Source organism: Centruroides sculpturatus, unplaced genomic scaffold (assembly GCF_000671375.1).
Source record: "Centruroides sculpturatus isolate CEXI.00-Female unplaced genomic scaffold, Cexi_2.0 scaffold506, whole genome shotgun sequence".
Taxonomy (NCBI): Eukaryota; Metazoa; Arthropoda; class Arachnida; order Scorpiones; family Buthidae; genus Centruroides; species Centruroides sculpturatus.
This window is the reverse complement of record NW_019384672.1, coordinates 437,922-510,010: the sequence shown is the minus strand read 5'-3', so window position 1 is coordinate 510,010 and position 72,089 is coordinate 437,922. Positions and strand designations below refer to the sequence as shown.

Here is a 72,089-nt window from a genome sequence, read left to right as displayed (position 1 = left end):
AAACGATGGCAATGAACTTTAATAAAAAATCTTTGAACTCGAGATTAATCAAAAATAAAAGCTGCTTTTACGTTGTTTATAAAAATATAATACAGTTTGACATATAAATAATAAATTAAAGATAAGCTTCCTTACTATAAATTCTAAGAGTAATCAAAGTGTATAATATAGAAAGAACTATAGTTAAATAAGAAAACCGTTGCTATGTCAAGTTCTAGGTCATATTGTGCGTATAATTGTTTAAATTATTCATCTCAGATACAATTTATGAAAGATGATATCACAAAAAACTTATTATGAAGTGTTATCTAAATAATTATTTATCACTGCATTTTGCTGACCTGTTGTTTTACCGCTTACACTTCATATACTACAAAGAATTATACTGTATTTTTATAATTATAATTCAATAAAAGCAACACTTACTAGCGAGTAAAGTAAATTTTTGAATAATTTGTATTAAATATTAACATGCAAATAGCATTGTTATCTATACACGTATAAATTGATTGAGATGAATCTGTTGATTTAATAGCAACCTGTTATCAATTATCTATATGAAAGAATTAGTTGAACGAACGAGTGAAAAATACTTTAATGATGTTACTTAGATTCGTATTAAATTATATGCTTTAATTAATTAACTTTAAAAAGGAGCGTAACGGATGTCTTTAATTACAATAACCCTTATTTGTAAACGATATTTATATGTTTTAAAACTCTTATCATATTATTTGTACTTTGTGCTTTGGAGACGTTCTTTATTTGATTACGTTATTTAATTGATCTTATCAAACATTTTACAGATAGTGCGACAAACATTGAAACTTCGACACTTTCGTCCCTGATATTATTTAACTCGGATGCTCTTTGTAAGTAAATCTAAATAAATTTTTACAATTTTTATTCTGTTTATACTATTATTACGTTTTACTTTTATTTAGTTGAGGTTAATGTAAATTTACGAGTAACTTGAATAAACGGCACTAAATTTAATTTTATACTGTCGTTAAGTGCCGTACATGTATTTATATCTGAATAGGCATATTGTATATATCTTATGTAATTGAATCTTAATATTCTCTTACTATATTCGAGAAACTTTCGCAAGTTTCATGTATTTGAATTACTAAGCGTTGTTCTCATAACTCCTCCTTCGGATCCACAGATCCACACCTTATGTTCTGTCACTTTGCGATGCTCCCAATGTGTTGCAATTAATAATTCTTTATATAAATATACAAAACATTAGGCTATAAATTAAATAACTGTAAAGAATGTTACACAGTTGAAGTACAGTTAAATATTAAACCCGTAATAATGAGGAGCATTTTAATAATAGACAAATGATGCCTAAATTAATGCGGTGATTGATATAGAAAGTGAAATGTTAAGGCAATAAATGTTTTGCTTTTTTTGACATTTCGGTTTTTTCTGATAACCTATTCAATATTTCTTTTTGATTGCATCATTTCACAATTTTATTAAAAAAAATTCACTTTAATAAAAACATCTCCTTAGTGATAGAGCTAATATTGTATATGTTACAGAGTGTTTACTACGTTTCACTGTTTTTCGTAGTGAGATGAGGCGTGATTTTGTAAGAAGAGTCGTTTCTGTCACCTTATCTCGCATTGGGTACAACGTAGGATGTTACCCGCAACTATATGTGGCAATTTCCTTCATACTTTCAATTGTGTTTGCGACTGGAGTATTGAATATATCACCTTCGAAGGACATAGAATATCTTTATGTACCATCCGATGCAAGAATTAAAACAGACAGAGCAGCAATCGAATCAATATTTTCCACAAACAAGTCAGAGTGCGATTACAGAAGATTATCTAGATTCGAAGGAACTGTAGCCATACAAGTAACATCAAAATATGAAAATTCCATGTTAGAAGAAACAATACTTGAAGAGGTCATCAAACTTGACAAAATTATACGAAATGTCAGTTTTCTATGGAATAACGCATTCGTTCGTTATGAAGACATATGTTGTAAGCCGGATGGGATTACTTGCCACGAAAATTATGTTTTATCTTTTAAAGGAAAGGCAGATGACATGAAGAAAGGAATACACAATGTCAAGTAAGTTTTTATGTTTATTTTTCAAGGGAAAGTAATTGAATCGTGTCAAATTTCACTCTCCGAGTTTTTGCAAATCTCCACGTTTTGAGACCTTTTAAATCCAAAAAGTAAAATAAAGCAAAAAAATTCCGTGGATATGTATGTATATGTGGGGTGTGTTGGCTTCTATTTCGCTTAATATTGATATTTCAGGACGAACTAAAGAATAAGTAACGAAATTTGACATGGTGTCTTGTTTATGAGGGACATTGATGCTTTTACATTTTGATGGTTAAAGGTCAAGGGAATGAGAAACTTTGCCATTTTATAGTAATTGAAAATATAAAAAGTTTTATATAACAAAATCTCATAACCAATGTCTCCCCACCAAATTTTATTAAGTTATATTGTATTTAAAATTACAAAAGTTATTTTCTATATAATATCTCATAATAGGCGGGAAAATTATGCAACTCGTTGCTGGTTTTTTAAATGTAACTATAACGCTTAATTGAATAACAGCACTTTTATTAGAATAATAACAATGTAAAATTTATTTGTATATATAAATGAAAATGTTTGTTTGTTTGCTATACACTTCTAGGCCGTTTTACTAATTGCTACTAAACTTGGCAGTTACATTTATATACCGTAACTTAGATAATGTTGCACAGTACATCTTATTAAAAAACATATATTGGATTTCTGTACTATCTATCTATCCAGTGGCATCCTCTTTACAGAGAGTTGCATTTGATGAACTATTCCTTTCCATGTTTCTCTATGAGATTCCTGTACATCAATTTATTTCTACCTACATTAGATTTGCTCAAGGTCTATAAATGTAAGGTCATGACACCAACGTTCCTTATGGAGCCATCAGCAGTTCCTAGGTCACGGTATATATTTCGCACTATCTATGTGCTATAAACATTAAAATAAATTAAAATTACATGAACAGAAAGAAAACCATTCTCACAAACTTTACATGTTACGTAAAGTAAACCTTCAAAAATATTTGCAAGAGAATAATTTCCTTCGTTTAGGAGTTTTCTTATGCATATAAACTAAATTTATTTATTTTTATAGAGAATTAAATAAGTATATTTATAAAAATTTATTAAACAGTAGACAAATAATAGAAATATATACTTCAACTTTATTTATTGTTTAATTTATAATAAAATAATTATTAAGAAACTCGTTAGAATATACAATTTGCAGTATGTTACATTATTCTCAGTTATTATAAAATATTACTTTAAATGGCTGAAAGTTTTAATTTCAATTATTATATTTATTTTAAATTTTAAAGTGTTTTCAGTCCACGAATAATATTATAACATTTATTCTGTAAAATAAATCTGTTATACTAATGTTTCTGTTATTCTGTTTAATAAGTTACATAATGTTGTTATACAATCTGTCAGAAAAGTAAAACTTTACCATAAATAGTCTATAGACTAGTACTAATCCAAGAACCATACATTTTAGAATAAGTGTTAAATATTAAACCAGTTTATATACTGGATTTTTCTTTTCATCTAACAAGATAAATATATTTAAAAGAAATCTCTATTAGTAACCCGATTACTAACCCGATTCCTATAAAACTTCGAAAAAATTGCGACGGTAATTGCAATTTTTTCGCAGTTTTATAGGAATCGTAATTATAGGGACCGTAATTATAGGGGAGTCTACTGTAATAAGGTGGTGCTCTTAGTTGGAGAGGTGTTAGTACCAGTTTGACGCCAAAAATCACACGAAATGAACAGTCAAGCAGTAACTCCACGTGGGTGTCATAAAATACAGGCTAGTTTTTGAGTATTCTATTATGTTCATGTAATTCTTTACTCAAATGTAGTAAACACCGAGTTTTCTTGTAACATCTGTGTCGTTTTATTTGATATATTATAAAATAATTAACAAACAAGTACAGATCTAAGTGTTTATTAATCATTTAACGTCATTTGTTAGTGAGTAGTTTCAAATATTAACTTTAAAGTTGTTCATTCCCTCATTTTATTAATTGTTCATTACTATGATGTATGTGTGAGGTCACAAATGCAATAATATGAAAATACCGAATAACATCACAAAATTTATATTCTAAATACCAAGAGATAGGTAAATCAACAGAAAATATTCCTGAAAAAATTTATTATGTCAGGTAAATTAAAATGTATGTGAAAATAAAAAAAAAGTATCGTGCAAACATTATAAAGTTGTTTACTGTGAATTGTATTGAATGACCACAAATAACAAACCATTCTATTTATCTTATAATGCTTAAACTTCTGTAGTAATTTTAAAATATGTAGTTTTGGTAAAATTGATGAATTCCAAGTATTTTAGATGTTCTAGCCTTGGAACATCAGGAATAATCGCAGAAAAACATTAGTAAACAGAATCATTACCTATTGTTCTTATTAAATTTTGCTTTGTATGTGTCAATAGTATTTCAGTATATTAACTGCAATTTCAGACATAGGTTAATCACAAATTAACATTCAACAACATAAATTTTCTTTCATAAATATTGCCCTAAACTGACTATAATTATAGTATCTGTATAAGTAATACAACCGATCATAAATGTACAGATGATTTACCACCGCATTGCAATTTGAAATTGGATTTTGTATAAAGAGATAATTTCTATTTTTAAATTTTTATCATATACTTAAAATGGTATATATTTATTTAATGTTACAAAAAAATTATATTTATTTGCAGATATCCAGTTGACAAAATACGTGGAAACGTAGTAGTCTCCGGTTTTGAACTTGGAGGAGTCACTATAAATAAGGAAAATATGGTTCGAGATTTCAAGGCAATTAGACTGTATTATCCACTGGAGAGTGCCACAGAAGAGAAGAAAGATATGGCACTGAAATGGGAAGAATCGCTTTTAGAGACATTAACCAAAGTTAATTTGAATAATATTGAAGTTTATAAGTTCCTTAGCCAGTCTGTCAATAACGAAATTAACCGTATTGGCGAAAGTATTTTTTCTATCATGGTTATTTCTGCTCCAATTATGCTGATATTTGCGGCAGTTTCTTGCTTATCGACTGATGTTCTGTGCAGTAAGCCTTGGTTAGGTATTGCTGGTTGTGTATCACCTTTCATATCCACTGTAGCCGCATTTGGACTACTGACATACTGCAAAGTAAATTACTTTGCATTGAACGCCATAATTCTTTTTCTGATGCTAGGTAAGTTTTAAGAAAATTTTACATTAAAAAAAAAACATTATATATAAATTTTTAATTTAAAATTCAGATGAGGAACCAATAGGGTTTATTGTTCGATTTTACAATGAATGGTGTATTGGCATGAGTGTATGCTCCAGTTCTTTCTAAGACCCGTTACGCTTCCTATCATTCGTACATCTCAAACAAGTACATTCTTATACAAAGAATGTAAGGAAAACTGACAGGGTGCTAGACAAACACTGTTCGAAAGCATACAGTAGCATAACTGGATAAGTTACATATTGCGTTAATAATGATATTAATATTAAGAACACAAAAGAAGTAGACAAATGAAGTATTGATGGCGAGGATATTTAAATAAATGAGTTTAAAATGTGAAAACATACCACTTTTATTCTAATTTTTCACATTTATATTAATGATTGATCAAACACACTTGTATAATCGTTATGTATATTCTTAAACATTATTTAAAATTAAAAAGTGTCATAGAGATAAATAAAGCACGAATGCTTCAATGCGCTGCATTAAAATATTTAAACTAGTTTACATGTAAAAGCAGAAACTAAAATGTTGCTAAAAATGGAAGGGGTCAATAGAATTAAACTCTGAAAATTCATAAATCATCGATATCGTGTTATTTAAATTTAATACAAATTATTTTGTTTAAACAAAATGATTATAATATAAATTAAATAATTGCATTACATTCTTCTTTAAGATTACTTTCTTGCTTAACTATTTAGGACATAATTTTCGAATTAGAATAAAGTTTTCTAATTAAACTGTTATTAATTATTTTATTAACNTTTTTTTTTTTTTTTTTTTTTTTTTTTTTTTTGTTCCACCGCATTTTCTTTGTTCTTACTTTTATTAACAGGAGCAGCAGACAGTCTCGGGCTCTTTTCATAATGGTAATCTTCCGGATCCGACATATATCTTACTTAAATGTTGCACAAAAATGTAGAAACGTTCACCTGGTTTTTTTGAGGGCTAATTATGGTATTTTTTATACATAAAGGAGTACATATACGAATCTGATAGGTCTTCTGTGTAATGTTTCGATAGGTTTTCTGTTTTTCAAGTATCCCCATAATCTTTCTATGTTTTTTGTATTAACCCCTGTTCTTCGGTTTACGAAATTCCCCGAATGATTAACTGTCTTATGGGTAATTTTTATGCCTTCCAAGTCGACTATATGGCTGTATCCTTCCATTCGTCTGTCAAAACTGTGCTCCCTGAATTTACAAATTTAGAGACGATTCAATTAAGCGTAATTTCCGACCTATCGTTCACTTGACATATAAAGCAGCTTTTATCTTCTCTGCATATTCCGCCTACTACTCACTTATTGTTTTTAAGTTTAGGGCCTTTTTCGTATTTGCCCTTACAGATAACGGTCTCGTCTATTTCGACTGTTTTACTCGGAACTCGAATTTTAAATGATAGGATATTGTGCAAAGCGACTAGCATCACGAATCGGACATGGTTCGACCAGTCGACATCAGCCTTATTAGAAATTCCGGCATCATTAGCTGATGTAATTGTTGAGCATTCCAATGCTAGAAAATGCCATATAAACGACAATATGCTACTCCAGGGAATTTTACCAAATTTACCTTTAAAAGTACCATCAAATGCTGAACTGTTGTTCCAGCATTTTTGACATCTCATTGCACAGGATTTTCTGTCATTACGATAAACTACTTTGCAAGGTTTTGAACATTTCGAGCATACATCGACATGCTATAATCATAGTTTTACTGCAAATATGAACCCTTTATCGATTCTGGTATCCAAACCCAATTCAGAATACTCATATTCGAGAAGAGGGAAAAAATCGTGGGAGGTGCATCCTAGCCAAAACTCTTCTGAGTTAATGTCGAAATTACTCATTTGGAAAAATTATTATAAAGAATATCTAACAAAATAAATATTAAAGTTTTAAAAATGTTAATTTCGTTTTCAATTTATATGATTATAATTTATCTAACAACATTACATCAAACCAACACGTTAACGCAAATCTACCTTTAACACTCCCCTCGTCCATTTAATTGTATTAATTTGCATATCACACCGTGTTGTAATACAGCGCCTTCTGTCACAGACATCACTTGGTAATCTGATACGAGATTACCGGAAGCGCCGCCATCTTCGATACCTAGAGTAACATTAACCGTTTTCTCAAGTGTAATAAAAAATAACCATAAAAACGATAGGTTATTTTATCTCTAATATATAGAATTAAACCTCGTGAACATCAACATTACAAAGGATTATTTTGTGTGCAGTTGAAGTTTTACTAACGGTTTTTTCCATCTTCATAATATAATAATGTTGTGGACATAACATCTCCTTATGCCTGCAATTCATGCATAGAGTTTTTCTTTCGTGATATTTCTCACAATGGTATACATTAATCTGTTTTTCTATTGTAGAGACAGGATTTTTGATTCTTGAAATTGGGTTGCTTTAAAAATCAATAAAGATATTTGAATTTGATATATCTTCATCATTATCTATGAAAATCCATTTCTTTGTTGTAACTCTTACTTTTTGATTTTTTTAAATTTATCACTATAATTATTGATGAGTGTGATACACTCAAAACAAGCTCAAATCACTAATTAAAACTATTCTAAGTGCATGTGATGATTGTTAATTCTTTACTGTTGCAAAATGAAAAAGTCAAGAAAGAACAATGCTGCTAATAAAATACAGTGCAAAAATTTAAAAATAATACTCGGCGTATGATGGTTCACACCACACGAAATTCGTGTAGGATTAACATTTCATTTTAATAGCTAATTAGGAAAAAGATGCAGATGAAATTTATTCCACATTACACGTGATACTGTATAATAAAGGAAACATAGACCACTTGTTTTTTGAGACTTATAGTTTCTTTAATGCAGAAGCAGTTAGGAGTCAGCTAATCTCTCTGCAGTAGCGCGTTACACCTTCATAGACGCAAATTCGAAATAGGGGACCCCCCACAGTGTTAACTTCAGACAGTTTTCTTCCAGAAATTTTTGAGGGAAAAATATTTTGTTATAAAAAATTGGTTTGAGGTCTCCTGTTAATGGTGGTTCCAGGCATTTGCCCTATTTGCCCATAGAATAACATATCTCTGCCGCTCCGAGGAGTTAGAATCAAATGCGGTGAAGCAACTCTCCATGATTTTTATGGGATACGTCTGTCACACTCTTTCACTAGCTACTTCCCCCATTGTTTTCATGACTTAGCTACGGCAGGTATGAAGAATAGGCCTTTTTAAAGTCCACGAAGGAGAAAAGCAAAACAAAAAGGGGTTTTTGTAATTATTTAATAGTGATGTTTTGTACATTTTTAATTTAAATACATACTTTAAGATTCTTCTTATGTAAAACGTTGCATCTATACACAAAATAATTAAATTTATAGAAATGTTTACGACGAAAACACATTAAGTGATAGTGGCGTTTTTTTATATTTATAAACATTTACAATTCGATTCAGCTTAAGTTTATTTAGCTTCTCCGATGACGTAAACAGTCCTGCTTTAAACTAAACATTTAATCTACAAGTTCATTCGCGTGTAATGTAAATTATTCCCAGGTCATTGATCACTTATCATTTCATGTGATAAACATTATCAAATATATAAAAGATTGAAAGAAAATCGTTTTATTTATTGAATTATCAATAAGAAAAATTAATTTTTAAGAATTAATATTTAAAGTATTTTAGTTAATATCATTCTAGAAAGGTTTATTAAATATTAATTGAAAATATTGTATGAAAAGATTTGCCTTGACAATACATCAGATATTACTGATTAGTTTATATTACATTATCATTAATTGCATACGTAATTTTACACGTGCCATCCTATTTATTCCATATTTATTCTATGACCGTGTTATATTGTAATTGGGTTTTTATGCCATCCAAACGAGCTATTTTTTTATCTCAAAATAATAGTAAATATTTAATTTTATTTATTTTATAATACGTTGGTCGACACTTTCTTGTTCTACTTTCCATTTCTTCGTTTTCTTGTTGCTTCTCTTCCCTAAGCTGAGGTATAAAGTTTTGACTTAAATCTCGATTTGTAAATGATAAAATCATTAGTATATTTAAAGAAATATTTGAAAAATAGTATTTTAAAGCGTCGGAAATTATTAAATTATTATTTTTTTACCTCGTAGTGTTTCTTGTCGTAGGCATTTGAAGGTTACTTCTGCAAGCTTCCGTGGTTCTTTGCTTGGAAAATTTCTGAAAATATAAATTGCAGTATTACAATAACAGGTAAAGTAAAATATTACCGTTCTTAAGGCAGAGATTGCATAATACTCGTTAAGGTCAACTATCGCTTAACGTTAACCCTTGCAAGGGCCTCACAGGAGTTTGATGCTAACGGGTGTCTATTATATTTAACAAAACGATATCTTACATAGATAAAGTTACGATTTCTTCAATAACTATACAGATATAAGAATGCCAAAATCGTTTTGCTGATTGGTACAGTATCTATGCGCTTTTACCTCTTCGTTATCAACAACAGTAGAAAAGTATTGAATTACATACACGAAATTGATGTCAAAATATTTATTATTCAAATTCATAAATAAAGTTGAACTTTGTTTTAGAACTTGGAATTTGTCTGTGGTGATTTTGCTTTCTAAAGTTTCTATCATAAAACAGCAATTTGTTATTATACTGAGTGGTGGGCTGTGACATGATTTTGAGTCTGGTAACCACCGGGCTGCTTTAGAAATTAGTGTTATATAATAAAATGCCAAAAAATGAGTTAACAGGGCGGTAAAATAAAACGAACTGAAAATGTTTTGTATAATAAATATTTACGTTTGAATATACTTGGAAATTTCAACTAATAGCTCTTTTATTTCTACAATTTCTAACAGTACAGGCGCATTCTAGCCCTTCTGGTATTTGCAAGAACTGCTCTACGGCCAATCATTCTCTGATTGTATTAATTTTTTTCAAGGTTGTTGCATATATTTATTACTTATTATTGATTATACCGCATTTTGTGCAACTTACATGCAAGTGAAGTCACTTGCATGTAAATTGAGAGTCAGCTTTATTACAACTGTAAGAGCGATTTCTGTAAAAAATGCAAATAAAAGTAAAAATAAATAAACTAAAATATGTATATATACCAACATTTCAGTATATATATTTAGTATTAGTATTAAAGTTTTAATACATGTATTTGTAAGGCTCGTTGAAATGAATAAAAAGCAACAATATAACAACCATTGCCAAATTCCATTGAAACAAGTTAGACTTTAGAATAATTTCATTTAAAACGTGATATTTTGGAGAGGAAATGTCACGAATTTGGTAATGATAGGCCCAATAGTTCTTTGTACAGAGAAGTCTGAACACGTACTCTTTAATTATGATCATCGGGTGTATCTGCTATTGATTGAAGCGTTTAATATCTAAAATAATTAATTTTAAAAAAGTAAAAATGTTATCTTAAACAACTTATAAAATATGTTAACAAAGTATCAGTATTCTTAGATAAACAGTCATATCAAACGCAATAATAATTGTATATTAAACAATCGGTTACTAAAACTTACAAAGTAGTTTTGTTTGATTAATATTATAACAGTTAACATTCAAACGATGGCAATGAACTTTAATAAAAAATCTTTGAACTCGAGATTAATCAAAAATAAAAGCTGCTTTTACGTTGTTTATAAAAATATAATACAGTTTGACATATAAATAATAAATTAAAGATAAGCTTCCTTACTATAAATTCTAAGAGTAATCAAAGTGTATAATATAGAAAGAACTATAGTTAAATAAGAAAACCGTTGCTATGTCAAGTTCTAGGTCATATTGTGCGTATAATTGTTTAAATTATTCATCTCAGATACAATTTATGAAAGATGATATCACAAAAAACTTATTATGAAGTGTTATCTAAATAATTATTTATCACTGCATTTTGCTGACCTGTTGTTTTACCGCTTACACTTCATATACTACAAAGAATTATACTGTATTTTTATAATTATAATTCAATAAAAGCAACACTTACTAGCGAGTAAAGTAAATTTTTGAATAATTTGTATTAAATATTAACATGCAAATAGCATTGTTATCTATACACGTATAAATTGATTGAGATGAATCTGTTGATTTAATAGCAACCTGTTATCAATTATCTATATGAAAGAATTAGTTGAACGAACGAGTGAAAAATACTTTAATGATGTTACTTAGATTCGTATTAAATTATATGCTTTAATTAATTAACTTTAAAAAGGAGCGTAACGGATGTCTTTAATTACAATAACCCTTATTTGTAAACGATATTTATATGTTTTAAAACTCTTATCATATTATTTGTACTTTGTGCTTTGGAGACGTTCTTTATTTGATTACGTTATTTAATTGATCTTATCAAACATTTTACAGATAGTGCGACAAACATTGAAACTTCGACACTTTCGTCCCTGATATTATTTAACTCGGATGCTCTTTGTAAGTAAATCTAAATAAATTTTTACAATTTTTATTCTGTTTATACTATTATTACGTTTTACTTTTATTTAGTTGAGGTTAATGTAAATTTACGAGTAACTTGAATAAACGGCACTAAATTTAATTTTATACTGTCGTTAAGTGCCGTACATGTATTTATATCTGAATAGGCATATTGTATATATCTTATGTAATTGAATCTTAATATTCTCTTACTATATTCGAGAAACTTTCGCAAGTTTCATGTATTTGAATTACTAAGCGTTGTTCTCATAACTCCTCCTTCGGATCCACAGATCCACACCTTATGTTCTGTCACTTTGCGATGCTCCCAATGTGTTGCAATTAATAATTCTTTATATAAATATACAAAACATTAGGCTATAAATTAAATAACTGTAAAGAATGTTACACAGTTGAAGTACAGTTAAATATTAAACCCGTAATAATGAGGAGCATTTTAATAATAGACAAATGATGCCTAAATTAATGCGGTGATTGATATAGAAAGTGAAATGTTAAGGCAATAAATGTTTTGCTTTTTTTGACATTTCGGTTTTTTCTGATAACCTATTCAATATTTCTTTTTGATTGCATCATTTCACAATTTTATTAAAAAAAATTCACTTTAATAAAAACATCTCCTTAGTGATAGAGCTAATATTGTATATGTTACAGAGTGTTTACTACGTTTCACTGTTTTTCGTAGTGAGATGAGGCGTGATTTTGTAAGAAGAGTCGTTTCTGTCACCTTATCTCGCATTGGGTACAACGTAGGATGTTACCCGCAACTATATGTGGCAATTTCCTTCATACTTTCAATTGTGTTTGCGACTGGAGTATTGAATATATCACCTTCGAAGGACATAGAATATCTTTATGTACCATCCGATGCAAGAATTAAAACAGACAGAGCAGCAATCGAATCAATATTTTCCACAAACAAGTCAGAGTGCGATTACAGAAGATTATCTAGATTCGAAGGAACTGTAGCCATACAAGTAACATCAAAATATGAAAATTCCATGTTAGAAGAAACAATACTTGAAGAGGTCATCAAACTTGACAAAATTATACGAAATGTCAGTTTTCTATGGAATAACGCATTCGTTCGTTATGAAGACATATGTTGTAAGCCGGATGGGATTACTTGCCACGAAAATTATGTTTTATCTTTTAAAGGAAAGGCAGATGACATGAAGAAAGGAATACACAATGTCAAGTAAGTTTTTATGTTTATTTTTCAAGGGAAAGTAATTGAATCGTGTCAAATTTCACTCTCCGAGTTTTTGCAAATCTCCACGTTTTGAGACCTTTTAAATCCAAAAAGTAAAATAAAGCAAAAAAATTCCGTGGATATGTATGTATATGTGGGGTGTGTTGGCTTCTATTTCGCTTAATATTGATATTTCAGGACGAACTAAAGAATAAGTAACGAAATTTGACATGGTGTCTTGTTTATGAGGGACATTGATGCTTTTACATTTTGATGGTTAAAGGTCAAGGGAATGAGAAACTTTGCCATTTTATAGTAATTGAAAATATAAAAAGTTTTATATAACAAAATCTCATAACCAATGTCTCCCCACCAAATTTTATTAAGTTATATTGTATTTAAAATTACAAAAGTTATTTTCTATATAATATCTCATAATAGGCGGGAAAATTATGCAACTCGTTGCTGGTTTTTTAAATGTAACTATAACGCTTAATTGAATAACAGCACTTTTATTAGAATAATAACAATGTAAAATTTATTTGTATATATAAATGAAAATGTTTGTTTGTTTGCTATACACTTCTAGGCCGTTTTACTAATTGCTACTAAACTTGGCAGTTACATTTATATACCGTAACTTAGATAATGTTGCACAGTACATCTTATTAAAAAACATATATTGGATTTCTGTACTATCTATCTATCCAGTGGCATCCTCTTTACAGAGAGTTGCATTTGATGAACTATTCCTTTCCATGTTTCTCTATGAGATTCCTGTACATCAATTTATTTCTACCTACATTAGATTTGCTCAAGGTCTATAAATGTAAGGTCATGACACCAACGTTCCTTATGGAGCCATCAGCAGTTCCTAGGTCACGGTATATATTTCGCACTATCTATGTGCTATAAACATTAAAATAAATTAAAATTACATGAACAGAAAGAAAACCATTCTCACAAACTTTACATGTTACATATAGNTATTGTTTAATTTATAATAAAATAATTATTAAGAAACTCGTTAGAATATACAATTTGCAGTATGTTACATTATTCTCAGTTATTATAAAATATTACTTTAAATGGCTGAAAGTTTTAATTTCAATTATTATATTTATTTTAAATTTTAAAGTGTTTTCAGTCCACGAATAATATTATAACATTTATTCTGTAAAATAAATCTGTTATACTAATGTTTCTGTTATTCTGTTTAATAAGTTACATAATGTTGTTATACAATCTGTCAGAAAAGTAAAACTTTACCATAAATAGTCTATAGACTAGTACTAATCCAAGAACCATACATTTTAGAATAAGTGTTAAATATTAAACCAGTTTATATACTGGATTTTTCTTTTCATCTAACAAGATAAATATATTTAAAAGAAATCTCTATTAGTAACCCGATTACTAACCCGATTCCTATAAAACTTCGAAAAAATTGCGACGGTAATTGCAATTTTTTCGCAGTTTTATAGGAATCGTAATTATAGGGACCGTAATTATAGGGGAGTCTACTGTAATAAGGTGGTGCTCTTAGTTGGAGAGGTGTTAGTACCAGTTTGACGCCAAAAATCACACGAAATGAACAGTCAAGCAGTAACTCCACGTGGGTGTCATAAAATACAGGCTAGTTTTTGAGTATTCTATTATGTTCATGTAATTCTTTACTCAAATGTAGTAAACACCGAGTTTTCTTGTAACATCTGTGTCGTTTTATTTGATATATTATAAAATAATTAACAAACAAGTACAGATCTAAGTGTTTATTAATCATTTAACGTCATTTGTTAGTGAGTAGTTTCAAATATTAACTTTAAAGTTGTTCATTCCCTCATTTTATTAATTGTTCATTACTATGATGTATGTGTGAGGTCACAAATGCAATAATATGAAAATACCGAATAACATCACAAAATTTATATTCTAAATACCAAGAGATAGGTAAATCAACAGAAAATATTCCTGAAAAAATTTATTATGTCAGGTAAATTAAAATGTATGTGAAAATAAAAAAAAAGTATCGTGCAAACATTATAAAGTTGTTTACTGTGAATTGTATTGAATGACCACAAATAACAAACCATTCTATTTATCTTATAATGCTTAAACTTCTGTAGTAATTTTAAAATATGTAGTTTTGGTAAAATTGATGAATTCCAAGTATTTTAGATGTTCTAGCCTTGGAACATCAGGAATAATCGCAGAAAAACATTAGTAAACAGAATCATTACCTATTGTTCTTATTAAATTTTGCTTTGTATGTGTCAATAGTATTTCAGTATATTAACTGCAATTTCAGACATAGGTTAATCACAAATTAACATTCAACAACATAAATTTTCTTTCATAAATATTGCCCTAAACTGACTATAATTATAGTATCTGTATAAGTAATACAACCGATCATAAATGTACAGATGATTTACCACCGCATTGCAATTTGAAATTGGATTTTGTATAAAGAGATAATTTCTATTTTTAAATTTTTATCATATACTTAAAATGGTATATATTTATTTAATGTTACAAAAAAATTATATTTATTTGCAGATATCCAGTTGACAAAATACGTGGAAACGTAGTAGTCTCCGGTTTTGAACTTGGAGGAGTCACTATAAATAAGGAAAATATGGTTCGAGATTTCAAGGCAATTAGACTGTATTATCCACTGGAGAGTGCCACAGAAGAGAAGAAAGATATGGCACTGAAATGGGAAGAATCGCTTTTAGAGACATTAACCAAAGTTAATTTGAATAATATTGAAGTTTATAAGTTCCTTAGCCAGTCTGTCAATAACGAAATTAACCGTATTGGCGAAAGTATTTTTTCTATCATGGTTATTTCTGCTCCAATTATGCTGATATTTGCGGCAGTTTCTTGCTTATCGACTGATGTTCTGTGCAGTAAGCCTTGGTTAGGTATTGCTGGTTGTGTATCACCTTTCATATCCACTGTAGCCGCATTTGGACTACTGACATACTGCAAAGTAAATTACTTTGCATTGAACGCCATAATTCTTTTTCTGATGCTAGGTAAGTTTTAAGAAAATTTTACATTAAAAAAAAAACATTATATATAAATTTTTAATTTAAAATTCAGATGAGGAACCAATAGGGTTTATTGTTCGATTTTACAATGAATGGTGTATTGGCATGAGTGTATGCTCCAGTTCTTTCTAAGACCCGTTACGCTTCCTATCATTCGTACATCTCAAACAAGTACATTCTTATACAAAGAATGTAAGGAAAACTGACAGGGTGCTAGACAAACACTGTTCGAAAGCATACAGTAGCATAACTGGATAAGTTACATATTGCGTTAATAATGATATTAATATTAAGAACACAAAAGAAGTAGACAAATGAAGTATTGATGGCGAGGATATTTAAATAAATGAGTTTAAAATGTGAAAACATACCACTTTTATTCTAATTTTTCACATTTATATTAATGATTGATCAAACACACTTGTATAATCGTTATGTATATTCTTAAACATTATTTAAAATTAAAAAGTGTCATAGAGATAAATAAAGCACGAATGCTTCAATGCGCTGCATTAAAATATTTAAACTAGTTTACATGTAAAAGCAGAAACTAAAATGTTGCTAAAAATGGAAGGGGTCAATAGAATTAAACTCTGAAAATTCATAAATCATCGATATCGTGTTATTTAAATTTAATACAAATTATTTTGTTTAAACAAAATGATTATAATATAAATTAAATAATTGCATTACATTCTTCTTTAAGATTACTTTCTTGCTTAACTATTTAGGACATAATTTTCGAATTAGAATAAAGTTTTCTAATTAAACTGTTATTATTTTATTAACAAAATGTAATTCTAACGTATGACTGTCAACAAAATGTAAGGAAATAAGATAAGTAAAATACGTTGCGTCTGTCATATTAGGGTGAAAAGGGAAGCGAATTGTTGTAACTTCCAAATACATCCCGAAATATTATGAAATTTTTAATAAGAGTTTTTAAACAAAACAATTTTATAATATTCATATATATTAAATTATTCAATTTAACATTAATAATATATTTTAGGTATTGGAGTAGACGATTCCTTTATATTGCTGGCTGCGTGGAGACGAACTGACGTGAAGGCTTCTGTACCTGATAGAATGAAAGAAGCATACGCCGAAGCTGCAGTGTCCATCACTATCACGTCACTGACCAATTTTTTTGCTTTTTGTATGGGATTTATGACACCGTACAATTGTATTCATATATTCAGTGCGTATTCAGCTCTAGCAATTATATTTGATTATATTTATCAGTTGTTATTTTTCGGTGGACTCATGGCTTTAGATGGATACAGAGAAAAGCATAAGCTTCATTCTATCTTCTGCTGGCCAGTTAAACAGAATTATCCAAATAATGAAAACGGAGTATATTTAAAATCAACAAACAAGAAAAAAAAAGACAATATCTTTATGGCATTTTTCGGAAATGTCTTAGGTGGAATACTTGGAAAACCAATCATAAAAATAATTGTGATTTTAGCCTTCTTTGTTTATCTCGCTGGTGCGATATACTGTATGCGATTCATTCAAGAAGGAAGCGACGTAGTTAAATTTTTTCCATACTTCTCTTACGTGTTTGAATATATAAGTATTGAAGATAAATTCTTTCATAATTACACTCATCAAGTGCAAGTAGTTGTTAATCAGACATTAGACTACTCAAACGTCACTGTCCAAAATGATATAGAAGAGTTTTTGCAAAGTTTCGAGTCTGCTCCATTTACATCCGATTCGTCGACCACAGAAAGTTGGCTGAGAGAATTTCTGGCATTTACTAAATCTCCAGTTGCAGAGTTTTCTCTTTCTGGTTACAATCTGAGTGATTCCGAAGACTTTCTGAATGCATTTAGAAACGTTTTCTTAAAAATGAAAATAGCAACAAGATTTAGAAATGACGTTGTTTTTAATAAAGAAGGTGATAAAATTACTGCTTCGAGATTTCTCATATCCAGTTACGATGATAAAACTGGAGACGATAAAAAAACTTTCTTTCGGAACGTAAGAAAAATCGGCGAAAACAGTAAATTTTCCACTATAATATTCAATTTCAGATTTATGTATTATGAACTCTATTCTAACATTCTCTCAAACTGTTTAAAAGCTATCTGTTCTGCAGGAGGAACAGTGATTATAGTGTTTATTATATTTACCCCGAACATATTGTTTCTTTTGTCTATTACCATCACTGTCGTTTCAATCCAGGTTGGTTTGATTGGATATATGTCCTTATGGAATGTAAGTATTGAAACTACAGCGTTAATAACGTTAGTGATGTGTACGGGTTTTTGTGTAGATTATACAGTTCATATGTCCTATATATTTATCAATTGCAAAAACAAAACACCAAACGAGAAAATCAAAAGTTCTTTATACGCTTCTGGATATCCTGTTTTACAAGGTTGTATATCAACTATTCTGGGTGTTTCAATAGCATATTTTGGTCCATCAGAACCATTTCTTATATTTTCGAAAATTTTGATGTTAATGGCGATCTTCGCTTTATTTCACAGTCTGATATTACTGCCTGTGGTTCTTAGCATTTTGGATAGCATTTCGTTTTCCTTCCTGAAAAAGAAAAGACATAAGTTGGAATGCAATGACAATCATACAAACGAACTCGATTTCTTAAAATCTCAAAACATAAATCTTCAAGGACATGAAGTTTGAAAAATAATTTCAAATTAATAGGACTAAACCATTTTACAAAATGTAAATCTTAAGTATATTAAAATAACTTTTTTGAGAAGTAATTTTTAAAATTTTGTTTTTACTTTCATGCTGTTTGTGTATGCAGTTTACAAATGTATTTCAGTACATCTCAAACACAGAAATTAGACTCTGTACATTTTTAGAACTTCATATTGTAAGAGAAATAATATTTAGAACTTTCGTTTATATTTAATTTTCAGAAAAAGTAACTTAATTTACAATAGAAACATTTAATTTTCATGTACGCTGTATTTTAAAATTGCATAAAGCTAATGTATGTAATGAGTATACAGAAATTTTTACAAAGTAAAGAAATCCTGCTACGAACCGCATAACTCGGACAAAACTACATAAATATGTTCATTTAGTACATATTTTTACTTCGGTTAGTAATGATATTATCTTTCACCACTCTCGGCCACTAACTACTAAAAGCATCAATGCCCTTATATTCAAATTTCCTTGTCATTTTGCATTTCTTAATCTTCATCCTATTTTGAGATATCAATTGATATAGATGCCAATACACATAGACACATACACACATATACATACATATATACATATCCACGGATTTATTTTTATTTATTATTTTATTTTGTTCAATGATTCTCATAACATGAAGCTTTGAAAAAACTCGGAGCATCAAATTTGACACGATTCCAATAATATTCTTTGTTATGCATATATAACAGCCGATAAAGTAGAAAAAGAAAATAATAAATAAATAAAGATCTCCAATGTTAAATCATTAAAATTTTACATTGCCATTCTCAGGATCTATTCCTGGCTATAGCAATATAAACTTGCAGTGCATTATAAAAACAATATAAATATAGAATAAAGTAAACATTATACATATTTACACTCTATTACAATTCCAGACACTATAAAGCTGTTTATGATTGCCACGAGAAAGCATCCGCGATTGTCCAAAGTCTCCACATTTGATTATAATCAGGTTTAAAAACAACGGTATTATATCTATTGATAAATGACTAACACAAAACACACAATTATCCACATTGATAGAAATATGTAAAAACTTTATAAGTTGCATAACACCATTAATTAAACACAACTTTTTAAATTTTACAAGTAAAAGCATTTTGGAATCATGTAAAACTGGGAAAAAGTAATGAAATCAATCAACTTAAATAATTTAATTAATACTCTGTTGCTCCATCCTCAGCTTTTATGACAGTGTTAGATCTTTCAGGCGTGGATTTCACTAATAAAAAACAAAATTCGTCACCGATATCGTCCAACTTTTTCAATAGAAGTCAAAAAATTTGATTTACAATATGCTGCAGGACCAACTTGTTTAATTTCCGCCACATATTTTCTACGAGATGTGATTATTTGCTCGCCAATCTGTTGTGTTTACGTGATACTGGTGAGGTAAATTTTTAACAGTTTGATGCAGTGTTTTATTTCGATTGTTGAAATTATACTTAAATTAGTAAACAGGATTCATCTCTCCTACGCTTTATTATTTGTATATTGGTTGAGCCGCAGTTTGAAAAGAATCGTAGTTTTTTTTAATTAAGCCAGGACGATTTAATTTACAATAAAGAAAATAACTTTCTCTAGTAGACAATACATACAGAACGTGTCTTTATACAATCGGTCCTTTCTCATGCAGATGAGGGTTAAGACAATTTCACGGCAGAGTCGACCTTTTATTTGAGGTTTCTCATCCTCCTCCAAATGTAAAATAGTCCAACATTTCCCTGTAGCGGTGGCAATTGAGACATAACATAATTCCTCTAGCGTGGAATTGTCTTATTCCTCATCTGCGTGAGAAAGGACCGATTGTCTAAAGACACATTATGCATGTATTGTCTACTAGAGAAAGTTATTTTTTTTATTGTAAAGTAATTGTAGACCTATAAATTTTCACTGTCATACCTTTGTCTGTTTGTCTTTCCTTAATCTCAACAACGGAGTTAGATAAATGAAAGATGAGACCAGATCTGAAAATCTTCGGAGTAAGTCCGGATTAACTATACGTGAACGTTCTAGGCAAAGATGAAGTAATGTTATTTGAATTCAAATGTCTTTTCCTGAAAGCATTTGATAGATGTTCGGCACGACTCTGGTCTTTACCACTTAAGAGTTTCGTCTGGAAACTAATCAATTGTCTGGCTAAAAGAAAAATTTTCTTCGGTTTAATCTCTTCTACGTTTTATCACCTCCTAAAATAAATAATACAGTAGCTGCAAATTTTACTCTATATTTAGTACGTTTTACTTCTATTTATTAGTATTATTATCATTAGTGATAGTGTAATGTGTGAGATTTTACATTAAAATTTTAGTATCTGTTATGGCATCTACGAGATTCTGCAAAACAGGAAATCTGTACAAAACTCGGGTTTGGTTTATTATCATTTGTTTATGATAATTTCAGATTACATATATACGGGTACAATTTGCAATATTTAAGCTACGTAAATGACATAATATCACAACATAGTTACGTACAAGTGTTAATAATTACAATATTTTCATACATTATTACAATATTTACTACAATTTTTCCTGCAATCAGTCGGATTTGAGAAAATTACTGAAAAGTCTGTTTACAAAATGCCAAATTTTTTAAAACCAATTTCTTATTCTAACAATGTAAAATACTAAGAGGAATGAAGGACAGACACAGAAACATTCAGCACTCTGCTCTATTATATCCTATTAAAATAAATTGGAGGTTTTATAATAACCATGAATAAATTCGTAGAATTTTATTGTAATAAAACCTCCGATAAAAATAGCAGTTTGTAGGGAATAAACTAAAACTTTTCCTTAAATATTTATATAGAAAACACGTTATCATCTTACATGTGTATAAATTGATTGGCACGTGTAATGGATTACGTTTATTCTGATAAACATGTTTTATCAATTTTCATGTATAGGAATTCCAAGTGGAATTAATGATATTGTTACTCAGATTCGCACTAAATTATATTTTTCTATAAATTAATTTTAAGTGTTTAAAAGGCGTTCTTATAATATGTTTATTTGTAAAACACGCTGATGTTTTTACGCTTTTATCTTAGTATTTGTACTTTGTGCTTTGAAAGAGATTTTTTTATCTCTTGATATATTTTAGTTGTACCTACAGGCATAATAAGGATACAACGCTAAATATTTTAACACAGACATATTCATTTCTCATATAGGTAAGTGAGTATACCTACACCGATTTTCTTCTATTTATTTTATTTTTTATTCAGTTATGATTGAAGTTATTTTTAAAATATTAGATTCCATACTTAATTAAGTTTTGCTTAAAAGCAGAACTTTCGTTTTCAGATAAATTCTGTTTAAATTTTTAAAATATTCTATAATTAAAGATGCCTCCCTTTCTCTGTTCTCTTGACCTTTTTAACTGATTTAAGCATGGCCTTTCAACTTAGCCTTTCACTGTATACATAGAGAGTAAATAAAAGCAAGTAAGATTTCAAAGTAAACAAATTGATGCTAGTTAAATCAAGTACCATATTTTAATTTAAAATAGTTCAGAACATTTTAATTACTATCAACGTTACTTCAGGCACAAAAGATGGATAAATTAATTTAGTAAATCCACATTTCGGAATGTTTTTAAGGCCACGAAGGTCGAATGTGGCTTATTAAATATTAATATTTTACTTTCGGAGACTTTGCTCTTTCTTGATAACATAATATTTTTCTGATACACCAGTTGGCTTTTTAATAAACATTTTACTTTTATTTAAACATCTCATGTCAGTGAGTCACAAAGATGAATTCCATTTTATTATATTAAATTTGTTAAAGAGTTTATCACGAATTAATTTACTTTTTATAGAGAAATGAAGCATGATTTTGTAAGAAGAATCGTTTCTGTTGCATTATCTCGCATTGGTTACAACGTAGGATGTTACCCTCAAATATATGTGGCAATTTTCCTCATATTTTCACTCGTGTTAGCTACAGGAATAATACATGTATCACCTACGAAGGACATAGACTATCTTTATGTACCATCCGATGCAAGAGGCAAAGCAGACAGAGCAGCTATCGAATCAATGTTTCCCAAGAACACGTCACAATGCGATTACAGAAGAATATCTAGATTGGAAGGAACTATAGTTTTGGTAACGTCAAAAAATAAAACTTCTATACTAGAAGAATCAATAATTGAAGAGGTCATCAAACTGGATGAAATTATACGAAATATCAGTGTTCTATGGAATAACGCATTCGTTCGTTACGAAGATTTATGTTGTAAGTCAGATGGGAACACTTGCCACGAAAACTACGCTTTGTCTTTAAAAGGAAAGACAAATGACGTCAAGAAAGGAATATACAGAATCAAGTAAGTCTTTAGTTAATTTCCGTTAAACTCGAATGATAACTGAATCTAATATTACAACGTTGTTTTAGAAGTAGACTATAAACTTATTTATTGTTATATTAGTATAGATATGTATATTCCGCCATCTCAAAGTGTTGTGGAATGGCAATTTAAAATTTCTTGACGGTGGGAAAATTATAAATAGTGAGTGTTTTTAATTTATCCTCTCTGAACATCGCTTCCGACTCAGGATGCTCTGACACCATCTGTATTTTTATACGGGATACACAGGAAACTTTTGCGTGCGCAATCGATCGAGTGTGGGACCCAGTAAGCGAACGGAGGAGGAAGTTAAGAGACAATAACCAAGAAGTATTTCAGTCTATTACCTACTTAATATTGAGATAATAAAGGCTTATTGGAACATGTGATTATCGATGCACACTACAAAAATGTGGCAGAAAACTACATCTAACATAGACAGGGACATATATACATAGGGACTAACAGGGCTTAAGTTTTGGGCCCCAAGTGTCAAGAGCCTACAAAAAATGAATACTTTTTCAGTATCAATGAGCACTTATCGTATAGTTAATATTAATAATATAAAAATCCATAGTATTATTTATTTTATTGTAATCAATGTAACAGGCCAGTTATTAATCAATATAAATATTTTTTCATTTCTTATGTTTTTTATATAAGATATAAAGTTTGTCATTTCACAACACCATTTCATAAGTTATTATACTTCAACTCTGAATTTCATTTTATTAAGAACGAATTTTAAACCTCAATTTAAAGATTCTTAATCTAACAAAAAATGGGGTTGCATTCGACTGCGATAAGCCCTAGGCCCCGAAAATCTAGATTTGCCCCTGAGCATAGAATATAATTTTTATGCATATTCTATGGCATAAGACTTTATTGAACATAAGAGAATTTAGAATTGAAACACGTAAGGAATAAACACCTTTGATTTAGCTTCTTAAGGGTGTCTTGATGTTCCTTCGATAGTGTTCTTCCACTGTATTTCCTCACAATATGTCCACAATCCTTATTTAAAAAGTCCTGAATATAAACCTAATCTTTTGGCTCACAAACAACAAGGAAGTAGATCATGATTAGGAGGAAAGGAACATTCTGCGACTTCTCGGGAGAGTAGGTCAGCAACTACGGCGGGGAACTCAGCAGTCGTCCCAGGAAGATGTGCCACTTGGAAAGGAAGCGTCATCAGACATAAATCTCATGATCTTTCCCTGTTTAAATTCGCAATTTCTGCATCAGTTGAACTTTTTAACAAATATTAAATACCAAACAATTATGATTTTATAATTTCACAAAAACACTAGCCTGGGTTCTCACACCTCCATTATATTACTATAGTCGGTAAATTACTGAAGACTGTGTACAAGTAGTGTACATTGCTACACATTAAATGACGTACTGTCATTAAAATTTTGAGCTCATTTTCTGTAATAATCATAATTTCATAACATGTGAAACTTCTGTGTAGAGCTGAATATCCATTTCTTGTTTTCCATATCGTCTAGGAAACTCGGACCACTTTTGTAATTCCGAGTAGCTGAAATCTAGTGTATTGCTTATTTTTATCAATACATTAATTTTGAAATCGTATTATTCACTATTTACAATACAATTTCAAAAGTCAAGATTTTGGTGTTTAGTGTGTGGCAGACAAGTGCCTATTGCGCAGGAGACAGAAAGAGTTAAGATGATGACAATATCCGGACTATCGCGCTACCCATGATCTTTTTGAGTCCTTATACTTTTATATATTCATTCTCTGTGTACATATCTCGTAGTATAAATAACTTTTATCCGTTTTTGTTCTTGCTTGCTCAGGCTATCCAGTGTGGGGACCAGGGGCCGTCAAAAGTTAGTTTACTTTAGATTAGGGTAGGGTCCTGCCACCAGGTGTTGTTTGTCGGACACACCGCCGATTTTGACATAACCAGATAGTTAAGGCGCGAGAGTAAGAGTCACTCCGAAATCCGGGAATGAGTCTCTCAGGAGGATGAATGCAAAGTCAAATACAAATAACAAAAGTTTATTATCAAAAATTAAGTTCTGGATAGCATTGTTAAAATCCGATTCAGGAAATCTGCCTATTTCTATCTATAAAACGAGGGGGCTGAATAACAGGGGAGTATCCGAACTACAACATACCAGGAAAAAGAGAACCGTATTCTCTTGTGAATCCAGTCAGTCTTCTGGTCTAATTTCTTCTTCCTTTTTGCTTGGTTCTTCTCTGATGTCCGCCGGTAAATGGCGTTCGCTTTTAGACGAAATTTCCTTGCGATTATGGCTGGATGGGTTCACTTGTGTCTACTGTTGATGTCTACCGTTGATGCCTTCCTTGTATGGGATGGTTCGTTGAGAGTCTGGAGAGGCCGGTGCTTTCTACCGTTGTCTGCCGAGGAGCTCTGTCGGTGCCTGGATTTGTGCCTCTTTTGTACGCTTTTCAGCGCAGGAGAGTTATCACATGGTTTACTATAGTATTGAGCTGAGTCATTACAGTAGCAAAACTGTTTTAACTCTCTCTGACTTCATATAGTGATAGCGCCGAATTTCACGGATGTCATCACTGACAAATCCCATCATTATTCATCTATTGTTTTCGTTATTGTTGTGTCTTGAAACAATGTTCGATCGCCGGAGCAGGAAGTGGTGTTTTTCCCACTTTCTTTAAGTTTTATTCTTTTACAAATTTATTTAATTATTTAATTGTCCTTTTATCCTTTTCCTCGCATGTTGTGAGATTTATTGCCGTTAACTAATAAACTTCTTATTCTAAATTGTTTCTCTAAATCATTCTAAAAGTTGATGTTATTGGAAATTTCTATAGGGAAGTCCCTAGAATCGGAAAAGTAGGAAAATTTCCTCTTACACTTTGATCCATGTATAAACAATCTCGGTATCTTTAAGATGTGGGTTCAAAAGATAAAGGATATAAAATAAACACAAAGTTTAAATACAATAAAATCTCTAACTAATTAGTTAAAGTGAAAACAAAGTGGCTAAACTAATATTATACAGATAACGTAAATACGTAAATAACAAATTCATAAATACATACATATATATCTATATATATATAAATGGACGTGTGTGTGCCTATATTTCACTTTTCCGCAAAAACTACACATCACACGTGAATGGTGTTTGTATGTGGCAGTAGCCCCAAGTCTCCATTCGTGCATAGGGGTGGTTGCGTCTCGATAGCTATAAGGGTGCGGGAGATATGAGGCTGAAAGTGGTTGAAAGTGGCTTTCTGTTTCGAATGTTTTGTTCGAATTTGTTCGAATTAAATTCGAACATAAAATTCGAATATTGGTTCGATTATAGAACGATTGTAAACGTTCCAGAAACGTTGAAAATAGTTCGTTTGACTAAACGTAAAAATTCTCTAATTAGTCTGGAAACGGGGGACCTAATTCTTGCATTCTGTGAAAACGGGTAAGATTAGCTATAATGTAATTATCTTAATCTTCACTATCGTTACTTTTTGCCCAGCGAAGCGGGTCCTTGCAGCTAGATTCTAGATTACTTAGAAAAACAGTCTTTTATATATATATATATATAACTATATTACATACAAATAAAAACCCAGCGAAGCGGGTCCTTGCAGCTAGTATATATATATAGTAACAACAATTTTTGGTGGGGAAAATTGTGGTCTTCACACCAGTTATATTAACAAATAAACAACAGGTTTAGTATATACCGAAATTATTTGAGTCAAAATAAGAAAAATTAGACGCTATATTTGAAACATTTTTTCTTCCTAGTTTCAACTGGAGTGCTCAACTAGTTACTACTGGCCGAGTGCGTAAAACTGCTGAACATCGGTAATAGGATGTGAGTTTGCTCATGGCAAACAGATTGGCCACGTGAAATTTTCCGGTTTACGAGTCCATTTTCTTATATAATGTCCTCATGGAGGAACTCATCCTTGGCATTATTGACCGTGTTTTCAGTTGTTGTATCACACCAAACCAAAACAAATTTCCAACATAAATTCAATGAAAATGTGTATTTTCAATTTTCAACGACACATGCTTATAAATTGAGTAGTTTATAATCGTTATGATTTATATTTTTGTACCAATAAACTTGTTATGTTTATTTGCAGATACCCAGTTGATAAAATTGAAGGAAAACTAATAATCTCCGGTTTTGAATTTGGAGGAGTCGCAGTAGATGAGGAAAATATTATTAGGGATTCGATGGCAATGAGATTGTATTATCCAATGGACCATGCTACAGAAGAGAAGAGATCAATATCGCTGAAATGGGAAGAATTACTTCTAGAAATATTGTCAAAAATTAACATGAATCATATTGATATTTATAAATTCCTTACGCACTCGGCCAATAACGAAATTGATCGAATAGGCGAAAGTGTTTTGTTTCTTACATATGTTATTGCTCCAATTATGCTGACATTTTCGGCAGTTTCTTCTTTATCCACTGATGCTCTAAGTAGTAAGCCTTGGTTAGGAGTTGCTGGTTGTGCATCACCTTTCTTAGCAACTGTTGCAGCATTTGGTTTACTAATTTACTGCAAAGTAGATTACTTTGCATTAAACCTCATAATTATTTTTCTAATGCTAGGTAAGTCCTATTAAAAAAATTTTATGTAGGAATAATAATTTATAATTTATGTTGGTTCTAAAATGCCGAAGACAATAGAATGTAATTAGTGTTGCAATTTAGATTTCTGTTATTGCAAAGTTTGGCATATTGGTATCCAATTTGTGATGCCAAACTTTGAACGACTGCATGCGGATGGAAATGCTATACAGAAAAATTATATAGTCATAGAGAAATGCATCTTGTATCCTATCTATAAGCGATAATCAATTCAGAGATGTAATCAATGCTCAGAAACAAACAGTAATATGACTATTAAATTGTTATAGCATGTTAATATAATCTATAAATAAAGTAGAGAAAGTGAACTAGTTAAACTGAGATGAAGTAGAGAAATCAGAAACTTATTAGCAAGCTTTATATATTAAAAATAAATTAAAATTATCAAATATTATTTGCCGTGTGTAATATGATCCTTGTTAAAATTTAAAGTCGCATAGAGGTAAACGATTTCGAATATTTTGTTCAGTTGAATTATTAAAATAATTAGAATAGTTTACGTGTAATTTAATTTCATTTGATTAAAGCATTGGCAACTAATTATAATGCATCTAATAAAAATTGTCAGAAAGATAGTTTTTGTGCCACGTTACCAGGAAGAATTATTTTAAAAAATAACGTTCTGTATATTTTGCGGACGACTAACCTGTAAATAAAAGTCGACTCCGCCGTAGCTGTTATTCCCTGAGGTGTGTAAAGGAGATAGAAAGATTCATTATAGTATAGTCTTGTTTGTAAACTAATTAAAAAATAAAACATAAATTTTTAAATGAGTTCCTAAATACATTCTGTTATTACAAGCATATAGAGAATACGATTATTGTTATTATTATTGTTTTATGAAATCATTAACTGTATCATTAATTATATATTTCAGGTATAGGAGTAGACGATTCCTTCATATTGGTAGCTGCGTGGAGACGAACTGACATAAAGGCTTCTGTACCTAATAGAATGAAAGAAGCATATGCCGAAGCTGCAGTGTCCATCACCATTACGTCACTGACCAATCTTTTTGCATTTTGTATGGGATTTGTGACACCATACAAATGTATTCATATATTCAGCGCGTATTCTGCTCTAGCAATCGTGTTTGACTATGTTTATCAGTTATTATTTTTTGGAGGACTCATGGCTTTAGATGGATACAGAGAAAAACATAATCTGCACTCATTCCTTTGTTGGCCAGTTAAAGAAAATAATCGCAAAATCGAAAACGGAATACATTTAAAATCAACAAACAAGAAAAAAGAAAACGTTCTAATGACGTTTTTCGGCAATGTTTTAGGTGGAATACTTGGAAAATCAATCATTAAAATAATTGTGATATTAGTCTTCATAATTTACCTTACAGGTGCAATATACTGTACACGATTTGTGCAAGAAGGAAACGACGTAATCGAATTCTTTCCCTACATGTCTTATGCGTTTGACTACTTGACAACTGAACATAAATATTTCTCTAATTATAGTCATCAAGTGCAAATAGTCATTAACCAGAAATTAGACTATTCAAATGTCACCGTTCAAAATGACATAGAAGATCTTCTGCAAAGTTTCGAATCTGCACCTTTTATGTCTGATTCGTCGACCACAGAAAGTTGGCTGAGAGGATTTCTGGCGTTTACTAAATCTCCATTTGCAAAGTTTTCACTTTCTGGTTATAATCTGAGTGATTCTGAGGACTTTCTGAGTGCATTTAAAAATGTTTTCTTGAAACTAAAAATATCAAACAGATTTAAAAGCGATGTCGTCTTTAACAATGAAGCTGATAAAATTACTGCTTCGAGATTTCTCATATCCAGTTACGATGACAAAACTGGAGACGAGACAAAAACTTTCTTCAGGAACGTAAGAAAAATTGCCGATAACAGCAAATTTCCCGTAGTTGTATATAATTTTAGATTTATGTATTATGAACTCTATAGTAATATTCTTTCAAACTGTATAAAAGCTGTGTGTTCTGCAGCTGTGGTAGTGATTTCAGTTTTTCTTCTGTTTACTCCAAACGTATTGTTTCTTTCGTCCGTTGCCATCACTATTGCTTCTATTCAGGTCGGGTTGATTGGATACATGTCCTATTGGTATGTGAATGTAAATACTGGCACATTAATAACTTTAGTGATGTGTACGGGATTTTGTGTAGATTATACAGTCCATACGTCTTACGCGTTTATCAATTGCAAAAAGAAAACACCAAACGAGAAAATCAGAAGTTGTTTATATACCGCTGGATATCCTGTTTTGCAAGGATGTTTATCTACTATTTTGGGCGTTTCGGTAGCATATTTTGGACCATCCGAATCATTTGTGATATTTTTTAAAATTATATCTTTAATGGTAATTTTCGCTTCATTTCACAGTTTGATTTTACTGCCTGTAATTTTAAGCATTTTGGATAATATTTCCTTTCCGTTTTTCAAAAAGAAAAGACCAGATTTGGAATGCAATGATAATTATACGAACGAACTTGATGTTTTAAATTCTCAATGCATTATTCAAGGACAACAAGGTTGAGAAATTATTTCATATTAACTGGATTGAATCGATTTATATACTTGAAATCTAAAAGATATTAGTGAAATTTTCTGTCATGTAATTTTTGAGTCTTTTTTTAACACGTCATTTGTATAAAATATTCGTGTAGTCCACGAAATAGTGTAGTTACATACTCGTCATGTAATACAACGATCTGTTTTTGTATATTCTCAGTATCTGATATTGTAGAAATAAATACTTAAAAAGTTTAATGCTTAAGTTTTATAAAAGAATAGAAAATTTTAAATCAATTCCACTCACTGTTTTATATATATATATTATAATTTACCCATAAAAAGTTCGACTTTGTTAAGGTTAAGTTCGGTTACACGTGAGCGATCTGAGAGGAGATGCCTCCCATTAAAGCTTTTGTGGTTTTATGGAAAAATTGTCCCTATTCAGATGTTATAAACATTAAGAAAACTAGGAAAACCTCACTTGTTTAGTCCGTTGGCCGAGCGTGAACCCACGACGAACTACTAGTTCGATAGTTTTACCGACTCGGGCATTTATGGGCGCACAATTTTGCTAAGGAATGACTTGTTTCCATAAAGCCAAATAGAAATGCTCCAAATGTAATCTAAAGAGTATGTCAGTATACGATTTGAGTTACTAAATGCTTCAGGCTCTAGAATAAACATTATTTAAGTATAAATTTCTGAAGATATTATGGAAATTCAGTGTTTATTTGGGTGGGTTTAGATTGATGTGGATTGCCAGCCAAATCTAGTCTGTATAGTTTTAACTGTACAGTCGACCCCCTATAACATTGTTGATTTATCCGTTTTATATGAATTTCATGTTGTACGAGTCACTTAGATTTTACAAATACGTGAGCCATTCACAGCCCGGCACACGTATTTGTAAAATCTAAGTGACTCGTACAACATGAANTTCGAAGGACATAGAATATCTTTATGTACCATCCGATGCAAGTAGCAAGGCAGATAGAGCAGCTATCGAATCAATGTTTTCCGCAAACATGTCACAATGCGATTACAGCAGAATATCTAGATTCGAAGCGGCTATAGTTTTGGTAACGTCGAAAAATGAAACTTCCATATTGGAAGAAACAGTAATTGAAGAAATCATCGAACTGGACGATATTATACGAAATGTCAGTGTTCTATGGAATAACGCATTCGTTCGTTATGAAGATTTATGTTGTAGAACGGATGAGAACACTTGCCACGAAAATTACGCTTTGTCTTTGAAAGGAAAGACAAATTATATCAAGAACAGACTGTACAAAATCAAGTAAGTGTTTACTTTACGTATAGAATGAAATTTTCTCAACTAAAATTAATGGTGACTGGAATTTAGAATTTCCATTTAGCATAGACCAAATGTACGGGTGTGTCTTTGGGTCAAAATAAGAGAAATGTTTACTTCCGTATCTGATTTAGGGGGTTTAGTAGGCATTTTTTAATGAGCACAAAGCTGTGGGAATATATGATCAGGTTGTTTTATTACTAACATATTTTTTCGATTCGCAACAATCAGGTTTTTCGCAATTCGGAACCAGGAAAAATCAACAATTTACTAGGTGTTTTTTAATTATTTAATTTTAATATTTTTACAGATATGAATCAGGTGGGAAAGATAAAATTGACAGCTAACGAGTCATTTTTATAAAGAAAAAATTTGTATAGGATTGATTGCTTACACTAAACTGTTTGAGATATTGGCACTACTACTGTGACCTACAGAACTTTCAAAATGTAAATGAACTGATGGTTTTGAATACCCATCAATGATAGTGCAACGGTTACAACTCTGTGCGATTCACGCAACAATTACAGTAATTATTGTTTTCACTGTATTGCTTCTATTAGAAATCTGTAAAGTCCCCATTAACCGCGATTCTATTATGAATGAGTATGTAGTCAACAAAGACAAAAGAATGCATACAAAGATTACACAGTACTTTGTATTATTATACAGATTACAAAGTAGGAAAAAAATATACGATGATTTCATAGCACTGATGTGTTATGAAATCATCGTATATTCTTCCTACTTTGAGTAAATGGAACAAATAGAAGTGTATTTACCTATTTTACTGCGTCATCTAATTGTTAACCATCTCAGTTTTTCGGATTTTTCTGTATGTCTCATGAGTCTAGGACAAACTAACTTCTGTTTCCCTTATTACTGGTCTTTCCAGAGCCATGATGGATATGGAAGTAAGATCAACTCTGTGTGATAGAATGGTAGAATGACTTTAAAAAACAGCAAAAATGTTGCACATAATACAGAAGATGCCGAAGATGCCATCTTCGAATCGGTGGTTCTATCATCAACGTATCTAATACTGATGGATAAATTGATACAGATATTAATGCATTACAGCAGCATCGCTTCAAACACTCAGGCTGCATTAGCAAGAACGTATTTATACTTTGGTTGAAAATAACAAGACTGTACTCTATACATTTGGAAAAGTACAGAGTAAAATTTTATTATGTTTGGTGGGCATGTTTTCATTGTTTTTCTTGAAAGTTGTAGAGATCGTGGCGTAAGAAGAATTGATTTCCTTTGTTTATTCTTTCATAAAATACATCTTTTAAATTTCCAATTGAGCATATTGCTCACACAGTGCTCAAATGAAAACCTAAAGGCAATAAATAAATTTATGAAAATATTTTATCACTATAAACCAACGAAATGTTTACGTAATAGATATGGAAACGTGTGTTATAAAGTAATAAGAATTTTTAAAAATCTTAAATACAAACGGAAAAAGCTATTCTACTATCATATGCCAGAATTATAAGCAACATATATGTATCCTTTTAACCACGAAGCAATTCCAGGTAACAAGTATATTTCTGCAGTGTCATTTTCACTATCAATTGTGACTTGCACAGTCAGTACTTAAATAAATGCAAGACGAATTCCATTAGGAGCACACATTTGTGCAAGTGCGTTACATAAAATGATGATATATCCTCAACATCAAAATAATTAGAAACTTTAATGCAGTGTGATGTTATGCATTACAGTTCAAAGAAATCCTTTACAATACTCTTGTGAAATACTTACTTCTCCAAAAAACATTTACCAACGAGATTGCAGATAAAGTTAACAAATAATAAAAAAAATATCTAGATATTGTATTTTAGTTGACTGAAGAGGGGCAAAGCCCGAAACGAGTACAAAACAATGTACCCGTATCAACTAATAAAGGAATTTGATGGAAAATTTGCCATGTGTCTTTGGAATAAAACACAATACTTAGTGTTTACTACGCCACAAATATATGAAATTAATTCTTCAAATTTAATCTTAATATTTTCTGTAACTACGAGGATCTATAGGGAATTTTATTCATTTAAATTACGAAATTTCATTATCTTGACCTCACTAACTAATCTAAATCGGGTCATTTGACTTGCAGCTGTGTTGCAATCAATAATAATTTATGCAAACAAATACATAAAAGTAATAATTAAACTTTTAAAAATAAAATTAATAAAACTTAAAGTAAAGAGCGTGTTTAACTGAAAATTACGCAGATTATTTTAATAATAGACAGACGTATTTAATATGTCTTTTTCAATGCTCCAATTCCTTTACTTTCTAATACAAATTCTACTTAAATATGCCTCGAAGTATATTTACTACGGTCTCATATTTCTTTTTTTAGAGAAATGAAGCATGAAATTTTGAGAAGATTCATTTCTGTCACATTATCACGCATTGGTTACAACGTAGGATGTTATCCTCAAATATATATCGTAATTCCGTTCATGTTTACAATTGTGTTTGCAACGGGACTATTAAATATATCATCTTCGAAGGACATAGAATATCTTTATGTACCATCCGATGCAAGTAGCAAGGCAGATAGAGCAGCTATCGAATCAATGTTTTCCGCAAACATGTCACAATGCGATTACAGCAGAATATCTAGATTCGAAGCGGCTATAGTTTTGGTAACGTCGAAAAATGAAACTTCCATATTGGAAGAAACAGTAATTGAAGAAATCATCGANGAAATGCTGATAAGGAAGGGAATAGACTAAAAAATTTAACTATTCTTCCAATACGCCTATACGTGTCTGTGCAGTCATTTAACGTATATCAAAACTGGGATAGAATAATGTCTCTCTTTTCAATGCTGTTTAGAATAATACACGGTAATTTAGTCTAACAGCAGACACTTTTGGGTGAAATCCTGTACGAGAAGCAAAAGTTGAATGCAAATCAAACAATACTAGCGAAGCAGAATATCTAGATTCGAAGCGGCTATAGTTTTGGTAACGTCGAAAAATGAAACTTCCATATTGGAAGAAACAGTAATTGAAGAAATCATCGAACTGGACGATATTATACGAAATGTCAGTGTTCTATGGAATAACGCATTCGTTCGTTATGAAGATTTATGTTGTAGAACGGATGAGAACACTTGCCACGAAAATTACGCTTTGTCTTTGAAAGGAAAGACAAATTATATCAAGAACAGACTGTACAAAATCAAGTAAGTGTTTACTTTACGTATAGAATGAAATTTTCTCAACTAAAATTAATGGTGACTGGAATNTTATATGAATTTCATGTTGTACGAGTCACTTAGATTTTACAAATACGTGAGCCATTCACAGCCCGGCACACGTATTTGTAAAATCTAAGTGACTCGTACAACATGAAATTCATATAAAACAGAAAAATCAACAGTGTTATAGGGGGGTCGACTTGTATATAAAATCACGAAAGTAGTTCAGAAAACGAAAACATTTTTCGTGTGCAAGGAGTTTATCAGGAGTTGTGCAACATGAAAATATATAATAACTTATTAAATTATTAAACGATTTCATTCTGGATATTAATGGTTATATTTTACAATATATTTTCTTTCGGATTAAATATACGTTACTTTGTATAACGTTGAAACAGTTATTTTGTCGAATATAAAATGTTCTAGTAGTTGTCAAGAGCTGAATACATCTTGGCATTGTCCTCTACAGAGGAAAATTAAAAATGGGTAATTACTTTAGGAGGGATTGTGTTTTAATCGTAAAATTATATTATTAAGCACAATACTGGATATCGGAGCTCCGGTTTATTTACTTACCTAGCTAAATACGCATTGAGATTCCTTCAGTATATACCGAAGGAATCTCAATGCGCATCTAGCGTATACGAAAGAAAATTCGGGCCATCATCTTTACACTAGGAACTTTTTACTGTACCATCTTTGCTACAAAAATCTTCTGGTTTATGGATCAAATGACACCATTTCCGTAAATAAGGCCGACTGTGTTTTTATGGATGACAACGTGCATGTTTTCCAGGAGGATCGTAGTATTGAGCAAGCTAGTTTAGCAGTTTCTAGTTCTATTCAGAACGGTAAAATAGAACCATTTGAAGTGAAACTAAAGGAGAACCAGAAAAATCGTAATCATCTCTCTCTCTCTCTCTCTTTATACATAAAATTTAATTTTTCTCTACACTTCATATAGTAGGAAACTTATGTTTTCATCTATTTTCTACCTAGCCACGGATTTATTTGTATATTACTATAAGATATTAAATACAATAGCACTTAGTTACGAAGAAACTATACTTTTCGACAATTTTTATTAAATATAAACATGGAAAACATGTTATCATCTATGCACATGTATAAACTTATTCCATCAATCTGTTCATTCAATAAACACGTGTTATAATTTTTGCTTCTATAAAAATTAGCAACTGAATGAATAATTGCAAAATACTTAAATTAATAATATTAAATAAGACTTACATATGTTTAAATTTAATTATATATTCCTATATTAATATTAAAAAATGGATAAAAGTGTTTCTGTTTATAAAGTTCGTAATTTACGAATTATAATTATTTATTTAAACGGCATTGAAATGTTTTAACATTTCTTATCTCATTATATGAACTTTGCGCTTTACGAGATTCTTTATTTCGTAGTGCTTTTTTTTAATGAAGTTATTACAAACTGTATTGATATAGTGACACACAATCTTAACTCCGACGATTGCTTTCTGAAGTCGAACAAATTAATGACTCTGAGTAAGTAAATATACCTACACCTCTAATGATTTTAGTTATATTTATTTAATTACTATTTTACTTTTTCATTTAATTAACACTAAAACAATTAAAAATAATAATAATAAATCGCTTTCTTGTTTAATTTACTTTCACATGTTAGCTAAGATACACTATAAGTTATTTAAGAATTTGAAAATGTATTATAATCTTTACTATGTAAAATATTAATTAATTAATTAACAAAACTTTTTCGGGAATATTATGTTTTTTATTAACACTTTATTCTTTGTATATGAATACAAATATATGAATTTTCTTTTTGAAACCGTGTCCTGTTTTATATTTGTGGCGTAGTAAACACTAGTATTGTGTTTTATTCCAAAGACACATGGCAAATTTTATATAACTGTAATATAGATAAAGATAACGTAGAAATACTGCATAAAGAAAAATTAACGTACAACAGGAAGTTTAAAGAAACCATAGAAATCATGAAAAGTAAAGACAGTATAAATAAAAACTTAAGTCTTAAAATAAACGAAAACTGGATTAATATATTATAAATAATATTTTTATAATAATATTTTTTTCATTTTTTTCCTTTTTTTCTATCGAACGTCATACATGGCAACACTTAAGATACCATCGCATAAGAAAAAATAAAAAGGGGGTGGAAGGTAAAAAGGGGGAGGAAATAGCTAAAAAATTTTTACAGTTTTGTTCTATCGAAATATGCCTATAAGAGAAGATTTTAGAATATTTTAACCTTTTAATTTATAACATATACTAGTTTTACAAAGATTAAAGCAGATTTTACGTTTTTAAATTATACAAAGTGTAACCAAAAGGTACGTCTATATATCGTTTATGTACTCATTGTTTATGTAAACTCTCTACTGTAATAAGTTAAATATATATATTGTATTTTAGTTGACTGAAGAGGGGCAAAGCCCGAAACGAGTACAAAACAATGTACCGTATCAACTAATAAAGGAATTTGATGGAAAATTTGCCATGTGTCTTTGGAATAAAACACAATACTTAGTGTTTACTACGCCACAAATATATGAAATTAATTCTTCAAATTTAATCTTAATATTTTCTGTAACTACGAGGATCTATAGGGAATTTTATTCATTTAAATTACGAAATTTCATTATTTTGACCTCACTAACTAATCTAAATCGGGTCATTTGACTTGCAGCTGTGTTGCAATCAATAATAATTTATGCAAACAAATACATAAAAGTAATAATTAAACTTTTAAAAATAAAATTAATAAAACTTAAAGTAAAGAGCGTGTTTAACTGAAAATTACGCAGATTATTTTAATAATAGACAGACGTATTTAATATGTCTTTTTCAATGCTCCAATTCCTTTACTTTCTAATACAAATTCTACTTAAATATGCCTCGAAGTATATTTACTACGGTCTCATATTTCTTTTTTTAGAGAAATGAAGCATGAAATTTTGAGAAGATTCATTTCTGTCACATTATCACGCATTGGTTACAACGTAGGATGTTATCCTCAAATATATATCGTAATTCCGTTCATGTTTACAATTGTGTTTGCAACGGGACTATTAAATATATCATCTTCGAAGGACATAGAATATCTTTATGTACCATCCGATGCAAGTAGCAAGGCAGATAGAGCAGCTATCGAATCAATGTTTTCCGCAAACATGTCACAATGCGATTACAGCAGAATATCTAGATTCGAAGCGGCTATAGTTTTGGTAACGTCGAAAAATGAAACTTCCATATTGGAAGAAACAGTAATTGAAGAAATCATCGAACTGGACGATATTATACGAAATGTCAGTGTTCTATGGAATAACGCATTCGTTCGTTATGAAGATTTATGTTGTAGAACGGATGAGAACACTTGCCACGAAAATTACGCTTTGTCTTTGAAAGGAAAGACAAATTATATCAAGAACAGACTGTACAAAATCAAGTAAGTGTTTACTTTACGTATAGAATGAAATTTTCTCAACTAAAATTAATGGTGACTGGAATTTAGAATTTCCATTTAGCATAGACCAAATGTACGGGTGTGTCTTTGGGTCAAAATAAGAGAAATGTTTACTTCCGTATCTGATTTAGGGGGTTTAGTAGGCATTTTTTAATGAGCACAAAGCTGTGGGAATATATGATCAGGTTGTTTTATTACTAACATATTTTTTCGATTCGCAACAATCAGGTTTTTCGCAATTCGGAACCAGGAAAAATCAACAATTTACTAGGTGTTTTTTAATTATTTAATTTTAATATTTTTACAGATATGAATCAGGTGGGAAAGATAAAATTGACAGCTAACGAGTCATTTTTATAAAGAAAAAATTTGTATAGGATTGATTGCTTACACTAAACTGTTTGAGATATTGGCACTACTACTGTGACCTACAGAACTTTCAAAATGTAAATGAACTGATGGTTTTGAATACCCATCAATGATAGTGCAACGGTTACAACTCTGTGCGATTCACGCAACAATTACAGTAATTATTGTTTTCACTGTATTGCTTCTATTAGAAATCTGTAAAGTCCCCATTAACCGCGATTCTATTATGAATGAGTATGTAGTCAACAAAGACAAAAGAATGCATACAAAGATTACACAGTACTTTGTATTATTATACAGATTACAAAGTAGGAAAAAAATATACGATGATTTCATAGCACTGATGTGTTATGAAATCATCGTATATTCTTCCTACTTTGAGTAAATGGAACAAATAGAAGTGTATTTACCTATTTTACTGCGTCATCTAATTGTTAACCATCTCAGTTTTTCGGATTTTTCTGTATGTCTCATGAGTCTAGGACAAACTAACTTCTGTTTCCCTTATTACTGGTCTTTCCAGAGCCATGATGGATATGGAAGTAAGATCAACTCTGTGTGATAGAATGGTAGAATGACTTTAAAAAACAGCAAAAATGTTGCACATAATACAGAAGATGCCGAAGATGCCATCTTCGAATCGGTGGTTCTATCATCAACGTATCTAATACTGATGGATAAATTGATACAGATATTAATGCATTACAGCAGCATCGCTTCAAACACACAGGCTGCATTAGCAAGAACGTATTTATACTTTGGTTGAAAATAACAAGACTGTACTCTATACATTTGGAAAAGTACAGAGTAAAATTTTATTATGTTTGGTGGGCATGTTTTCATTGTTTTTCTTGAAAGTTGTAGAGATCGTGGCGTAAGAAGAATTGATTTCCTTTGTTTATTCTTTCATAAAATACATCTTTTAAATTTCCAATTGAGCATATTGCTCACACAGTGCTCAAATGAAAACCTAAAGGCAATAAATAAATTTATGAAAATATTTTATCACTATAAACCAACGAAATGTTTACGTAATAGATATGGAAACGTGTGTTATAAAGTAATAAGAATTTTTAAAAATCTTAAATACAAACGGAAAAAGCTATTCTACTATCATATGCCAGAATTATAAGCAACATATATGTATCCTTTTAACCACGAAGCAATTCCAGGTAACAAGTATATTTCTGCAATGTCATTTTCACTATCAATTGTGACTTGCACAGTCAGTACTTAAATAAATGCAAGACGAATTCCATTAGGAGCACACATTTGTGCAAGTGCGTTACATAAAATGATGATATATCCTCAACATCAAAATAATTAGAAACTTTAATGCAGTGTGATGTTATGCATTACAGTTCAAAGAAATCCTTTACAATACTCTTGTGAAATACTTACTTCTCCAAAAAACATTTACCAACGAGATTGCAGATAAAGTTAACAAATAATAAAAAAAATATCTAGAGAATAATGAAAGAATACCCATCAAACGATTCTTGCAGTGATATTAAAAACGATTCCGATCACATTAATTTTTAGTGTAGTGTATTGCATTGTATCAATACATGTTTTGAACTTTCTATAATAGATTTCTATAAATTAAGTAATATAAAATTTTATATAATTTATATTTACGTAATGCTACAATACACTTCTTTTGTTTACTTGCAGATATCCATTTGATAAAATTGAAGGTAAACTGATAATCTCGGGTTTTGAATTTGGAGGTGTCACTGTAGATGACGAAAATATGCTGATAGATTCCAAGGCATTAAGACTTTATTATCAACTGGACCATGTAACAGAAGAGAAGAAAAAAATAGCATTGAAATGGGAAGAAACTCTTTCAGAAATATTATCAAAAATTAATATGAATCATATTAAAATTTATAAAGCGTTTTCTCACTCTGTCAATAACGAAATTAACCGAATGGGCGAGAGTGTTTTATCTCTTATAATTATTATTGCTCCAATTATGCTGATATTCTCAGCAGTTTCTTGCTTATCGACAGATGCTCTCCGCAGTAAGTTTTGGTTGGGTGTTTCTGGCTGCGCATCCCCTTTTTTAGCTACTGTTGCAGCATTCGGACTACTGATTTATTGTAAAATGGAGTATGCAACCTTGAACATCGTAATTATTTTCTTAATGTTAGGTAAGTTTTTTGAAAACCCTATATTCATAAGCACATATGTAATTAATTTTAAAGTTGAAATGCTGATAAGGAAGGGAATAGACTAAAAAATTTAACTATTCTTCCAATACGCCTATACGTGTCTGTGCAGTCATTTAACGTATATCAAAACTGGGATAGAATAATGTCTCTCTTTTCAATGCTGTTTAGAATAATACACGGTAATTTAGTCTAACAGCAGACACTTTTGGGTGAAATCCTGTACGAGAAGCAAAAGTTGAATGCAAATCAAACAATACTAGCGAGAAGGTAAAGAACAGGATAATAAATAATTACAGTATCGTAGCATGGCGACAATTTCCAGCGAAACAAAGCTACAATTTACCACTTTCTGTTGGTTGAAATGCATTCATACATATATGATTTGAGACATTCCTGTGAAACTTTAGCAGTGTACGGTCGAGCATTGTTACTGGAAAAGACTTGTTCTGTTATAAGAGGAACATATGAGGGCACAGTTGGCACAAAGATATATTTCTTAAATATATCTTTGTGCCATTAATGTATTGTGCTATTGTTAGTAAATAATGTTCTTATGAGATGATTTTCCAGACCTGCGTACCAGCAGAGTGAGCAGCGCGCTCATCAACAGTTAAAGCGTAAAAGCACTTATCAACGATCAACACTTTAACACGGTGATTGCTCGATTCCAAAAATAAACCGAGATTCATCGCTAGAGACAACACGTTGCGAGGTTATATCAATCCATGCTTCTGTCACGACAGCATTACAAACAAAGCTTCTCGCACTAGACCCTAGCGATCTCCATGCATGCAAATTTGCCTCTGCTAATTATTTGCAAACATACGAGAAGAAATAGTGTTCTGTAGCGAGGCTTTCAATGGTCTCTGGATAGTGGAAAATACGTCGTTACAACTGTACTTGTTGTCGCAAGATCAGCCGATTATTCCCGTGGAACAGTCAGAGCAAGCTTTCTGTATAAGTATGCCTTAATATTTTCACTAATTTCATCCTTTCTTGAAAATAAGCTTAGAACGGCTTAAATTGAGAAAAATTCAGCCATCCTTTTTCCTTATCCTGAAGATGCCAATTTTTAAAATCTTCTTCAGCTTACTTCTTCTATTTTCGGCACTTTCTGTTCTGTTTCAGAAAAAAATCCTTTTTTACATTTCATTTGTGGGTTTACTGGATCCACAATAGGGAAGGCGGATGGAATGGGACAGTACCAAACCTAATAGGAATTTACAGCAGAAAAAATTTATTGTGAAGATTGCCGGATTTGATCTACGATCCATAAAACATACATTCTTAATACCTTTGATTATACAGACAGGTCTGACATTTCAATATCATTAAACGGGTACAGTGAAGATTAGGAACACAGTGATCCTTTGCAGTTTTAAAGTTTTTCGTGGCAATACATGGCTTGTAATCTATATATAACTCTAATTACAGTGGAACCCCGGTTAACGAACGTAATCCGTTCCACGAGTCCGTTCGTTAACCGAATTGTTCGTTAACCGAAGCAATTTTTCCCATAGAAATTAATGCAAATACAATTAATCCGTTCTAGCCGTCAGTATTTTTGTAATTTTATTTGTAAAATGGGATTTCTTTAATGAAAATATAGGAAAACGTACTCATAAACAGTCGATCTACGTTAAATTTTCGGAAAAAAGGAAAGATTTGACGGGTATATAAAACATCACATACGATCGTTAAAGTTCTAAAATGACAGATAGCAGAAACAATAGGCTAAATTATGAGCGAAAGGCTTGTAGGTTTATCAACAATCTCCGATCAGAGTCGACGAACAGGTGTCAAATAAACGCCTCGGAACAAACCTTTCTCGTGACCTGATCTAGTTTCGGTTTTCACCTGGAGACAAAAAATAAAACAATCGGGAAGCGAGGAATGGGACGTAGGACAAATAGTAAGGTGAGATTCAAGGAAAAAATACTATAAAAACCCCGAATATCAAGGTCAAAACGCAGTTTTCCTAAAAATTCTATGGCGATTAATCTGTGTCGTGTTCGTCTGGATTAAGCCTGAAGTCGTTCCCGCTAAAATTTGTGTTGTGTCTCGCGGACCGCTCCAGTCTTGCGGCTCTGTCACCTACCATCGCTTCTGTGACCAAGCGAACTCATCTCGTCCTCTCTGGGACTACGACTGATCAGCTTGCACTATCGTAGGACCAGCGATACGCCACTCCTCAGTGCCGAGAGAAAATACTGTAGATAAGCCAAATATAAGTACAAATATGTAAGCATCTTCCCGTTCTAATAAACGATTTTCACTATAAAATACTTGTCATCTTTGTCTCCTCCGCCATCACCAACGTACGAATGGACCCTAGACCATCACCGACACACGATTAACTGATTTTCCCTAAAAGTCGGCAAGCTTACAAATTTGACACAAAAAGCCGTTAAGTTCGTTATCCGAGACAAAATTTTTGCAAAATAATAGTTTGTTAACCGATTTGGTCGTTAACCAGGACGTTCGTTAACCGGAGTTCCACTGTATATACATAACTGTTCGTTACGTAGCTGTAAGCCGAGTTTTGAGATAATTGGACAATTTTATCTCGTGCATAACTACATAATAAATAAGTGCTGACCTTCAAACGTAGTCCGTTTAGAAAGATGCGTGCTAAAGACGAATTATACAAAATCAAACTATACAGTTGAATGCGACAATAGTCGATTCGTTTCTAGAATGCTAAACACAAATACTATAAAAATCTGTCATTAAGAAAGTAAACCTTTCACTTTTTACAGAAAAAATTTAACCAATGCATAAATCGTCGCACAATGTATCGAAACTTACGTCTTATTAACTGAGAAATATGAAATTTCGATTTTGGCATCGGATAGATTTAGGATTCATGTATGAAATATCAACTTTTTCGATTAGCAATTTGCTAATCGAAAAAGTTGTATCTCGGATTGCTTATAGCAATCCGAGATACAACTTTTGTTTCTTGGAGGTGTCACTGTAGATGACGAAAATATGCTTTTAGATTCCAAGGCATTAACACTATTATCAACTGGACCATGTAACAGAAGACTAACTGGTCCATCTCGGATTGCTAATAGCAATTCGAGATGGACCAGTAACCGAATAGATAATATCAAAGGACAATGCTTTCGGGCTGGCCACGTAGCGATTTTTTGGGGGGGTTTTCACGTACAGTACGTAACAACCAAATACGAGCCAGCTTCCCATAATATTCCCATAACAGTCCTCTCCTTTTATGGAGGATTGCTACCCCTGGGTAGTAATTTTCCATAAAAGCATAAATAGCTTGTAGAATTCATTTATTTCGCATATGTAGTATAAAATATTTTTTATATGAAAAAAACAATCTGAATATTACTTAAATAGTTTTAGTTATCAAACTGATACATTTTCTCTTATTCCTTATCATCTGTTACACGTGATACATTAAAACTGCATTAAACATCCTGATAATGCAGTGTATAGGATTACTCAACAATATATACCAAGTAATTGTTTTAAACACGTAGCATAGCGATAAACATATTCCACATACTTATATATAATATTATTGAAATCACCACTAATTTCGTATAAATATGTCTATTTTAGGTATCGGTGTAGACGATTCCTTTATATTGATAGCTTCATGGAGAAGAACAGATGTCAATGATCCAGTTCCAAATAGAATGAAAGAAGCCTACGCCGAAGCTGCAGTATCCATCACTATTACGTCTCTGACCAATCTTCTTGCATTTTCTATGGGATTCATAACACCATACAAATGTATTCATATATTCAGCGCTTATGCAGCTCTAGCAATCGTGTTTGATTATATTTATCAGTTATTCTTTTTTGGAGGGCTCATGGCTCTGGACGGATACAGAGAAAAGTATGAGCTGCATTCTGTCTTTTGCTGGCCAATCAAACGAATTAATCAGAAAATTGAAAACAGAAAACAATTTACTGCAACAAGCAAAAAGGAAGAAAATATTTTCATGGCATTTTTTGGCAATGTACTAGGCGAAATTCTTGGGAAATCAATCGTTAAAACTATCGTGATTGTTCTCTTCATTATTTATCTAACAGGTGCAATATATTGTATGCGATTCATTCGAGAGGGAGTGGTCTTTACTATATTTTTTCCCCACATTTCTTATATTTTTCAGTATGTAACCTTTGAATACAAGTATTTCTCTAACTATAGTCATCAAGTGCAAATAGTCATAAATCAAACATTCGATTATTCCAATGTCAGTGTTCAAAATAACGTAGAAGATCTCCTGCAAAGTTTCGAATCTGCACCTTTCATGTCTGATTCGTCGACCACAGAAAGTTGGCTGAGAGAATTTCTGGCATTTACTAAATCTCCTGTTGCAAAGTTTTCGCTTTCTGGTTACAATCTGAGTGATTCTGATGACTTTTTGAGTGCATTTAAAAATGTCTTTTTAAAACTCAAAATAGCAAGTAGACTTAAAAATGATGTTATTTTCAACGAAGAAGGTGATCAAATTATTGCTTCTAGATTTCTCGTATCCAGTTACGATAACAAAACTGGAATTGATGAACAACATTTTCTTGAGACTGTAAGAAAAGTTGCCGATAACAGTAAAATCCCTGTTACAATATACCATTTTAAATTCATGTTTTATGACATGTTTACTAATATTTTTTCGAACTGTATAAAAGCTATCTGTTCTGCAGCAGGGACAGTGATTTTTGTGTTTCTTTTATTCACTCCGAACATATTGTTTCTTTTGTCTGTTGCCATTACTATTGTTTCAATTCAGATCGGTTTGATTGGATATATGTCTTTATGGAATATCACCGTAAACACATCTACTCTGGTAAGTTTAGTGATGTGTACGGGATTCTGTGTAGATTATACAGTTCATACGGCATACGCATTTATCAACTGCAAAAAGAAAACACCAAACGAGAAAATCAGAAGTAGTTTGTATGCTGCTGGATATCCTGTTTTACAGGGATGCTTATCTACTGTTCTGGGTGTCTCGGTAATCTTTTTCTCTTCATTTGATGCATTTGTGATATTTTCTAAAATTGTGACGTTAATGGTGGTTTTTGCTTCATTTCACAGTCTTTTTTTATTGCCTGTAATTCTCAGCCTTTTCGATGGAATTCAGCTGTCTTTTTTTAAAAAGAAAAAACACCAGTTCAGGTGCAATAAAAATGATGTAAACGAAGTTGAGTTTGAAGTGTCAAAACATTATGAAAGTTAAGAATTTACTCGTATATTTATTTGGTTTCATTTTGTAAATTTAAATCGTAAGAGATTTGACGTAACTTTTTTATAAGTTATTCTATAACATTTATTTCCGTTTTACATCGTTGGTATATTTAAAAAAAAATACTGAGTTAGTAATTTTACATAACACAGGAATGTTTGTTTCTGCTTATTTAGATTTTTATTTTGTTGGAACACATTAATTAAAAAATTTAATTTTGAAGTTACAGAATTCAATAGAATAATTATAATTAAATAAATATTTCTGTTGATTTGTTTGTTTTATTATAAAAAATAAAAGATAGATTTAATGTTTATATCGTGTATAATATTTCTTTAAAAGATGATTTATTGTATGACCTTTGTAAAAAGTGTCAGAATAAACTTTTGTATATAATAAGTACATTCAATTACTTTTTCCGTTGTAATAAAATCTGTATACTTTTGTTCCAAATTACTTTTATTTATTACTTAGAAAAGGTAACATTTCGTCTGTTAAAATGTTTGTATCTACGACATGTATTATATTTAATCGTCAAAACAATTAAATACTCTCTCAGCAATATCCATATCTCGATAGAGCGTTGACTTTCATCAATAGATTGTTGCAAATATTTATATATTATAATAATATTATTAAAAACCCATAATTTATTTTCAGTGCGTATAACATTGATAGCTGCATGAAATGAACTGAAGTCATCGCTTCTGTTCTAGCCACGAATATAATCACATTTTATTGCGAATGACAATAAAAATCACCACTTATTAGCAAACTATTTAAAATTTCAGTTTACTAAATTCAACTTTAAAATAATTTTCTTATAAAATTAATAATGAATCTTATAATAATATAAAATTAATAATAATAATACATATGTGTAAATTTAATGGCACCAACTGTTGATTCTAATAAACGGTTGTTATCATTCTTTTATCTATAATAATGAAAAGTTAGGCAAACAATGCACAATACAGAAATTAATATTAAATAAAGCTGTTACTTAGATTTAAATTCAGATAAATATTCTGTATATACATACATGTACGTAAATTAGTTTTATTAAATTTTTAATGTTCTTAATGATAATATCTGTAATTGATGACCTATTGTGATATGCTTTAATACTCCTTACCCTATTAGTTGTACTTTGTTCTCTGAAAGGGATTTTTATCTTACGATATGTTTTAATCGAACGTTTCATTTTTAAAACTTATATAAGTTGCAAGCTCTACAATACGTAAGTACATATACCTATACATTTAACAAGTATTTAGTTTATTATTCTTATTGTAATGTTATCTATTCAATCAGCTTAAATTCAACTTATTTGAATGTAATTGTATTCGCGAGAGCTCGACACGTTTCATATTATATGTTAACATATATTTTTTTTTATTAGCCGAATTGAATAACGCTTAAATAAATATCCTCGTCCAGATAAACGGAAATCCTTTTCTCATTGACGTTCAATACGCATAACACGGGGTTTGATTGCATATACTGATAACATAATATAAATAATATAAGAAATACGTTCATTGTGACTAGTTAAATTAACCAATAAATTGTAATTTAAACTAATGCGAAGTGTTTTAATAACAGGCAGAAGAAGTTCCAGAGAATTCATCAATTTCATGTACTGTACGTGGTTGAATTTTCACACCTTATTGTGCAGTAAATAGTTTTCTTTCTGGAAACTTTGATTTTGATAACATACTCAACATATTTTTCTACTATACCGTTACGTTGCGTAATACACACCTAATGTCATTGAGTCAAATCAATGCCATGTAATTATATGTTTCCTGTTGGTTTTAATTCTTTTCTCAAGCGAAATGAAGCATGAAATTCTAAGAAGAGTAGTTTCTGTCGCATTATCTCGCGTTGGTTACAACGTAGGATGCTATCCTCAAATACACGTCGCAATTCTTTTTATATTTTCGCTAATATTAGCAACAGGAATATTACGTGCATCATCTACAAAGGATGCAGAATACCTTTATGCACCAACCGATGCAAGAAGTAAAGTAGATAGAGCAGCAATCGAATCGATGTTTCCCATAAACACGTCACAATGTGATTATAGAAGACTATCCAGAATGGAAGGAGCCGCAGCAATACAGATAACGTCAAAATATGAAACTTCCATACTAGAAGAATCAATAATTGAAGAGGTCATCAAACTTGACGAAATCGTTAGAAATGTCAGTTTTCTATGGAATAACGCATTCGTTCGTTACGAAGATTTATGTTGTAAGGTGGACGGAAACACTTGCCACGAGAATTTTGTTCTGTCATTGAAAGGAAAGACAAATGACATTAAAAGAGGAATATACAAAATCAAGTAAGATTAATTATTATATTCTATTGATTATTACGTTAATGTCAATTATATTTGTTTTAAAATAACTCTTTCAAGTAAATGTCTTCATCATTTCGAATTATGTTTATATTAATTTTTAAAGATCTGTATTTATAAACAATATAAAATTTCTAAAATAAAATATGATAACAGATGACGCCACCAAATGTCACCGGAACGCTTAATTTAAGAAACCGTTGCTGAATTTTCTTGTCTGTAGACTTCTCGAAATAAGTGAAATTTAGAGATTACTTGTGTATTAACAGGCAAGTGAAGAAAAAGGTTAGGAAACTGGAATTTATCTGCTAGCTAATGTCTGTCACGAAATTATAGCAATAGGCCTGCTTTAGGTATAGCTGAATTATATTCTAATGGAAAAGCTTCATTTAAGATGTATAAAAATAGATTACAGGGAGACTTTTTATAAGAAATATAAGTAAATGAACATCATAGTGAAAGTAAACGGTGGGAGAATGACAGTTTCATGTAGACTTTTTAGTTTTATACGATAAATTTTCAAAAAGGAAATAACAGTTTATATTTATATAATGTTAAACAAATTTGTTGTGTTTATTTTCAGATATCCACACGATAGAATTAATGGCAAATTAATAATTTCCGGTATCGAATTCGGAGGTGTCACAATAGACGAGGAAAATTTGATTCGAGATTCCAAGGCAATTAGACTGTATTATCCACTGCACCATGCCACAGAAGAAACGAAAGAAATGGCACTAATGTGGGAAAACACTCTTTCAGAAACATTATCAAAAATTCATACGAATAATATTAAAATTTTTAAATTTCTGAGTCAGTCAATCAATAATGAAATTAACCGAAATGGAGAAAGTATTTTGTTTATTATGGTAATTGTTGCTCCAGTTATGTTGTTATTTTCGGCAGTTTCTTGTTTATCGACTGATACTCTGCTTAGTAAGCCTTGGTTGGGTATTGCCGGCTGTGTATCACCTTTTTTAGCCTCTGTTGCAGCATTTGGACTGTTAACTTATTGCAAAATGGAGTATGTCACATTGAACGTTATGATTATTTTCCTGGTATTAGGTAAGTCTTATACTAAATAGGATATACACTTCTTACCATAAGAAACAGCGCAATAAGAACAATTTATGGTATCGCTCAGAAACTTGGTATGCAGGTAAGTCTCAATCAAAAACAGAAATGGTTAGAGTTATATCATGAAGGCTGATTGCGTTCCACTTGTCCACTAAAAGCGCGCAAAGACATTCTATTTGCAGTTGACCTGTTGCGAAGAGAGGCAACAGGTAAACTACAGACAGGATGTCGCAATCGAAGACCATATGAACATCTAACCGAGTTTGAGAAAGAAAGGATCATCGGGTTGAGAGAAGTCGGATGATCATCTTCCCGAATAGCGCGCCACCTTGGCCGTTCTGACAATACTGTGATGGAACCAGTGAACGAGACAGCTCACACACAACTCTCAGGCTCAGGACGTTTTCAGCAGACAAGTCGCCGAGAAGACTGTCTGGTCCTCCGATGAGCACGCACACAGCCGATGATATCGTTGCATGACTCGACTTTTCCAATAGTTATACTTCTCAATTTCGATCTAAAGAAAAATTTTAGTTATGATAAAAGCAGGCTTTGAAATTCCTGCCTTTCTCAGAAAAAGGTTAGAGATGTTTGTGATAAGTAATAACAAAAATAAAATAAACCGTACGGTAATCAGTAATGATCCATTTCTTGGTTTAGATATCACGTGCTCGTCAAACATTTTTTCCCACGAGGGCAAGCTATTTCTAAAATACTGTAAAATATAATGGCATATGTCATAGAACATTTCTAGACTTAGAAAAAAATCTTTATTTAGTTACAATGCTCCAGGGGTTTAAAATCGAATTCGACCAAAGTTGAGCACTAAAAATACTTGAGCACTAGAGACCAGATAAAGAAACTTCACGCAGCTATCCTTACATTGTCTGCAACTTTGGTATTTAATACGTTTAGATATTATTCATTGCACCCAATAAAGGAGTTGTCTACTTAAGTAGGATAACGATATACAAATTAACGAACAGCCCCGGTAGTGCTTGATTGTAGCGTAATGCTAATATAGTTATTTATTTTGTAGCTGAAAGGACATGTAGTCCTATGTTATTTTTGTGTTATATAATTCCCCATCTTAAAAAATGAAATAATATCGAATTCATAGTTTCCAATTTTCTATTATAAAATACTTAGTTCTAACCTTACGATCAACCATAATGTTTAAATATATAGCAAAACCAAAGATAACCAGAGTAATATTTTGCTTACAACATAAACTTGTAATGTATTATACCACAAACACTCTACTATATGCTAAAAGATTAAGTACAGTCGACCCCTTATAACGTGGGTTCATATAATGCGGATTCGTATAACGCGGCGAAAAAATTGCAACCGTATTCGTATAAAGACGCTAAAAGAGACTCGTAAAATGCGGTAAAACGTCATCGCCGACTTGTGTCGCGACAGTATTGGTCGAATCTGGACCAATAGTGGACGAGCAGCCGAACTACTTACACGCTCCAGAGAGTTTAGACGTGTAAGTTGAGCTTACTATCGTCTGTACAGTATATAAATTAGGTACTGTAAGTCTAATACAGTACTGTAATTTTATACATTTCTTGTGAAAAAAAAAACATTTCTCATTCAACGGCCATAAAAATTATTTCTATTAATGATGTCTCCAAAGTTCAACGAATTTTTCGCAGAAAAATAACTTATCAGAAAACGCTCCCGCCGTTTGGTGCGCTGCTCCGCGACGAAGGCAAGCTTAAGCAATGGCGTCGTCGAACGGTGCACACTCGGTAAGTAATCCTACAATTTTTTGTTTATAGCATAGTTTATACGGATTATTTGCAAAAACTTATACGTGTTTTGAAAATGTTGAATCGAATTAGTGTAAAATCGATTAATTTTATGGAAGAAAACCTTTCAAACAGCCGTAGTCTGCAAACTGCACACGTGCCGGGCTGTGATTGGCTCATGTATTTAAGGATTTCTATAACGTGAAATTCTTATAAAGTGAAACGTATCTACCGCGTTATAGGGGGTCAACTGTATATTGTTGCAATTTGTGTATATTAAAATAGCATCATACATCAAAAAATAATATTTTTCAAAATTTCAGGTATTGGAATAGACGATGCATTTATATTGATAGCTGCGTGGAGAAGAACTGACGTTAACGCTTCTGTTCCAGATAGAATGAAAGAAGCGTACACAGAAGCTGCTGTCTCTATCACTATTACGTCTCTGACCAACTTTTTTGCCTTTTGTATGGGATTTGTTACACCATACAAATGTATTCATATATTCAGCGCGTATGCAGCTCTAGCAATCATTTTCGATTATGTTTATCAATTATTGTTTTTCGGTGGCCTCATGGCTTTAGACGGATACAGAGAGAAACATGAGCTGCATTGTGTCTTCTGTTGGCCAATTAAACGAAATCATCAGAAAATTGAAAATAGCAAAATACTTACGTCAAGAAGCAAAAAGGAAGGAAATATCTTCATGGCATTTTTTGGCAATGTTTTAGGTGAAATGCTCGGAAAACCAATCGTTAAATCTGTCGTAATTGTCTTATACTTGATTTATATAGCAGGTGCAATATATTGTATGCGATTCATTCGAGAGGGAGACGACTTAGTTATATTTTTTCCCCACATTTCTTATATGTTTGAATATGTAAATGTTGAAAATAAGTATTTTTCTAATTACAGTCATCAAGTGCAAGTAGTTATTAACCAGACACTAGACTACTCGAATGTAACTGTCCAAAATGACATAGAAGATCTTATGCAAAGTTTCGAATCCGCACCTTTCATGTCTGATTCGTCGACCACAGAAAGTTGGCTGAGAGAATTTCTGGCATTTACTAAATCTCCAGTTGCAAAGTTTTCACTTTCTGGTTACAATCTGAGTGATTCTGACGAATTTCTGAGTGCATTTAAAAACGTGTTTTTGAAAATGAAAATAGCAACCAGGTTTAAAAATGATATTATTTTTAATAAAGAAGGTGATAAAATTACTTATTCGAGATTTCATATATCCAGTTATGATCTAAAAATTGGAATTGATAGAAGATCATTTCTTGAAAACGCAAGAAGAATTGCCGATAACAGTAAAATTCCTGTAATTGTATATAATTTTAGATTTTTGTATTATGACGTCTATGTTGATATTATTTCAAAATGTATAACAGCTGTCTGTTCTGCAGCGGCAATAGTGATTTTAGTGTGTTTTTTATTTACTCCGAATATATTGTTTCTTCTGTCTATTACCGTAAGTGTTATTTCTACTCAGATTGGTTTGATTAGTTACATGTCTTTATGGAATGTGACTGTAAACCCACCCTCAGTATTAACATTAGTGATGAGTACGGGATTTTGTGTAGATTATGCAGTTCATACTGCTTATGCATTTATCAACTGCAAAAAGAAAACACCTAACCAGAAAATTAAAAGTTGTTTATATTCTGTTGGTTATCCTGTTTTACAAGGATGTGTAACTACCGTTTTGGGTGTTTCGGTAGTGTATTTCGGCCCCGCTGAAGCATTTGTAATATTTTTTAAAATTATAACATTAATGGTTATTTTTACTTCATTTCATAGTCTTCTGTTATTGCCTGTAATTCTCGGCTTTTTCGATTATATTCTGCTGTCTTTTATTAAGAAGAAAAAGAATAAGTTTGAGTGCAGGGGAGGTGATATAAACGAACTGAATGTTTTGAAATGTAAAAATATCGCAGAAAATTAAAATTAAGAGGTTACAGTAAATTCATAAACATATTGAAATAGAATTCACAAACATTTGTATTCGGTTTATGTTGTTCATGTGTTTAACAGAATGTTAGTGTGCAGTTTACAAACATGTTTTAGTAACTTATAGCTTATGTAACACAACAATCTTAATGTAGTACATTTGAAAAAACTCTGGCTGTTCGAAAAAATGAAAGTGAAAAGTCTAATATCTAATTTACAGAAAAAATAAAATAAAAAATTAAAATAAATCGATCGTTGTTTTATGTAAATTTTGTGTTATATTAAGTGTTAAAGCATATGTGAATTTATAGAGTATAAAAGAATCTTCNAAAAATTAAAATAAATCGATCGTTGTTTTATGTAAATTTTGTGTTATATTAAGTGTTAAAGCATGTGTGAATTTATAGAGTATAAAAGAATCTTCGAGGTTCCAAAAGAAATAAATAGTCTCTATAACGCATATACAACCAAGAGTTATATTTTAATGAAAATAAACAATGGTAATAAAAACAACACAGTGCCGAAACATATCTATAACTGACGTAACAGAGGGAGCAACAAAACGACATTTGTCCTTTTCGTGCTACTCTCCAGTCCTCGGAAGAGTTGCATAATCCTCAAGGTTGAGATGCTGGTTTTATTTACCATTTTATTTAATCAACATTTTGCGCTTTTTGTATTTTCCACGCTTAATATACTCTGTAATAAGCATTGTACATGTTTCATACACCGCATTGTTTGTACATCGCACATCGATTCCAATCGGCATTACTTGTCTGGAGTTCGGTTTATTTGTTTATGTTAAATTCTTTGCTTGCTCGATAGTAATTTAGACGATTCGTATGTACCGTTTCAGCTGGAAGAACTAAGTCTTATTCAGCCCATTGGCACCAGTTTCCATTCTTTTGTATTCAGTTGGCATTTAAAATTTATAAATTTAATTAAGTTCACAATAGAATATTGTAGAAAAAGTACGCATCTCTCCCCTAAATCAAGTAGGCATCTCTCTCAAACCGTATGAGCGATGGTAAACAAATAATTATTTACGAGAAAATCCGCAAAACAGTCATTCGAAAGGTAATGAAACACAAGAACGTTAAGCAGAGCCTCCATTAACGTTACTAGCGACGTTATTGAGTATTATATGAATAAAAAAAAACCTGTAAACTTCTCTCCCGAATAGGCATTTCACCTGGTTTTACTCTAATATTATGCGGTATGAATGAATGAATTAGTAGAATGATTATTTTCGTATAAAATTTGCATACAGCTGACATTTTCTTTTCCTTTGTGATAAAATATTGGGTTAGTCGTTGGAGTAAACGTCATGCATTTTAGCTCATTGCATAGCAGAAAATTCTATTTTTGGAGCAAATAATGAAATAGTTTCGAGTCGAAAATCTACGATTTTGCAAGTTAATCAACTTTAATTCCATATCCAATAAAATACGTCAATAAGTTCTTTAACTTTCGCGGTAACATTTAAAACTGCCTGTGTGCACCGTCTGTTACGATGTTTTATTATTAATAGTTTTTTATTCTTAATTATTATAAAATGACAAAAAGCCTAATTTTGGAAGTAGAGATGGGATTTATAAAAAATTGAAAATGCTAATAACGAGTAAAATCGTTATCAAGTTCGACCTTACTAGAGATATGACACACTACTCTGCTTTATCTCCTCACCCTGTCGACCTATAATCACTAAAACTTAATGGTTTCAATTGCTCTATTACATAAACCTTTCTACAAAATTTCAGACATTTTCGACAAATTTACAGGTGTTATTAAGCTTGTAAGTAGACATAATTATACCTTTAACAATATTTGGTTTGTTTATATTACTACTATATTATCTATTCACTGCCCGGCGTTGCTCTGGCAAAAAAATAAGAGCAGCAAGGATTAAAATTATTAGATTATTTCGTACTTTTAACCTTTCTATCTTATATAATATTATATAAGATAAGAAATCTTATATAATATTACAATACTTGATTTATATAACTACAAAAGGTTATCTTACGTAGGAGTTCATCACATCTTGTGATCAATCGAAAAATTTTAAAAATTTTTTAAATTGTTTACAGTAGAGGAATAAAGAATTGTTTCAACGATTAAACTTTGGCAGAAAACGGACAAAATATTTAAAATCGGCACCCTAGAAAACCGTGTTGGCAGGTAACCTTATACTATGTAACTTGCATATTCGAATGCAACCATACCGTTGGTCCCATAGAAAGAAAGAACTGTAGAGGAGGGAGGGAGTTAGAGTAATATGACCAAAAGAGATGGTTGATCTTCTCCTGGAAGAGAGGAAGGTGAACTACTACTAATTAATACCGGACTACTATTAATATTTGAAAAGTGATCCATGTTAGACAGTGGTTTTAATTAAGATTATTATGCAAATAACGAAGTAGAGTTTTGAAAAATTTGAACGAAATAGTTTAAATAACTATTGTTAATACACTGTATTAACATTTTATGTGATTGAAGTACAGATCCTAATTCCATACACTGTATTAACAATAGTTTAAATAACTATTGTTAATACACTGTATTAACATTTTATGTGATTGAAGTACAGATCCTAATTCCATATAATTATATTAAATATTATCCTTCGTGTTTGCTTATTTTTGTAGAAAAATTAAGTATGACTTTGTAAGAAGAATCGTTTCTGTCGCATTATCTCGCATTGGTTACAACGTAGGATGTTATTCGCAAATATACTTCGTACTTTTACTTGTGTTAGCAACAGGAATATTACTTGTATCACCTACAACGGATGTAGAATATCTTTATGCTCCATACGATGCAAAAATCAAAAGCAGAAAGAACTGCAATAGAATCAGTATTTCCCATAAACACGTCAAGATGTGATTACAGAAGATTATCTGGACTTAAAGGAATGGCAGGAATACAGGAATGGCGAACTATAATTAGGATTAAGAAAACCTTGCATGCACGACGCACGCGCAACGCTTCAATAAATGTATCAAAAATCAATTGTCGGACATGAAAAACAAAATCAATGTTTGTTTAACTGTTACTTAGCAATGTAATGCTTTTTTTATAAATAAAATAACATAATTCATATTTACATAATGTTGCAATAAACTTATTCTGGTTATTTCCAGATATCCAGCTGATAGAATAGATGGCAGATTAAAATAATCTCCGGTTTCGAATTCGGAGGAGTAACAGAAAATGAATACTATACGATTCGAGATTTCAAGGCAATTAGACTGTATTATCCACTGGATCATGCAGAAGAAATGAAAGAAATGGCACTAAAATGGGAGAAAACTGTTATAAATTTCATCAAAAATTCGTATCAATAACATTAAAATTTATACATTGATAAATCAATCTGTCAATAACGAAATTAATCGAAGTGGAGAATGTACTGTTATTTACATGATTATTGCTGCTCCAGTTATGCTGATATTCTCGGCAGTTTCTTGCTTATCGACTGATACTCTGCTTTATAAGCCTTGGTTGAGTATTGCTGGCTGCATTTCACCTTTCATTACTTCTGCCCCAGCATTTGGACTATTAATTTAATGCAGAATGGAGTATGCAAGTTTATGCTACTTTGAACAGATATGGACAGACATATTTACTACTAAAGTTATATAAGGGGAGAGAAGGGTAACATTAGTTTATGGATGTAAGTGTGTGGGGGACAGGTTTTCTTAATCCAATTTCTAGCTTAATAACTCCTGTTCTTTATGTCGAAAATATATGAAAGTTTGCGGGAAGGTTTCTGTATTACGGGAATTTATGCTGCTAACTTTTAGTTGTTAAAGTTCGACCCATGGAGAGATAGAGGGATCGTTTGTCATATGTCGAGTAGGGTCAGACATAATTAAAATTTTATTCGTTATTAGCATTTACAATTTCTTATATAACTTCCTTTCTACTTTCAGAATTAAGCTTGTTGCTATTTTATAACAATAAATAACATACAAATTTTTTGTAATAAATGACGAAATTTTATTATAAACAGATGGTTTCTGCATGTGTGTTGTAATTATTGTCATTTTATATAAACCAAATAATAGGTAAACTGACCTCAAATTAATCGACTGAACTGATATCTTGGTTTTGTATGTATGGGGTCTGGCGAGTATAATTTTCACATAAGCTTATGGTTCTGTTTGAGCAAGGCTAACAAGATCTTTAAAATGGCAAAAGAAGCCATTTTGTCGAAGAGCTCGTTCGAAATCCCAGGCTGACGTCTTAACGAAGCCAGAATTTTTAAATCCAACCTATGGGCTGAGATATTCGATGTCAAAGATCTTCGTGTAAACTCTATGAGCAGATTGCCCGTTGAGAGTTTAACGCAACTGCACTACCAATTTTTACACGATTGCAATTAAATTTCAATAAATGTGTAAAATAGGACATAGTGTAGTATAAAATACAGGACAGTAGTATATTAGAAGTGAATTTCTACAAATTAAAAATCTGGAATACATGATAAATTAGAGGTCTTATTATGAAAAGAGGAAAGTTGTTATCATCATTTTCTGGGAAATTCAGACAGTTTTGTAAAAAATGTGAAAGAAAATTTTATTTCAAAGACTCTCTACACCGAAATCCCGATAAAAATAGTACTTTGCAGAAAACATAGCAAATTGCGTCGAATCTAGCCGTAAAGATGTCAAAACCAACAGTATACAGAGTTGTCTAATCATTTAAACAATTAAAAAATTAAACAAATTTTGACTCTTATTAAGAGACACAAAAACAACCCTTTGGCGTGTGCAGAATTAGTAATGTGGTTGTGTTAAAAAATTTCTGGATTAATGCTGTAGGATATCAGCAAGTGCTACGTGTGAAATATGAGCCTAATGCCATTTGCAAAAAAGCTGTAGAAAACCTTTTCTAATTTCACGAGATAATACAACAAACTTATATTGCAAAATCTACTCGGTACTAACTTTTGGGTATTAGTGTGCATGTTAATGACTGGCCATATGTTCTCCTACTCTTACTCTTATAAGAAACACGTTTGGTTTTATTGCAAAGAATGGAAAGCAATACACATCAGTGGAAGAATTAAATATGGCTAATAATTTCACTGATGTATATTGCTTTTTAAATTTTCCTTTCCTTTTCTGTGAGACAATATGGCTGCTGGTGATGGCTATTAAATGAATTCGTTTTTATAGATAAAATTTTATTTTTATATTTTATATTAATTATTTAATTTTAACTTTTTCCGCCAGTTTTTCTGGTTGTCTAGCAAAGAATAATCGTTCAATAATGCTCAGAATATTCTTAGTTCTGCCCAGTAAATCTCTCGGAAATCAGACTCAGTGTTCTATGTTACTGAACACGTCCCAGGTAACTTAACCAACTCGTTTAAAGAAATTTTTTATATAAAAATCGAAACCAAATAAAAACCAAAACTTAAATATTCAATGAAACCGGATTTAACAGTCAAAATAATCGGTCTGTATGTCATATGTAAAAATTAACATTCCCCATTAATCTTAAAATGGTTGTTATAAGGAATTAAATTAATAGGTCGTTTTATTAAACTTCAAATCTAATAATCACCGTTTTTAAAACAGTATTTCTTTGTTTATTTAAATATAAATTGAAGCATATTTTCCAAAATTGTTAGTTTATTTATTTCGATTTCCATCGTATGCTTGTTTATTACTATCTCAGAAGTACGATAAGTACTTAGGCAATAATAAAAAACACTTTACTATGAAACTAAACGTGTCATACGTAATTAATTTTAAATAAACTACAACATCGATTTTAATAAAAACACATAAAGTAAGTAATTTGTCATTCTATTCAGTAAAACCTATATTATTACATAACAGATTTTGGCTTTATCAAACATTTCCTCGCCTGAATTACTCAGTTAACTCAAAATGTTATCGTATTTCTCGAAATTATGTTTAATTGTTATTTAATAATATAATGTTTTCTATAGACAACAACGTTTAATACATTTCAATTCCTTTAATAAACGAACCATTAATAATGCATCATTAATAAAGCAAACTATACACTTGTTCCTAATCATTTATTTGCCTTACATGTTTTACAACAACACCGCGCGTAACCTATGAAAACCTTTAAAATAAACGCAATTTATAATTTTTACATCTATAAGACATAAAGCAAACGATATAAAACATTAAAATTAATATTAATTAGAGCTGTAACTTATATTTAAAATTAAATATACTACGACATCGATTACACTTTCAAAGTATATTTCCAATGATAGCATAAGTGATTGATAACGTGGACCTATAAAACTTTTATCATATTATTTGTACTTTGTTCCTTGGAAATGACGTTTATCTTATGATATATTTTAATTGAACTTTTTACGTTTTAACAAACATAACCAGACATATTCAGCAGTAATTCAAGTTTTATATAAATCGCTGGCTTTGCAGTACGTAAGTACACTTACATTTAAGATTGTTCGGATGACTTATATTATTAATCAATATGCTATCTTTTGAGTCAGTCGATACTAAATCATTTAAAATTACTAAATTTTAGAAGTATTTTTAAACAAGTAACAAAGAAGTACTGTATATGATTATACATTAATAAAAAGCATTTTTATAATAATGAATATTATTCATAATAGGCAGATTGCGGATCTAGAAGACTTATATGATATTTCGTATGCGCAATTACAACATTATAATAAGAATCGTATTTAAATACTAGATGTGATTAAGACAGACTCGAATACAACGTGTTGTGTTAAATATCTTACGGAGTATTTTTTTCCGCTTTGATTGTTTATGTAAAAGAATGAAGCTTGACGTGGTTAGAAGAGTAGTTTCTGCTACATTATCTCGCATTGGTTACAACGTAGGATGCTATCCACAAATACACGTCGCAATTTTTTTAATATTTTCGCAAGTGTTAGCTACAGGAATATTACGTGTATCACCTACAATGGATGCAGAGTATCTTTATGCACCAACCGATGCAAGAAGTATAGTAGATAGAGCAGCAATCGAATCAACGTTTCCCATAAACACGTCACAATGTGATTATAGAAGACTATCCAGAATGGAAGGAGCCGCAGCAATACAGATAACATCAAAATATGAAACTTCCGTATTAGAAGAATCAATAATTGAAGAAGTCATCAAACTTGACGAAATCGTTAGAAATGTCAGTGTTCTATGGAATAACGCATTCCTTCGTTACGAAGATCTGTGTTGTAAGGCAGACGGAAGCACTTGCCACGAGAATTTTGTTCTGTCATTAAAAGGAAAGACGAATGACATTAAAAGAGGATTATACAAGATCAAGTAAGATTTATTCTTATATTATTAATATAATAACAACTTTTAATTTGATTCTTCGGTAAAAGACAATTACATTTGTCTATAAATACATTTTTTTTAATTAATGTAATATAACTATGCAATTTCATTTTAATGACTTATATTAAAATATATAATTAAATTTTATTAACTGCATGTAATGTGAATCAGAAAGTTAGGTAAGAAAATCTACGTCTTTAAAATAATATAACATTTTGTAAATTAAAAATACTTACAAAAGATTCAAACTTAGTAATTAATAGTAAAAATATTTTATTGGTAATATAATTAAATGAATACCACAAAATAAACATTATAAATGTTTTTAGAAGAAATCCCACTGAGAAACTATGCTTTTTGTATTATCAGACACTACAAAATTACTCGTGTGTAAAACTAATATAATATGGGAGTTTGCAAACCTCGCTACATAATTGAGACGGTTAGGATAATGAGAATAAAGATATTCTTAATCATATTCCATGGAACGAAAGATGATCTTGTAATTTACTGCAAGTTCGATAATTGTTATGTCACTTACCGACATAAACAGGGTAATCACAGGTAAATTTTTGGCGAAGTTTTTATGTTCCTGACAGAAACTACAGGCTTCTTAATTTGCTGAAATATCGACTATTAACTACAAAAAATTTTTATATCATTGACTTTAGCTCAGTGACATCATTTAAATTAATTTTTATTTTTAAACTAGCTGCAAGGACCCGCTTCGCTGGGCAAAAAGTAACTATAGTGAAGATTTAGATAATTACATTATAGCCAATCTTACCCGTTTTCACAGAATGCAAGAATTAGGTGCTCCGTTTCTAGACTAATTAGAGATCTGGTTCCGATTTTATTTCTGAACGTCTCCTGTTCACGTCCAGTCCAACGAACTACTTTGAACGTTTCTGGAACGTTTACAATCGTTCTATAATCGAACCGATATTCGAATTTTATGTTCGAATTTAATTCGAATATTGTTCGAATTTGTTCGAACAAATTCGAACAAAACATTCGAAACAGAAAGCCACTTTCAACCACTTTCAGCCTCATATCTCCCGCACCATGATAGCTATCGAGACGCAACCCCCATAGTGCACGAATGGAGACTTGGGGCTACTACCACATACAAACACCATTCACGTGCGATGTGTAGTTTTGGCGGAAAAGTGAAATATAGGGACACACACGTCCATTTATATATATATATATATTCTGTTAAATGGCATAATTTTAAATTTACTTTATTAAATTTAAAATGTAAACATAACCTGCTTTTAAAAAAATTAGCGCATCGTCATGCATTTGGACTGTGCGATGTGAACCGCCGGGGAGAGTTGAAGGGCTCCCTGTCCGGCAACAGGTCGTTAAACCTGAAAACTGTCAAGATGGCAAAATTTTCTCTTTTTCCCGCTGTAACGATATTAAATGTTTCGGATCGAGTGGCGGAGGGAGGAGTGCCGTCGGTAAGAAGACAGGCGATATACAAGTAAAAGAGAACACCAATTTATCAAGTAACAACGATTTATTAGCTACATAGATATTACAATAACTAATGTCAAGGAAAAAATTATGAGTCCCTAAAACGCGTAGGGCCGAGAGAGAGTTCACAAAAATTCGTTCCATACTTCTTTATGTCTTTTACTTATCCTGGAGGAAAATGATTAGGATATCCAGATGGGTTCGAACTGAATTCTTAGAACACAATTTATAAAAAAAAAGGATATATTAGTCCATAGGATATTCTGAGGAAACTTTTGGTTGGCGGCTGATGAACGATTCTCCCGAGAGGGGGAAGCAATTGGCTTTTATAGTTTCGTCGTGGGAGAATAGTCATGTGACCAATTGTTGTGAGGTAAAAGGTACGCGAATGGGTCAAAGTTGTTCCCGGGCCCATGCTAACTATCAACTTTGGAGGTGGAATGTGGAATTAGTTTCGAAATGGACGGATGTTTACTTCGAACGAAAGGGGAGATTGGAATTTTTCCCTTTCTTTTTCGTTAGATTTTCGTTTAGAATTTAAAGAAAAATTAAATTGGAGGGCTAGGAAACTGCGGGGTATTAATCGGAAAAAATTCGGTAAAAGTTCCGGATTTCACACAACCACCATAGTGCACGAATGGAGACTTGGGGCTACTACCACATACAAACACCATTCATGTGCGATGTGTAGTTTTGGCGGTAAAGTGAGGTATAGAGAGACACACGTCCATTTATATATATATATATATATAAATGGACATAACTATATTTAATACATAACTATATATATAATGGACATAACTATATATTATATAAATCTACATAATTTTTAAAATAATTGTTTTAAATTCATGACGATGCGCTAACCTTTTTAAAAGAAGGTAATGTTTTCAGTTTAAATTTAATAAAGTAAATTTAAAATTATGCCATTTAACAAAATATCTATATCTATATATATATATATAGATAGATAGATATAGATATTTTGTTAAATGGCATAATTTTAAATTTACTTTATTAAATTTAAACTGAAAACATTACCTTCTTTTAAAAAGGTTAGCGCATCGTCATGAATTTAGAACAATTATTTTAAAAGTTATGTAGATTTCTCAATTTTATAAAAGATGTTTTTAAAGAAAATAACATAATTCATATTTACATATAGTTACAATTAACTAGTTCTATTTGCAGATATCCAGTTGATAAAATTGATGGCAAATTAGTAATTTCCGGTTTCGAATTCGGAGGTGTCACAGTAGACGAGAAAAATATGATTCGAGATTCCAAGGCAATTAGACTATATTATCCACTGGACCATGCCACAGAAGAAACGAAAGAAATGGCACTAATGTGGNTTGTCGTAAGACTTACCTAACATCAGGAAAATAATCATAACGTTCAATGGGACATACTCCATTTTGCAGTAAATTAGTAGTCCAAATGCTGCAACAGTGGCTAAGAATGGTGATGCACAGCTAGCAATACCCAACCAGGGCTTACTGCTCAGTGCGTCAGTCGATAAGCAAGAAACTGCCGAGAATATCAACATAATTGGAGCTGCAATAATAATGAGAGAAAAAATATTTTCGCCATTTCGGTTAATTTCATTATTGGCAGACTGACTAACGAACTTATAAATTTCGATATTATTCATGTGAATTGTTGATGTTAATTCTAGAAAAGTATTTTCCCACATTAGTGCCATTTCTTTCGTTTCTTCTGTGGCATGGTCCAGTGGATAATATAGTCTAATTGCCTTGGAATCTCGAATCATATTTTTCTCGTCTACTGTGACACCTCCGAATTCGAAACCGGAAATTACTAATTTGCCATCAATTTTATCAACTGGATATCTGCAAATAGAACTAGTTAATTGTAACTATATGTAAATATGAATTATGTTATTTTCTTTAAAAACATCTTTTATAAAATTGAGAAATCTACATAACTTTTAAAATAATTGTTCTAAATTCATGACGATGCGCTAACCTTTTTAAAAGAAGGTAATGTTTTCAGTTTAAATTTAATAAAGTAAATTTAAAATTATGCCATTTAACAAAATATCTATATCTATCTATCTATATATATATATATAGATATAGATATTTTGTTAAATGGCATAATTTTAAATTTACTTTATTAAATTTAAACTGAAAACATTACCTTCTTTTAAAAAGGTTAGCGCATCGTCATGAATTTAGAACAATTATTTTAAAAGTTATGTAGATTTCTCAATTTTATAAAAGATGTTTTTAAAGAAAATAACATAATTCATATTTACATATAGTTACAATTAACTAGTTCTATTTGCAGATATCCAGTTGATAAAATTGATGGCAAATTAGTAATTTCCGGTTTCGAATTCGGAGGTGTCACAGTAGACGAGAAAAATATGATTCGAGATTCCAAGGCAATTAGACTATATTATCCACTGGACCATGCCACAGAAGAAACGAAAGAAATGGCACTAATGTGGGAAAATACTTTTCTAGAATTAACATCAACAATTCACATGAATAATATCGAAATTTATAAGTTCGTTAGTCAGTCTGCCAATAATGAAATTAACCGAAATGGCGAAAATATTTTTTCTCTCATTATTATTGCAGCTCCAATTATGTTGATATTCTCGGCAGTTTCTTGCTTATCGACTGACGCACTGAGCAGTAAGCCCTGGTTGGGTATTGCTAGCTGTGCATCACCATTCTTAGCCACTGTTGCAGCATTTGGACTACTAATTTACTGCAAAATGGAGTATGTCCCATTGAACGTTATGATTATTTTCCTGATGTTAGGTAAGTCTTATGACAATCTTATATCACGAAGTAAATACAGTAGAGCGTCGTTTATCCGAATCAATTGGGGACTGGGGTGGTTCGAATAACTTATTTTTCGGATAACGAATCATGTACGAAAAAATATATTAATTTATCCTTTGTTGAAATTTCTCTCCGTTGCGTGTCGCTTTGCGTTGAATTTTCGTCGATGTTAAGCCTAACGAAGACTATTGTATCATTAAAAATTATTTTTTTATTTTGTACAAACAAAATAAATATATTGAAAAATATAAAAACAATAAAAAAATTATACTTCAGATGTTAATTTAGTATCAAAAACGTAAAATATTTGAGTAGCCCGAGAAATATCCGAAGATTGCAGCGCCACAGCACTAGCGAAAATTTAAATTTGCCGACTGGAATGCATTCGGATAACGGACGTTTCGGATAACCAGCTTTCGGATAAACGACGCTCTACTGTATATATAGAAAAATCCCATATATTGCGTTTAATTTTGTCAGGAAAAACACAGCAATAATCAAACAGAATCATTCATCTTGTCAATGGTAACTACATCGTTGAAGTTGCTTTGTCGTTGCCATGTTGATGTTCTATTATTTGCTAATTAAGAATACGTAATTTTTTTAATTTTGAAACTATTATTAGCGTATTTATGTTGAAATTAAATTTATTAAGATTATCCTCGTTTAATAAAGTTTCGTTAGCATTGCGAACATTGTCAAAATACAGTTTGATCCGGTTATTACAATCACAAATAATAATATCATTCGCCTATTGTTATCAAAATTAAAAATTAATATTAAATGGATTTCTGCAAAATTTTTACCGTAATATACATTTTATTTTTTACATAATAAGCTGTGTGCATATGACTAAAATGTTTAAAGAATACGGGTGCTGTAGGTCTTTAATTGAAGAATACCTCTCGAAATGAACATATTTGTTGCCATTTTTCTACTTTAAATTTATGATACGTTGAGTTAAAAACTGTTATTCAAAAGAAATATAACATACGTAAGTGTGTAATGTTAAGTACAGTATTCCATAAATATAAATTATGCATGTTTTCACTGTATACTGTAATTCTTTCTAAAAAATTTCACTTCATTAACGAAAATATTGCTCTGTTTAATACTATAACGCTTTATTGTTATCTTAAGTTGCAAGAAACAAAGAAAGTGTAATAACCAGATTATATTAAATCTTCAAATTGTAGTTAACTTTCAAAATTCATAGAAAAATCTTTCACCACTGTATTAACAATACATTATTATGTTTTAAAATTAAAATCACCTTTGTATTTTTAATTAAATGGAGGGATTTCGAACTAGCCTATAAAGTTAATCCTATTGTCATTGTCAACTGCAACACGCTGTTAATTATCATAACATGAGACACACGACATATACAAATTAGCATGTATGCTGACCGCTGCATTGCAACCAAATCAGAAATTGCCAAAAATCGATTATCCACATTACATTCGTATTGCATTTAATTATTGCATAGGAGAAGCAAAATACTCAAATGATATGTGTCCACCTTTCATTATACGAGTTATTTGTTTCTCAAAAAAATTAATTATTCTATTATATAAACAGTGACCACTAGAACTTTAAATTAACTAACATAAATATGATGTTGCAAATTTGCACATATTAAAATAACGTAATCAAAATATACAATTAATTCTAGATGTATTTTCAGGAATTGGAGTAGACGATGCCTTTATATTGATAGCTGCGTGGAGAAGAACTGACGTTGACGCTTCTGTTCCAGATAGAATGAAAGAAACATACACAGAAGCTGCTGTCTCTATCACTATTACATCTCTGACCAACTTTTTTGCCTTTTGTATGGGATTTCTGACACCTTATAAATGTATTCATATATTCAGTGCGTATGCAGCTCTTGCAATCCTGTTTGACTACATTTATCAGTTATTGTTTTTTGGAGGACTCAAGGCTTTAGATGGATACAGAGAAAAGTATAATCTGCATTCTGTTTTCTGCTGGCCAATTAACCGAAATCACCAGAAAATTGAAAACAAAAAACAATTCGAATCGACAAACAAGGAAGAACGAAATATCTTTATGGCATTTTTTGGCAATGTTCTTGGCAAAATGCTGGGAAAACCAATCGCTAAAACTATCGTAATTGTTCTGTTTATGGTTTATCTTATAGGTGCAATATATTGTATGCAATTCACTCAAGAAGAAAACGATATAACTATATTTTTTCCAAACTTTTCTTATATGTTTAGATATGCATCTATTGAAAATAAGTATTTTTCTAATTATAGTCATCAAGTTCAAATAATTATTAATCAGTCATTAGATTATTCGAATGTCACTGTCCAAAATGACATAGAAGATCTCCTGCAAAGTTTCGAGTCTGCTCCATTTATATCCGATTCGTCGACCACAGAAAGTTGGCTGAGAGAATTTCTGGCATTTACTAAATCTCCAGTTGCAAAGTTTTCTCTTTCTGGTTACAATCTGAGTGATTCTGAAGACTTTCTGGGTGCATTTAAAAATGTTTTCTTGAAAGTAAACGTTGCAGGCAGGTTTAAAAACGATGTTATTTTTAATCTAGAAGGCGATAAAATTACTGCTTCGAGATTTCTAATATCCAGTTCTGATCTAAGAATTGATAAAAGATCATTTCTTGAAAATGTAAGGAAAATTGCCGATGACAGCAAAATTCCTGTAATTGTATATAATTTAAGATTTATGTTTCATGACGTCTATGTTAATATTTTTTCAAATTGTGTAAAATCGATTTGTGCTGCAGGAGGAACAGTAATTATTGTGTTTCTTTTATTTACTCCGAACATATTGTTTCTTTTGTCTGTCGTCGTGACTATTGTTTCTATTCAGGTTGGCTTGATTGGATACATGTCTTTATGGAATGTTACCGTGAATCCACCATCACTAATAATATTAGTGATGTGTACGGGATTTTGTGTAGATTATACAGTACATACGACTTACGCGTTTCTGAATTGCAAAAAGAAAACACCAAATGAGAAAATCCGAAGTTGCTTATACGCTGCTGGATATCCTGTCTTACAGGGATGCGTAACTACTGTTTTGGGTGTTTCGGTAGCGTATTTTGGACCCTCGGAATCATTTGTAATATTTTTTAAAATCATAACTTTAATGGTAATTTTCGCTTTATTTCACAGTCTTTTTTTATTGCCCGTAGTTCTCAGCTTTTTGGATTCTTTTTCGTTTTCTATGTTTAAGAGGAAAAAACATAAGTTTGAATGTAATGAAATTGTTTCGAACGAAGTCAATTCTTTAAATTCAGAAAACTCAATTCAGAAACACGAATGTTAATAACTAAATTTGAATTAAATTCAATTAAAATAGTTTATATAAAATAAATCTCAAACATAATCATGTGATATTTCTTTTATGTAATTATTAAAACTTTGATGTATTCTCATGTTATTTGCATATTGAATAAAATATCAGTGTAGATTTTACAAAAGTATTTTACTTACAGCTTCGGTAACACTGCTTGTTGCTTATTCGCTCTCATAGTCTTATAATATAGAAAAAAAGTAATATAAAAAATAAACTGAAATAAAAAAAAATTATATGTACTGTATTAACATTAAAATATTTGTTTCTATTTACATTATGTTTCAAAACTTTTTAGATCATAGCGAAATCAACAATGTTAAAGAAAAAACAAGTCAGTTTACCCTGTGATGCTTCAATTAGTTACACATTCTCATCTGATCTGGTGTGGTTCCCAAGTTTATTTTCAGTATGTAATTTGCATTCTTACTACAGCAGGATCTTTAGTGACAATTATCTCACATCTTAATGGGATCTGTTAGTGTGACATTAAAATTTCAGGAGCTAACACGTGTGCTCCTGTTAATACGTTGGTGTCCACATAGATCCTACATATACGTCGATGCAAATTTTTAGATGATTTTAAACCAAATGTTTTCTATTATTTAGATACAAAAATGTCGACATTTTGTATTTTGAATTTTTTTTCTATGAGAGCTCAGTTTTATTTTACAGAATATACTTTGTGATATTGTATTCCTGTCACATTCGGCTATTCGTGTTTTTGGAAATGTTTGATACCTGTAAACTCAAAAAACAAAGAAATCTGCTACTCGAAATGTGTATGTGTGTTTCGGCGTCTATTTCGTATAATAGAAAAGTTGCGGCCGAAGTTCAAACGTTAAACTTTTACGGTAAGCGGAAGTAGACGTTTGACGTTTGAACTCCATGTAAAACACGTTGCGCCATACGTTCGCGCACTCTCTCATTGGCAATGTTCCCTCTAAGCTGCGCGGCCGCGCACTGCTCAAATTGTTGCCGCGCACGAAAATTTATGTGCTGCACAGGCGATCATGCACACCGATTTGAATTGTTGTTTACTTATTTCACACTCTGTCTGCAACACGATTATTGCTACGTATATTTCGATTAAACACATTAAATCATTGACAAGAGATAATAATTTGTATAAAAGTATGTTTTTAAATGAATTTTAATCTCTACTTTATAATTAATTATTTTAATTTTTATAGAAAAAATAACATTTTATATAACTTTTACATGATCCGACAGTGAAATGTACGTCTGGCTTTTTCCCCGCGCATGCGCACTAGAGACCGCGTGGAAAAATCCGGCTATCTGGGGGCAGGGGCGAAATCCGAGATTTCGGGATTCGGTACGCGAGTCTATGCAAATGCGCCTACTAGTCTTGTACTTCTGCTGCGCAGTCGGTGTCAGCGCTAGACGGCCTCAACTTACATCGGACAATTGCCCGCCAGCGAGGTTAAAGGTCGCGCGATAAATCGAGGAACCCTCCCTACCTTTCGAAAGGCGCGAAACCGTCGAAATTCATCCAGCGCATCGAAACACTTTGCTGCCAAAACACTCGCTCCATGTAATGCTCACACTCCGGTACGATCACTGGTGACCGCGCAAGCGCAGAACGCATAGATAGAGAGACTTCCGGCGTCTCGCGCATTTGCGGAAGTCGTCGGCGAAACGTGCGAAAGAACCGGAAGGCGGCGACAGAAAAAAAAGGAAAATTTATAAAAAAAAAAACGATTATCCCAGTCGCCCGTTAAAAAAATAAAGAATAAAAACTCATCGACGACGGAGAATCGCATCCTTCTCTGCAAGAGGCCGCTGACGGCCCGGGGAAACCTCAACAGGCGGCGGTCTGTCGCCTGCCTCCCAATGACGGCCGTTCCACCTTCTCTCGCCACTTCGACGCCATTCTCCTTGTCCGAGCTGGAAAAAACGACCCACTCAGACACACCGGACCTTCGCTTGGACGAACAAATTTACGATTTCCAACAAAAGTGCCCAAAAACCGCCTCGCACACGTCATCGTCCGGAGCCTGCTCGAATTTGCACTCTTCTCACGAAATTTACGTATAATAGTAGTATGAATAGTGTTATGAAAGAAATTGCTAGTCGAAAGGAATGAAGAATGGTTTTAAGAAGAGCCTCCAATTTGTATAAGATCTTGAGAAATGATAAGGATAGTATCAAAGAGAAAGCAGGGATGTATAAGATTCCTTATGAAAACTTACAACTGGGTATTAAAAAAGATTACATCGGCGTCACCACCAGAAACTTGGGAGTAAGGCTCAAAGAACATAGATATGCCATAAGAAAAGCGTCTAATTCAACGATTTTGTCCCAAATGGCGCAGGCCCAAGGCTCTCAGGTGAAATGGGACGAGGCAACAATCATCAAACCACTGTCTTCCCCAACTGTAGCAACGACGGCGGAGAAGATTGAAATATATACTCGTAGAAGTAGGCTAGGAGAAGGCTGTTTAAATGCGAGGGATGCCGAGAGCCTGCCTTCAGCGTGAAAGTTCGTGGTTAAGAAATTTACTGGAAACTTGGACCACAATTAATACATTGGAAGATTTATGTTATTTTTTTTGTTTTTTTTAATTTTATATAGGCCTATACTTCCGTTATTTTTTTCTTGTAAAATTCCGTTATTTTTTTCTTGTAACAGATATGGACAGACATATTTACTACTAATGTTATATAAAGGGAGATAAGGGTGACGTTAGTTTATGGATGTGTGTGGGGGCAAGGTTTTTCTTAATCCGATTTCTAGCTTAATAACTCGTGTGCTTTTTGTCGAAAATATATAAAAGTTTGCGGTAAGGTTTCTGTATTACGGGCATTCATGCTCCTAACTTTTAAGTCCCATAATTAAAAAATTTTTAATTTACATTTTAATTTTTTTTTATTTACTTATCTGTGAACAAACATCTCTTCTAATGATATAATAAAAGAAAAAAAAAATTATCAAAAAATGAAAATTCGGGCTATAAACGGATAAACTACAATAGCAGGTATAAGGGATAGGGGGCGCTAAAGTCTAGAATTCGACCTTCGGACTCTTATCCAACCGAACCCACGACTAGAAATTACCGGAACTTAAACTCTATTCTTTGACTTTTGGCCAGCTTTCCGGGATTTGGTCCCACTGTGCGGCGGTCCGTGGCCTGCCTCCCGATGACGGCGGTTCCACCTTTTTTCTCGCCGCTTCGACGCCATTCTCCTCCTCCGAGATGAAAAACAGACGACGGAATTAGACGGACTGGACGTTCGGAAGAGCGAACGAATCCAAAATTCCCACCGAAAGTGCCTAGAAATCGCTCTAAGAAGCCATATCTTAACAGCGTAATGAGTTTGCACTCTTCTCTTCGCTTTAATTTTGAAACATTATTTAATAAATTTAAACACAGTATTTAGCTTTAAACTTTATTAAGTAGTTTATTTTACCTGAATGATTCCTGATTTGCTAGAAGCCAAATTACCGACAAACAAGCTCTTCCGAAAAAATTTATGAATTTAAGTTTTAATTTTTCCAAAAGAATTTCGAAAGTGCATCTCTTCATTCTAAAATGACGTTAGAAGCCGTCGCTTAAATATGAAAGAACGATACTTTCTACGTATCCTTTTATAGGCAGTCTCCCTGTTCTTTTTGAAGTTTTTCTAAAATGACGTAACTTTCAATCTGTCTTCAGAATCATCCGAAGAAAATACTTCAGACACAATCGCACTAACAATATTAAGAACTTCAGATCTAGAAACGGCCATTTTCTAAACGAATCATTCGGAAAATCTAACGAAACAAGTATAACGATGACGTCATTCTCGTTTAACTCTTTCGACTTAACGAACGTACCCTAAATACATGCGCTGATTGGTCAGCTG

The 72,089-nt window shown here is 31.3% G+C and overlaps 6 protein-coding genes across 11 annotated transcripts; all 6 read left to right on the top strand.

Moving 5' to 3' along the window:
* Positions 1-785: 785 nt before the first annotated feature.
* On the top strand, positions 786-18,754 carry LOC111626737 (patched domain-containing protein 3-like). 6 transcript variants are annotated; one of them, XM_023370221.1, is made up of 7 exons: positions 786-872; positions 1,582-2,094; positions 4,810-5,291; positions 11,736-11,801; positions 12,511-13,023; positions 15,577-16,058; positions 17,086-18,754. In XM_023370221.1, the coding sequence occupies exons 5-7, from the start codon at positions 12,515-12,517 to the stop codon at positions 18,729-18,731; spliced, it is 2,637 nt and encodes an 878-aa protein (XP_023225989.1). In that variant the 5' UTR covers positions 786-872; positions 1,582-2,094; positions 4,810-5,291; positions 11,736-11,801; positions 12,511-12,514; the 3' UTR covers positions 18,732-18,754. The 6 variants fall into 6 exon arrangements, with proteins under 6 accessions (XP_023225989.1, XP_023225988.1, XP_023225990.1 ...); XM_023370220.1 differs by having other exon boundaries at positions 852-872; positions 1,551-2,094; XM_023370222.1 differs by lacking the exon at positions 786-872 and having other exon boundaries at positions 1,102-2,094.
* LOC111626754 (patched domain-containing protein 1-like) lies at positions 1,586-5,438 on the top strand. Its single transcript, XM_023370242.1, has 3 exons — positions 1,586-2,094; positions 4,810-5,291; positions 5,359-5,438. Exons 1-3 carry the CDS (start codon positions 1,586-1,588, stop codon positions 5,436-5,438), a joined length of 1,071 nt encoding a protein of 356 aa, XP_023226010.1.
* Positions 18,755-21,745: 2,991 nt separating the features above from the next.
* LOC111626738 (patched domain-containing protein 3-like) lies at positions 21,746-30,467 on the top strand. The gene is made up of 4 exons (XM_023370226.1): positions 21,746-21,960; positions 22,611-23,120; positions 27,256-27,737; positions 28,654-30,467. The coding sequence occupies exons 2-4, from the start codon at positions 22,615-22,617 to the stop codon at positions 30,291-30,293; spliced, it is 2,628 nt and encodes an 875-aa protein (XP_023225994.1). The 5' UTR covers positions 21,746-21,960; positions 22,611-22,614; the 3' UTR covers positions 30,294-30,467.
* A 5,830-nt stretch (positions 30,468-36,297) lies between these two features.
* On the top strand, positions 36,298-46,751 carry LOC111626753 (patched domain-containing protein 3-like). The gene is made up of 5 exons (XM_023370241.1): positions 36,298-36,348; positions 37,784-38,293; positions 40,355-40,836; positions 44,449-45,422; positions 46,743-46,751. Exons 2-5 carry the CDS (start codon positions 37,788-37,790, stop codon positions 46,749-46,751), a joined length of 1,971 nt encoding a protein of 656 aa, XP_023226009.1. The 5' UTR covers positions 36,298-36,348; positions 37,784-37,787.
* A 494-nt stretch (positions 46,752-47,245) lies between these two features.
* LOC111626739 (patched domain-containing protein 3-like) lies at positions 47,246-53,410 on the top strand. The gene is made up of 4 exons (XM_023370227.1): positions 47,246-47,322; positions 47,688-48,429; positions 49,028-49,509; positions 51,605-53,410. Exons 2-4 carry the CDS (start codon positions 47,921-47,923, stop codon positions 53,233-53,235), a joined length of 2,622 nt encoding a protein of 873 aa, XP_023225995.1. The 5' UTR covers positions 47,246-47,322; positions 47,688-47,920; the 3' UTR covers positions 53,236-53,410.
* A 6,058-nt stretch (positions 53,411-59,468) lies between these two features.
* On the top strand, positions 59,469-68,235 carry LOC111626751 (patched domain-containing protein 3-like). Its single transcript, XM_023370240.1, has 5 exons — positions 59,469-59,683; positions 59,881-60,559; positions 63,248-63,416; positions 64,344-64,851; positions 66,563-68,235. Exons 2-5 carry the CDS (start codon positions 60,051-60,053, stop codon positions 68,194-68,196), a joined length of 2,820 nt encoding a protein of 939 aa, XP_023226008.1. The 5' UTR covers positions 59,469-59,683; positions 59,881-60,050; the 3' UTR covers positions 68,197-68,235.
* The last annotated feature ends 3,854 nt before the right edge of the window (positions 68,236-72,089 follow it).

Excerpts from the sequence above, each read along its gene's own strand:
- LOC111626754 (XM_023370242.1), top strand. The coding sequence starts at position 1,586 with ATGAGGCGTGATTTTGTAAGAAGAGTCGTTTCTGTCACCTTATCTCGC. Across the intron at positions 2,095-4,809 it reads AAAGGAATACACAATGTCAA|ATATCCAGTTGACAAAATAC; the intron begins GTAAGTTTTTAT and ends ATTTATTTGCAG. Across the intron at positions 5,292-5,358 it reads AATTCTTTTTCTGATGCTAG|ATGAGGAACCAATAGGGTTT; the intron begins GTAAGTTTTAAG and ends TTTAAAATTCAG.
- LOC111626737 (XM_023370221.1), top strand. The coding sequence starts at position 12,515 with ATGAGGCGTGATTTTGTAAGAAGAGTCGTTTCTGTCACCTTATCTCGC. Across the intron at positions 13,024-15,576 it reads AAAGGAATACACAATGTCAA|ATATCCAGTTGACAAAATAC; the intron begins GTAAGTTTTTAT and ends ATTTATTTGCAG. Across the intron at positions 16,059-17,085 it reads AATTCTTTTTCTGATGCTAG|GTATTGGAGTAGACGATTCC; the intron begins GTAAGTTTTAAG and ends AATATATTTTAG.
- LOC111626738 (XM_023370226.1), top strand. The coding sequence starts at position 22,615 with ATGAAGCATGATTTTGTAAGAAGAATCGTTTCTGTTGCATTATCTCGC. Across the intron at positions 23,121-27,255 it reads AAAGGAATATACAGAATCAA|ATACCCAGTTGATAAAATTG; the intron begins GTAAGTCTTTAG and ends GTTTATTTGCAG. Across the intron at positions 27,738-28,653 it reads AATTATTTTTCTAATGCTAG|GTATAGGAGTAGACGATTCC; the intron begins GTAAGTCCTATT and ends TATATATTTCAG.
- LOC111626753 (XM_023370241.1), top strand. The coding sequence starts at position 37,788 with ATGAAGCATGAAATTTTGAGAAGATTCATTTCTGTCACATTATCACGC. Across the intron at positions 38,294-40,354 it reads AACAGACTGTACAAAATCAA|ATATCCATTTGATAAAATTG; the intron begins GTAAGTGTTTAC and ends GTTTACTTGCAG. Across the intron at positions 40,837-44,448 it reads AATTATTTTCTTAATGTTAG|GTATCGGTGTAGACGATTCC; the intron begins GTAAGTTTTTTG and ends TGTCTATTTTAG.
- LOC111626739 (XM_023370227.1), top strand. The coding sequence starts at position 47,921 with ATGAAGCATGAAATTCTAAGAAGAGTAGTTTCTGTCGCATTATCTCGC. Across the intron at positions 48,430-49,027 it reads AGAGGAATATACAAAATCAA|ATATCCACACGATAGAATTA; the intron begins GTAAGATTAATT and ends GTTTATTTTCAG. Across the intron at positions 49,510-51,604 it reads GATTATTTTCCTGGTATTAG|GTATTGGAATAGACGATGCA; the intron begins GTAAGTCTTATA and ends TCAAAATTTCAG.